Genomic DNA, 72089 nt, shown 5'->3' with positions numbered 1-72089 from the left:
TATAGTAGTCTGATTGATGAGACTTCAGATTTGAGCCATCTACCAGAAGGAATAAAACAATACACCATGTATTTATTTACAGAGGGAGTAGTACATTTTTTGTGACATGCATTACTAGATATTGCTAGTCAAATACTAAATCCAGGTGGATGTGGTAGTACTACTAAATCCAGATGGTGGTGCTAGTACTAGTAGTAGTACTACCAAGGTAGTAGCACTGTACTACCCATTTGTCAAATTATTATGTGTTGCTCGTCGCAGTGAAGTGACAAGACCCTGCGCCGGAGATGACACCTGAGTATAGGCGCCGTGTTCGGCATAACACATAAGTCAGCCTCACCGTCTGCAGTCACTATCATCATGGCTATAGAGCTAGTCTGCTTACAACTAGCCGTGTTCGACATAATTTCCGGTGCATTGCATGGAACACCAAGATTGGGGGTGGACGGCGCCGGCAGCGACCATCGCGCCAGATTTTTCCATGGCCTTCTAGATGTGGTGGGAGGAGATAAGGCTGATTGTGAGAGACAAGGAGTTGTTTGTAAATAGGTAACAAGTGCGGGCATATTTTTGCAAAATTGGAGAAGTTTGGTTTGTATGTGTCAGATCTAGATTCGACGGCTATTGGTGAAAGATGGTAGGGACAACATCATCACCAACTCAGGACCTCTTTCATTCGCAGGATTTTGAAAACGTAGGAATAGGACACGGCAATATACAAGTATCAAACTAATATTAAAAATGTTAGGAGTAATGCTGCACCTACGAAGAGGGAATCTAGGAAGTTGACGTAAGAACTTTTGTTACTTTAGGTGGCTGCAACATTATCGTACAAACTAAAATCCGCTGCCCTAACAAGTCACTAATGGGCAAATAAATTTTCGAGTCTCTAGCCACACGATGTTTCAAAAACAAATTCAGCTTCTGTAGAGACTTTGTCATTTAGGCTTAGACGCTTGCGGTGATCAACATGCCATTCATTATTGTGCCAGAGAACGCCAAACCTCATTACCTTGAGCACACTTGCCTCCAGAACAAGGAACCTGGCCAATTTCATCTCAGATGTGCTGCCTCGGTAGTCGATCAAATCAATTTCTGTAAGATGGAGATCAAGGCATTCGATGAGATTGTTATAGTGCAGCACATTTTTCACTTTCGGGTGTTTTTTATCTGCAAAAGAACAAAACATATTAGAGCAGCTGGCTCTATAAAATTACCGTGTCATCAAGAGGTACCAATATCATTCGCTCAAACGATAGGGTTGGCTGGCTAGTGATATTTTTTCACTCTGTCTCTCTCTCTTTATCTTTCCTCTCATTTACTGAGGAGCACGTGAAGACCTTGGGCATTTGTTGCCTTCCACTATGTGTCCGATGCCATATTTCTCAAAAGTATGCCACATAATACGCATCAATGTCAAATCAAAAGATTTTGGCACCGCTCTCATGATGTGAGAGAGTTGGCACTGCTGTGCACACAGACCCACATGTATAAACAAATCAAGTAAACCAACTACACCAGCCTCTCACTCTCCCAAACAAGTGTTTATTTATTGCCTCAGTCCTCTCTCTCTCTCTCCCACGCAAGTGTTTTTTCATTACGTGAGTTAATTTGGCATCGGAGTAAAGTAGGTGATCCAGATTGGGGCACCAGGTGAGCAATGGAGGGGCATCGTTGCCAAATGCATCACAAGTGAATTTGGCACATGTTTTGGCCTACATAATGGAGGGCCGTTATAGCCCACTTTTGTATTACCTCGTATTTAGTGTAAAATTTTGACCATAGATTTACCTAAGATGCCAAGATGGCGGATTCAGGCATATTGTTGTTCTACTTTGTAAGGTCCTTGAGAATAATCAATAAAATGGCCGCATACATCTCCTAGATTCAGAGGCCGGGGGACATCCTCCTTTTCTAAAAAAATAGATTTACCTAAGAAAATGCCAATGCATGCCACCAAAAATTATACCATTTCAAATTATGTTTAAATACGAATCCAATGATATAATTTTTAGTGACATGCATTAACATTTTTTCAGTTAAATCTATGGTCAAATTTTGATACTACAAAATACAAGAGTAAAACAGGAATGAGGTAGTACTTGATCTTAGGGTAACCATAGAGTTACTAGTCGAAGTTACTTTCCACTATGACTAGCCTAGGCTACTATAGTAGTACAACAAAAAAACGATGCAGGTGATCACGTGAGAAAAAAATACTAAAAACATTTCTTTCGGTGCAGTGCATAGATGCAGTTTTGAACACTACACTTGTCATCGTAATTTGGGAAAATTACGAAAAAATTGAGCTACGTTGTGATTACCGTTTACTAATAGGAAAGAAGTTTCACCTCGATGAGTAGCTTCTCCGTGCACGGAAAGCATGTAAGGAATCCAACAACTTGATCCAGATTGGGGCCGATAGATTTTATTGCCAAGATCTCCACTGTGCGCATAGACTGGGTGAAGCTTGTGGGAATCATTTTCTGGAAGACGGTCGTAAATACATCAAGAAGAAATTTAAAAATGTGAATTTCAAGAAGACAGAGAAGAGGATGAGTGATATACCTGAACGATTATGGATCCAATAAAGAGTTTGGAGAATTTGGCAGACGAGTACACCAATGCTGTAAATTTTGGCGTGTCAATGACCCTGATTTTTGTTGGACCTTCTAGATCAGATACAAGCAATCTCTCAAGGAAAGGCACATTCTCAATGACCATAACGTGGAACAGCTGGAGTGATCTCTTCCCAATTGATGTCTTGTTGCGGGGCCAGCAAGACACATAAATCCATCAGAGATTCATCAAGGCGATGTGGAGGCTAATGAACCAGTCGATCTGCTCAAGACGAAGGTACTCAAGCTTAGTACAGCTGCGGAGCAGGTGCTCCATAGCCTGCTTCGAGATGCCAATGTCGAAGAGGTCGAGCTGCTTGAGTTGAGGGAGAAGAAGGGCGGGCGCGGCATTAATCTGGGGAAGATAGTAGGAGCTGAAGCTGGCGCGACACAACATTGGCATGAGGCAGAGCGCAAACAGCGGTGGAGAGTGACATCGTCCAGCTTCAAAGCTGAGCTCCTTGAGCTCATCTAGGGCGGGGCATAAGAACCACTCATTGAACTTGGTTTGGACCTTGTAGTTGGTACTGAACATGCGGATGTCAAGGCGTCTGGCTGGCCTAGGGTGCAATGAAAGGATCTTTGAGACTGCGGCCATGCGTTTGCATTCCCCGTTGTAGAGGCAGCTGTCGATGGTGAGGTTGAGGGGGACGCAGCGCCAGAGGGGGCACCACCACTGGGAGAGCAGGGCAGTCCGCACGATAGATTTGGTAGGGAGGAGGCCGATGATGATGAGCAACATGTCATCGGGGAGGCTGCTGATGAGTCCAGGCTTGTCGGATGCGGTTTTGGCTCGAGCCACCTCTGCTTGTTGGCCGCCTCGCCGTCCATCTCAACCGGCGGTGACGCTGGTGTACATGTGTGCTGGCCTGCTGGGTGTGCGCGAGTGCGTCCTTCTGTGCATGCCGCCGCACAGTGGTGAATTGTGCGCGAGTGCATCCTTTACGCGGAAGAAGTGTGTCCTCAATGCGCCCTCAATTTACTAGCGTTCGGGGTGCTACTCTAAGTGGTTTCAACTTTGTTTACTTCACCGCGTGTTAGATATGCCTCTAGTTTACTTATTTTCACCCACTGCCACATGGGCCAACACACGAAGATAGAGAACACGAGCTGGCAAGGCAGCATGTGGACTGGTTGACCGGTCAACTAAACAATATATGGAGCTATATGCTGACACAATGAGTGTATAATCCGTCAGTATAGAGAGTTCGAGTGAGAGGGGGGGCCATGAGAGATAGCAGAGAGAGAGAAAGAGCTACTCCCTCCGTTCGATAACGTAGTGCCAACATTTTTTAAAAGTTAAACTTTTGAAACTTTTACCAAGTTTATAAAGAAATTACCCATATCTACAATACCAAAGATAAATGATAGTATGAAGTAAGTACATGTTGTGATGAATCTAATGGCCGTTCTAGATGTAGATGTTTTTCTCCACATATACCTGGTCAAACTTTTACGAGGTTTGACTTTTAAAAACATCCATATGCTTATGGACGTGAGAGAGTCCATAACTAGAGACAGAGAGAGTGAAATAGAAAGAGTGAGTGAAAAAAGTGTGTGTGCGTGTGTGAAAGAGACATGGACAACACATGATAAAAGTAGAGAAAAGGCGTGTGTGTCTTATGCAAACATATCACACATGCATCTTCGACAATGGAAGCAAGGTGAGGAGATAGTGTGCGGTTGTGTGCAACCAAGAGAGAAAGACCCCTAGCATGTGGCCAAGAGGGGTCTGACAAACAAGGGAGAGAGGTCAAGAGAGACGTACGGATAAAATGCAGACATGGGGAGGAGAGAGTGTATGTTTGTCATAGAGAGATCCCCTAGAGATCGTGATGGGACTACATGGGTGGGAGATCGAGTGACAAGGTGTGTGCGTGATAGAAGATACCCTGAGAGATATCGAGATAGACGTATGGATGGAAGGAGACAATACATGTGTTCCAGATGGCTAGTGAGAGATAATCATACTTAGGGGGGAGTGCGTGCGCCTATGATGGCGTGAGGGATTATGGTACTTAGGGGGGTGCGTGTCACATAGAGAGAGAACAAGGGCGGGGAGTGTTGGATGGGTCTATATGTAGCGCGAGCGAGACATGTGTATGTGTGAACCTGGGAGATATAAAGTTTGAGAGAGATAGAGGAGCCCCGATAAGGCTGAGTGGTGCATCAGATAGCTGAGAGGGGGAAAGAGATATTCCATCCGCTCGATAATGCATTGCATGTAAATTTTTTAGAAGTCGAACTTTGGAAACTTTGATCAGGTTTACGCAAATGTTATTTATATCTACAATACCAAAGATACATCATACGAAACTACATCTCATGATGAATCTAATGGTATATGTTTGCCGTTCTAGATGTAAATGTTTTTCTCCACGTATATGATCCAACTTTGTGATGTTTGACTTTTCAATAAATCTATATGCTATGGACCGAAGAGAGTGCCTAAGTTGAGAGAGATCAAGTGCGTGTGAAGGAGAATGAGTGAGTGTGCAAAAAGAGTATGTGTGTGAAAGAGAAAGGGACAACAAACGATAAATTAGAGAGAGAGTGTGTTTTTTCGTTTCTTATGCAAACATATTGCTACCTCTTGAGCACTGCGTTGATTTTCCCCGAAGAGGAAGGGATGATGCAGCAAAGTAGCGTAAGTATTTCCCTCAGTTTTTGAGAACCAAGGTATCAACCCAGTAGGAGGCTACGCGCGAGTCCCTCGTACCTCCACAAAACAAATAAATCCTCGCAACCAACGCAAATAGGGGTTGTCAATCCCTATAAGGCCACTTACGAGAGTGAGATCTGATAGATATGATAAGATAATATTTTTGGTATTTTAATGATAAAGATGCAAAGTAAAATAAAGGGAAAGTAAATAGCAAAGGAAATAACTAAGTACTAGCAGATCAATATGATAAAGGTAGACCCGGGGGCCATAGGTTTCACTAGTGGCTTCTCTCAAGAGCATAAGTATTCTACGGTGGCTGAACAAATTACTGTTGAGCAATTGACAGAACTGAGCATAGTTATGAGAATATTTAGGTATGATCATGTATATAGGCATCACGTCCGAGACAAGTAGACCGACTCCTGCCTGCATCTACTACTATTACTCCACTCATCGACCGCTATCCAGCATTCATCTAGAGTATTAAGTTAAAAACAGAGTAACGCCTTAAGGAAGATGACATGATGTAGAGGGATAGACTCATGCAATATGAAGAAAACCCCATCTTGTTATCCTCGATGGCAACAATACAATACGTGCCTTGCTGCCCTTACTGTCACCAGGAAAGGACACCACAAGATTGAACCAAAAGCTAAGCACTTCTCCCGTTGCAAGAAATATCAATCTAGTAGGCCAAACCAAACTAATAATTCGAAGATACTTGCAAAGATAAGCAATCATACATAATAGAATTCAGAGAAGATTCAAATATTATTCATAGATAGACTTGATCATAAACCACAATTCATCGGTCTCAACAAACACACCGCAAAAAGAAGATTACATCGAATAGTTCTCCACAAGAGAGGGGGTGAACATTGTATTGAGATCCAAAAAGAGAGAAGAAGCCATCTAGCTACTAACTATGGACCTGTAGGTCTAAGGTAAACTACTCACACTTCATCGGAGCGGCTATGGAGTTGATGTAGAAGCCCTCCGTGATCGATGCCCCCTCCGACAGAGCTCCGGAACAGGCCCCAAGATGGGATCTCGGGGATACAGAAAGTTGCGGTGGTGGAATTAGGTTTTTGGCTCCGTGTCTGATCGTTTGGGGGTACGTAGGTATATATAGGAGGAAGGAGTACATCAGTGGAGCAACAGGGGCCCCACGAGGGTGGAGGGCGCACCTGGTGGGGGTGGGCACGCCCCCCTACCTCGTGGCCTCCTGTTTCCTTTCTTGACGTAGGGTTCAATTCTCCCTGGTCTTGTTCGTTGAGAAAATCACATTCCCGAAGGTTTCATTCCGTTTGGACTCTGTTTGATATTCCTTTTCTTCGAAACCCTAAAACAGGCAAAAAACAACAATTCCGGGCTGGGCCTCCGGTTAATAGGTTAGTCCCAAAAATAACATAAAAGTGGATAATAAAGCCCAATAATGTCCAAAACAGTAGATAATATAGCATGGAGCAATAAAAAATTATAGATACGTTGGAGACGTATCAAGCATCCCCAAGCTTAATTCCTGCTCGTCCTCGAGTAGGTAAATGATAAAAACAGAATTTTTGATGCGGAGTGCTACTTGGCATAATTTTAATGTAATTCTTCTTAATTGTGGTATGAATATTCAGATCCGAAAGATTCAAGACAAAAGTTCATATTGACATAAAAAATAATAATACTTCAAGCATACTAACAAAGCAATTATGTCTTCTCAAAATAACATGGCTAAAGAAAGTTATCCCTACAAAATCATATAGTCTGGCTATGCTCTATCTTCACCACACAAAATATTTAAATCATGCACAACCCCGATGACAAGCCAAGCAATTTTTTCATACTTTTGACATTCTCAAAACTTTTTCAATATTCACGCAATACATGAACGTGAGCCATGGATATAGCACTATAGGTGGAATAGAGTGGTGGTTGTGGAGAAGACAAAAAAGGGAGAAGATAGTCTCACATCAACTAGGCATATCAACGGGCTATGGAGATGCCCATCAATAGATATCAATGTGAGTGAGTAGGGATTTCCATGCAACGGATGCACTAGAGCTATAAGAATATGAAAGCTCAAAAAGAAACTAAGTGGGTGTTCATCCAACTTGCTTGCTCATGAAGACCTAGGGCAATTTGAGGAATCCCATCATTGGAATATACAGGCCAAGTTCTATAATGAAAGATTCCCACTAGTATATGAAAGTGATAACATGAGAGACTCTCTACTATGAAGATCATGGTGCTACTTTGAAGAACAAGTGTGGTAAAAGGATAGTAACATTGTCCCTTCTCTATTTTTCTCTCATTTTTTTATTTTTTTTATTTGGGCCTTTCTCTTTTTTATGGCCTCTTTTCTTTCTCTTTTTTTATTTGGGTATCTTTGGCCTCTTTTATTTTTCGTCCGGAGTCTCATCCCGACTTGTGGGGGAATCATAGTCTCCATCATCCTTTCCTCATTGGGACAATGCTCTAATAATGATGATCATCACACTTTTATTTTTCTTACAGCTTAACAATTACAACTCGATACTTAGAACAAAATATGACTATGTGAATGCTTCCGGCGGTGTACCGGGATATGCAATGATGCATGAGTGACATGTATGAAAGAATTATGACTGGTGGCTTTGCCACAAATACGATGTCAACTACATGATCATGCTAAGCAATATGACAATGATGGAGTGTGTCATAATAAACGGAACGGTGGAAAGTTGCATGGCAATATATCTCAGAATGGCTATGGAAATGCCATAATAGGTAGGTATGGTGGTTGTTTTGAGGAAGGTATATGGTGGGTGTATGATACCGGCGAAAGGTGCGCGGTATTAGAGAGGCTAGCAAAAGTGGAAGGGTGAGAGTGCGTATAATCCATGGACTCAACATTAGTCATAAAGAACTCATATACTTATTGCAAAAATCTACAAGTTATCAAAGCAAAGTATTACGCGCATGCTCCTAGGGGGATAGATTGGTAGGAAAAGACCATCGCTCGTCCCCGACCGCCACTCATAAGGAAGACAATCAATAAATAAATCATGCTCCGACTTCATCACATAACGGTTCACCATACGTGCATGCTACGGGAATCACAAACTTGAATACAAGTATTTCTAAATTCACAACTACTGAACTAGCATGACTTTAATATCACCATCTTTATATCTCAAAACAATTATCAAGTATCAAACTTATCATAGTATTCAACACACTCATAAGAAAGTTTTATTATTAATCTTGTATACCAAGCATATTAGGATTTTAAGAAAATTACCATGCTATTAAGACTCTCAAAATAATCTAAGTTAAGCATGAGAGATCAATAGTTTCTATAAAACAAATCCACCACCGTGCTCTAAAAGATATAAGTGAAGTACTAGAGCAAAATTATATAACTCAAAAGATATAAGCGAAGCACATAGAGTATTCTAACAAATTCCAAATCATGCATGGCTCTCTCAGAAGGTGTGTACAGCAAGGATGATTGTGATAAACTAACAAGCAAAGACTCAAATTATACAAGACGCTCCAAGCAAAACACATATCATGTGGCAAATAAAAATATAGCTGCAAGTAAAGTTACCGATAGAAGTAGACGAAAGAGGGGATGCCTTCCGAGGCATCTCCAAGCTTTGGATTTTAGGTGTCCTTAGATTATCTTGGGGGTGCCATGGGAATCCCAAAGCTTAGGCTCTTTCCACTCCTTGTTCCATAATCCATCAAATCTTTACCCAAAACTTGAAAACTTCACAACACAAAACTTAAAGTAGAAAATCTCGTGAGCTCCGTTAGCGAAAGAAAATAAAAGACCACTTCAAGGTACTGTAATGAACTCATTATTTATCTATATTGGTGTTATACCTACTGTATTACAACTTCTCTATGGTTTACAAACTATTTTACTAGCCATAGATTCATCAAAATAAGCAAACAACACACGAAAAACAGAATCTGTCAAAAACAGAACAGTCTGTAGTAATCTGTAGCTAGCGCAAGATCTGGAACCCCAAAAATTCTAAAATAAATTGTTGGACGTGAGGAATTTATCTATTAATCATCTGCAAAAAGAATTAACTAAATAAAACTTTCCAAATAAAAATGTCATCAGTTCTCGTGAGCGCTAAAGTTTCTGTTTTTTACAGCAAGTTCAACAAGACTTTCCCCAAGTCTTCCCAACGGTTCTACTTGGCACAAACACTAATTAAACACAAAAAACACAACCAAAACAGATTATAGATAAATTATTTATTGAATAATAGCAAGTATAAATACTGGGTTGTCTCCCAACAATCGCTTTTCTTTAAATCCTTAAAGCCAGGCATTGATAATTTTAATGATGCTCACATGAAAGACAAGAATTGAAGCATAAAGAGAGCATCATAAAACACATGACAAACACATCTATGTCTAACATACTTCCTATGCATAGGCATCTTATAGGCAAACAAATCATCAAGGAAATAAAAAACTAGCATATGCAAGGAAGCGGAAAGAAACAATAGCAATCTCAACATAACGAGAGGTAATTTAGTAACATGAAAATTTCTACCACCATATTTTCCTCTCTCATAATAATTGCATGTGGAATCATAAGCAAATTCAACAAAATAGCTATCACATAAAATATTTTCAACATGATCCACATGCATGCAAAGTTGACACTCTTCCAAAATAGTGGGATTAACATTAACTAAAGTCATGACCTCTCCAAACCCACTTTTATCAAAAATTTCATAAGATTGAACATTCTCCAAATATGTGGGATCTAAAGTTGACACTCTTCCAAACCCAATGTAAATAATATTGCAAACATTATTATCAATCTCATATTCATCATGGGGCTTAAATAAATTTTCAAGATTATAAGAAGAATCACCCCAATCATGATCATAGCAAAACTAGCATCCCCAAGCTTAGGGTTTTGCATATTATTAGCACAATTTATATCAATAGAATTTATACTATCATCATTGCAATCATGCTTTTTATTCAAAGATCCATCGAGAATCACTCCATAAGGTACTTTATCACAATTTTCAGATTCACGAATTTCAAGCAAAACTTCATAAAGATAATCTAGTGCACAAAACTCACTAGCAATTGGTTCATTATAATTGGATCTCTTAAAAAGATTAGCAAGCGGATGAGGATCCATAGATCTTAGGTTCTCTGTTTAGTAATAAATAAACAATTATTCCAACCAAACTAGCAAATGAGCCAAGTAAGACATCAAAGCAAATGGAAATACGAATAGAAGAAGGGCGAATAAAACGGCAAGGGTGAAGTGGGGGAGAGGAAAACGAGAGGCGAATGGCAAATAATGTAATGCAGGAGATAAGGGTATGTGATGGGTACTTCGTATATTGACTTTTGCGTAGACCTCCCCGGCAACGGCGCCAGAAATCCTTCTTGCTACCTCTTGAGCACTGCATTGGTTTTCCCCGAAGAGGAAGGGATGATGCAGCAAAGTAGCGTAAGTATTTCCCTCAGTTTTTGAGAACCAAGGTATCAATCCAGTAGGAGGCTACGCACGAGTCCCTCGTACCTGCACAAAACAAATAAATCCTCGCAACCAACACAAATAGGGGTTGTCAATCCCTATAAGGCCACTTACGAGAGTGAGATCTGATAGATATGATAAGATAATATTTTTGGTATTTTTATGATAAAGATGCAAAGTGAAATAAACGCAAAGTAAATAGCAAAGGAAATAACTAAGTAGTAGGAGATCAATATGATAAAGATAGACCCGGGGGCCATAGGTTTCACTAGTGGCTTCTCTCAAGAGCATAAGTATTCTACGGTGGGTGAACAAATTACTGTTGAGCAATTGACAGAATTGAGCATAGTTATGAGAATATCTAGGTATGATCATGTATATAGGCATCACGTCCGAGACAAATAGACCGACTCCTGCCTGCATCTACTACTATTACTCCACTCATCGACCGCTATCCAGCATTCATCTAGAATATTAAGTTAAAACAGAGTAATGCCTTAAGCAAGATGACATGATGTAGAGGGATAGACTCATGCAATATGAAGAAAACCCCATCTTGTTATCCTCGATGGCAACAATACAATACGTGCCTTGCTGACCTTACTGTCACCGGGAAAGGACACCGCAAGATTGAACCCAAAGCTAAGCACTTCTCCCATTGCAAGAAAGATCAATCTGGTAGGCCAAACCAAACTGATAATTCAAAGAGACTTGCAAAGATAACTAATCATACATAAAAGAATTCAGAGAAGATTCAAATATTATTCATAGATAGACTTGATCATAAACCCACAATTCATCGGTCTCAACAAACACACCGCAAAAAGAAGATTACATCGAATAGTTCTCCACAAGAGAGGGGGAGAACATTGTATTGAGATCCAAAAAGAGAGATGAAGCCATCTAGCTACTAACTATGGACCTGTAGGTCTGAGGTAAACTACTCACACTTCATCGGAGGGGCTATGGTGTTGATGTAGAAGCCCTCCGTGATTGATGCCCCCTCCGGCGGAGCTCTGGAACAGGCCCCAAGATGGGATCTCGTGGATACAGAAATTTGCGGCGGTGGAATTAGGTTTTTGGCTCCGTATCTGATCGTTTGGGGGTACATAGGTATATATAGGAGGAAGGAGTACGTCGGTGGAGCAACAGGGGGCCCACGAGGGTGGAGGGGGTGCCTGGTGGGGGTGGGCGCGCCCCCTACCTCGTGGCGTCCTGTTTCCTTTCTTGACGTAGGGGCCAAGTCTCCCTGGTCTTGTTCGTTGAGAAAATCACGTTCCCGAAGGTTTCATTCCGTTTGGACTCCGTTTGATATTCTTTTTCTTCGAAACCCTAAAATAGGCAAAAAACAGCAATTCTGGGCTGGGCCTCCGGTTAATAGGTTAGTCCAAAAATAATATAAAAGTGGATAATAAAGCCCAATAATGTCCAAAACAGTAGATAATATAGCATGGAGCAATCAAAAATTATAGATACGTTGGAGACGCCGTTGGAGACGCATCACATATCACGCATGCATCTCTGAGATAGAAAAGCGAGGTGAGGAGATACACGAATATAGCTAGTGCATGATTGTTTGCAACGGAGAGAGACACCCCTATAGCACATGTCCAATAGAGGTCTGGCCAACAAGGAACAGAGGTTGAGAGGGACACATGAGGAACATGGACGCATGGGGAGGGAGAGAGGGTGTGTTTGTGATACAGAGATCCCCTCAAGATCGTGAGGGGACTATATGGGTGGGAGATCGAGGGAGGTGCGTGCGCGATAGAAAGACGCCCCGAGAGAAATCAAGATAGACCATGCACATGTTTGTGATGGAGACTAAGATTAGCTAGTCATACACATATAGGGGGCGACTGTGTGTGCCTACATTTGAGTGAGAGAACATCATACTTGGCTAGGCATGAGATTGTGTGTGTGTGCTGTGAGATGGAGAGAGAACGAGGGAGAGAGATAGAGTTTTAGATGGGTCTATCGAGTGCGAGTTAGATATGCATGTGTATGTGTGACCCAGGTAGATGGAGAGTTTGAGAGAGAGAGAGGGAAGAGCTCCGAGATGACAGAGTGGTGCGTGAGAGAGTTACGGGCAATGAGCCAAGGAATTTGTGTGCGTACGATGAGTGCACCCAAGATATTTAGCTTGGACTAGAGAATCATACATAGTGTGTGACAGAGACCTATAGATGGAGTATATATGCATGCGAACTTGAAAGACCCCCCACAAACACAAAGAGAGAGAGCGAGAGAGAGAGAGAGAGAGATGGAGAGAAAGCGAGAGGGACCAACAAGGTTTGTGTGTTGGATGCGTGCGACAAAATTGAAGATTGTCGGTGAGAGAGAGAGAGAGAGCAGGAGTCCAGAAGAGGGGGAGGTCGCTTTTTTGCATAAAAGACTGATATAAACTATGTTTCAATATATACTTGCATTCAAATATTTAAATTCAAGAACATGTTGTCTGCAATCCACACATGAACGGAGATATGCATATATCAAACAAGTTCATTAATTTGACTTTCAACATGTTCATGGAGTACTATAATACTGTACAACATGCTACTCGATTGAGGTGTTCAATTTTGGATTTAGTTCACTATTTTGACCTGGTGAACGAGCTATTTCGTTGAATCGACATATTTCATTTTGGGTTTGATTCCCGTTTTTGAGTGGGTCAACTATTTTTCATATAGTAAATCGCTAGCAACGAGCATGCAAAAACACATTACTCCCGAGCATCATATCTCCATATAAAAAAGAAGTGGCAAGCCGATATTTCAAAATTTGATTCGGATCGACTTGGTAAGGTAGACGTGGATGCTCGTTCTCCCAAAATTTGAACAAACCGTTAAACACCCTCTGCTCGGTGGAATTGACCCTAGCAAATAAATGGGAGACGCGAAATTACCGGCCTATGTGGGACACGCATCAATTGGCCCATTGTACATCGAAGGTAGGTTCGTAACTTCATCCAAGCTCGCCTTCTGCTCGGCCGAAATGACATGTGTCGAATAATTCATAAACCATGGTCGGCAAAACACCCTATCCTCGCCCGAAATAGCTCGCGCCCACTATTTCAAAACACGCTCTCATCGCCCGAAATCGCTCACGCCCACTATATTTGAAAACACGCCCTCCTCGCCCGAAATCGCTCGCGCCCACTATATTTCAAAACACGCCCTCCTCGCCCGAAATCTCTCGCGCCCAATATTTGGGAGAAGCAAAGCTACTCTACTATCCCTGACCCTCAGTACACAGACCCAAGACGAGAAGCCTAAAGGCAAGGGTAGAACTGTAACCCCCACATTTCAGACAAATGCGTCCGTAAGACATGGTTTCCCCTCCCAATTCCCCATTCATACCTCGTGGGCGCCAAATCACCTTCTCCCCGGAAGCTCCCTTCTCCCGAGTCACGAAACCTCAGCCCCTCCTCCATGGCGCCCCACCGCACCAAATTCACAGCCACCCTCCTCTCTAATCCCGGAGATGCTACCCATTTTCCGTCATGCACTGGGCCGTGTGCCTCTTACTCCATGCTGCCGGAGCTGCCTCGACGACAGCCGCGTGAACCGTACCAGAGCCGATTCACCCCCACCGTTGTTCACGGCGCCGGAGTGGCTCCAACTTTGGACCCGTCCAGAGCCCCGGTGCTGCTTCCCCGTAGCCGTCGACCATCGCGAAATCTCTACTTCCCTGCCGCCGGTAGCCACCACAACTGCTCCGGCCCCACCGACTAGGCAGCTGGAGCTCCCTACTTCACCAGACCGCCAGATAGGTCGCACCCTCATCTCAAATCACTTTATTTAGGCGTCAGTTGCCCCTCGAGGCGGCGGAGCTCCTAGGCTGCCGGTTGGCTGGTGTCTAACGTAAGGGTGCGGGGGCACAAGTTCACCGTAGAAGTAGCGCTTAGATGGCTATCTTAGAGTTGCGTGGGTTGAAGGTACTGCCGCCGGCGGATTTGGATGACGACAAGTCTTTGTGGATTGGCCCGGGGGCGTCGCAACCACGGCAGTGCGGTGGGCGCGAAGCGGGGTTTTGGTCAGGGCCACGAACGGCGGAGGCAAGCTGCTCTGCCGGTGGTCGCTGGCTCTTGAGGGAAGATTCTAAACAATGTCAGCTGGGAGGCACAAGACGGCCATCAAGCCATCCGGCGTAGACCGGACAATACCAAAATAAAATAAAATCGTGTGACCCCAATTTAGTCTTTAGTCAATAGATGTGTGACCACTCTCGTACCTTGCTGTTGATCTCTTAGGGTATTTCTTCAGATCAGAGAGATGTGCTTAACATATGCATTTTCCGCATCTTCAGCCACACCGTCTTACGACTCACCACAGCTGTTCCAACAAGGGAAACATACACTAGAAGGGAGCTATAGTCCCCACTCAATAGTTCCCTGCATCGAATGCGCGTGCCCGACATGGACAACCACAACAACTGCAGGGCCATCGACAAGTCAACACATGATGCTCACTTCTATGGATGGCAGCCAGATAGGTTGTACCATCATCTTACTTGTGTGCAACATTTATGGCTTTGTTATTCATCTAAGAATGTAAAATTGATTATCACATTTCACTGTATATTCATGCTGATCTCTTACGAGTCTTGTTCAGGAGTTAACGCTATTCCATAGTTCAGCTAAGAGACTTATTCTATAGGTAACATTGTTCCATAGTTATCATCCATTAGCCAATGCTATCCCACAGGCTGGTGATTATAGTATTATACCACTTCTAGTATAACCTATGTTGTTCCTTAATACTTTTCTGTGCCATCTAGTTAATCTCGAGTACAAACGATACATATCTGTATCTTTCATCTGTGTTCTCCCTTTAGTTTTTGAGATCTTTTGCTGCTAGTTAACCCCAGTCCTACTATTTATGTCGTCTCCTACATGCACTCATTACATAAATCTAACTACTAGTTGTCATCCATGCATGTCAGATATAATTGCACACACTGATTTATCCACAAGATCTTCCTTAGTCCTTTTCAGGTATTTCAGGATGTTCTTCACCACTATCCAGTAATCCAGTCCTGGATTTCTTTGGTACCTCCCTGCTAAACTTATAGCAAGGCACACATCAGGTTTGGTACACAGCATTGCATACATGATAGAACCTATGGCTGAGGCATAGGGAATGACTTTCATTTTCTCTCTACCTTCTGCAGTGGTTGGGCATTGAGTCTGACTCGACTTCACACCTTGTAACACATGCAAGAATCCTTTCTTTGACTATTCCATTTTGAATTTTCTCAAAACTTTATAAAGGTATGTGCTTTATGAAAGTCCAATTAAGCATCTTGATCTATCTCTGTAGATCTTGATGCCCAATATATAAGCAGCTTCATCGAGGACTTTCATTGAAAAATTCTCTTTCAAGTATTCTTTTATGCTATCTAGAAATTCTGTATTATTTCCAATCAACATTATGTCATCAACATATAGTATTAGAAATGCTACAGAGCTCCCACACACTTTCTTGTAAATACAGGCTTCTCCAAAAGTCTGTATAAAACCATATGCTTTGATCACACTATCAAAGCATATATTCCAACTCCGAGAGGCTTGCACCAGTCCATAAATGGATCGCTGGAGCTTGCACACTTTGTTAGCACCTTTAGGATCGACAAAACCTTCTGGTTGCATCATATACAACTCTTCTTTAAGATATCCATTAAGGAATGCAGTTTTGACATCCATTTGCCAAATTTCATAATCATAAAATACGGCAATTGCTAACATGATTCAGACAGACTTAAGCATCGCTACAGGTGAGAAGGTCTCATCGTAGTCAACTCCTTGAACTTGTCGAAAACGTTTCACAACAAGTCGAGCTTTGTAAACAATAACATTACCATCATCATCAATCTTCTTCTTGAAGATCCATTTATTCTCTATGGCTTACCGATCATCGGGTAAGTCAACCAAAGTCCACACTTTGTTCTCGTACATGGATCCCATCTCAGATTTCATGGCCTCAAGCCATTTCGCAGAATCTGGGCTCATCATCGCTTCCTCATAGTTCGTAGGTTCATCATGGTCAAGTAACATGACCTCCAGAACAGGATTACCGTACCACTCTGGTGCGGATCGTACTCTGGTTGACCTACGAGGTTCAGTAGTAACTTGATCTGAAGTTTCATGATGATCATCATTAACTTCCTCACTGATTGGTGTAGCAACCATTGGAACTGATTTCTGTGATGAACTACTTTCCAATTCAGGAGAAGGTACAATTACCTCATCAAGTTCTACTTTCCTCCCATTCACTTCTTTTGCGAGAAACTCCTTCTCTAGAAAGGATCCATTCTTAGCAACGAATATCTTGCCTTTGGATCTATGGTAGAAGGGGTACCCAACAATCTCCTTTGGGTATCCTATGAAGACACATTTCTCCAATTAGGGGTCGAGCTTATCAGGTTGAAGATTTTTCACATAAGCATCGCAACCCCAAACTTTAAGAAACGACAGCTTATGTTTCTTGCCAAACCATAGTTCATATGGTGTCATCTCAATGGATTTAGATGGTGCCCTATTTAACGTGAATGCAGCCGTCTCTAAAGCATAACCCCAAAACGATGGTGGTAAATCAGTAAGAGACATCATAGATCGCACCATATCTAATAAAGTATGGTTATGACGTTCAGACACACCATTACGCTGTGGTGTTCCAGGTGGTGTGAGTTGTGAAACTATTCCACATTGCTTCAAATGAAGACCAAACTCATAACTCAACTATTCGCCTCCACGACCAGATCGTAGAAACTTTATTTTCTTGTTACGATGATTTTCAGTTCACTCTGAAATTCTTCAAACTTTTCAAATGTTTCAGACTTATGTTTCATTAAGTATATATACCCATATATGCTCAAATCATCTGCAAAGGTCAGAATATAACGATACCCGCCGCGAGCCTCAACACTCATCGGACCGCATACATCAGTATGTATTATTTCCAATAAGTCAGTTGCTCACTCCATTGTTCCGGAGAACAGAGTCTTAGTCATCTTGCCCATGAGGCATGGTTCGCAAGCATCAAGTGATTCATAATCAAGTGATTCCAAAGGCCCATCAACATGGAGTTTCTTCATGTGCTTTACACCAATATGACCTAAATGACAGTGCCACAAATAAGTTGCACTTTCATTATTAACTTTGCATCTTTTGGCTTCAATATTATGAATATGTGTATCACTACAATCGAGATTCAACAAAAATAGACCACTCATCAAGGCTGCATGACCATAAAAGATATTACTCATATACATAGAACAACCCTTATTCTCTGATTTAAATGAATAACCATCTCGCATTAAACAAGATCCAGATATAATGCTCATGCTCAACGCTAGCACCAAATAACAATTATTTAGGTCTAAAACTAATCCCGACGATAGATGTAGAGGTAGTGTGCCGATGGCGATCACATCGACTTTGGAACCATTTCCCACGTGTATCGTCACCTCGTCCTTAGCCAATCTTCGTTTAATCCGTAGCCCCTATTTCGAGTTGCAAATTTGAGCAACAGAACCAATATCAAATACCTAGGCGCTACTACGAGCATTACTAAGGTACACATCAATAACATGTATATCAAATATACCTTTCACTTTGCCATCCTTCTTATCCGCCAAATACTTGGGGCAGTTCTGCTTCCAGTGACCAGCCCCTTTGGACTAGAAGCACTCAGTCTCAGGCTTAGGTCCAGACTTGGGCTTCTTCCCTTGAGTAGCAACTGGTTTGCTATTCTTCTTGAAGTTCCCCTTCTTCCCTTTTCCCTTTTTCTTGAAACTATTTGTCTTGTTAACCATCAACACTTGATGCTCCTTCTCGATTTCTACCTCCGCATCCTTTAGCATCGCGAAGAGCTCAGGAATAGTCTTCTCCATCCCTTGCATATTATAGTTCATCACGAAGCCTTTATAGCTTGGTGGCAGTGATTGAAGAACTCTGTCAATGACACTATCATCAGGAAGATTAACTCCCAGCTAAGTCAAGTGGTTGTGGTACCCAGACATTCTGAGTATGTGTTCACTGTCAGAACCATTCTCCTCCATTTTGCAGCTATAGAACTTGTTCGAGTCTATATATCTCTCAACTCGGGCATTTTCTTGAAATATTAACTTCAACTCCTAGAACATCTCATATGCTCCATGATGTTCAAAGCATCTTTGAAGTCCCGATTCTAAGCCGTAAAGCATGGCACACTGAACTATCGAGTAGTCATCAGCTTTGCTCTGCCAGACGTTCATAACGTCCAAAGTTGCTCCTACAGTGGGTCTTGCATCTAGCGGTGCTTCCAGGACATAATTCTTCTGTGCAGCAATGAGGATAATCCTCAAGTTACGGACCCAGTCCGTGTAGTTGCTACCATCATCTTTCAAATTAGCTTTTTCTAGGAACGCATTAAACTCCAAGGAAACGGTTGCACGGGCCATTGATCTACAACAACATGGACATGCAAATACTATCAGGTACTAAGTTCATGATAAATTAAAGTTCAGTTAATCATATTACTTAAGAAATCCCACTTAAATAGACATTCCTCTAGTCATCTAAATGATCACGTGATCCATATCAACTAAACCATGTCCGATCATCACATGAGATGGAGTAGTTTTCAATGGTGAACATCACTATGTTGATCATATCTACTACATAATTCACGTTCGACCTTTCGGTCTCAGTGTTCCAAGGCCATATTTGCATATGCTAGGATCGTCAAGTTTAACCCAAGTATTCTACATGTGCAAAACTGGCTTACACCCGTTGTATGTGAACATAGAGCTTATCACACCTGATCATCATGTGGTCTCTCGGCACGACGAACTGTAGCAACGGTGCATACTTAGGGAGAACACTTATACCTTGAAATTTAGTGAGGGATCATCTTATAATGCTACCGCCGTACTAAGCAAAATAAGATGCATAAAGGATAAACATCACATGCAATCAAAATATGTACATGATATGGCCATCATCATCTTGTGCCTTTGATCTCCATCTCCAAAGCACCGTCATGATCTCCATCGTCACTGGCTTGACACCTTGATCGCCATCATAGCATCGTTATCGTCTCGCCAACTATTGCTTCCACGACTATCGCTATCGCTTAGTGATAATGTAAAGCAATTACATGGAGATTGCATTTCATACAATAAAGCGACAACCATAAGGCTCCTTCCAGTTGCTGATAACTTTTACAAAACATGATCATCTCATACAACAATTTATATCTCATCACGTCTTGACCATATCAAATCACAACATGCCCTGCAAAAACAAGTTAGACGTCCTCTACTTTGTTATTGCAAGTTTTATGTGGCTGCTACGGGCTTCTAGCAAGAACCGTTCTTACCTATGCATCAAAACCACAACGATTTTTCATCAAGTGTGCTATTTTAACCTTCAACAAGGACCGGCCATAGTCAAACTCGATTCAAATAAAGTTGGAGAAACAGACACCCGCCAGCCACCTGTGTGCGAAGCACGTCGGTAGAACCAGTCTCATGAACGCGGTCATGTAATGTTAGTCTGGGACGCTTCATCCAACAATACCGTCAAACCAAAGTAAGACATTGGTGGTAAGCAGTATGACTATTATCGCCCACAACTCTTTGTGTTCTACTCATGCATATAACATCTACGCATAGACTTGGCTCGGATGCCACTGTTAGGGAACACAGTATTTCAAAAAGTTTCCTACAATCACGCAAGATCTATCTAGTAGATGCAAAGCAATGAGACGGGAGAGTGTGTCCATGTACCCTTGTAGACTGAAAGCGGAAGCATTTTGTAACGTGGTTGATATAGTCGAACGTCTTCACGATCCAAGTACCGAACGTGCGACACCTCCGTGTTTAGCACACGTTCAGCATGATGACGTCCCTCAATCTCTTGATCTAGTTGAGGACGAGGGAGAGTTCCATCAGCACGACGGCGTGGCGACGGTGGTGAAGAAGTTACCGGCGGAGGGCTTCACCTAAGCACTATGACGATACGACTGAGGTGTTGAACTATGGAGGGGGGCACCGCACACGGCTAAGAGATTGTCTGTTGTCCTTTGGGGTGCCCCCATGCCCACGTATATAAAGGAAGGGGGAGGAGGAGGCCGGCCAAGGGGGGGGCGCCATAGGGGAGTCCTACTAGGATTCCCAATCCTAGTTGGAGTCCCGTTCCTTTTCCAAGAGGGGGGAAGAGGGAAGGGGGAGGAGGAGTGTAACGCCCACGATGCGGCTATATCTCCCACGTGTCGAGGCACGACTTAGAGGCATAACCGCATCGTGGTTTTGTCGCAAGAAGGGTCATCTTCACACAATCCCATGTAATGAACAAGAAAGGGATAAAGAGAGTTGGCTTACAATCGCCACTTCACACAAATAACAAGTTAAACATACATCATCTAGAGTACAAACAAGGTCCGACTACAGAACCAAAATAAAAGAAGACAACCCCAAATGCTAGATCCCCGATCGTCCCAACTGGGCTCCACTACGGATCAACCGGAGACAAAACATATTAATGGCCAAGGTCTTCATCGAGCTCCCACTTGAGCTCGGTTGCATCACCTGCACTGGTATCATCGGCACCTGCAACTGTTTTGGAAGTATCCATGAGCCACGAGGACTCAGCAATCTCAAAACCCTCATGATCAAGACTATTTAAGCTTATGGGTAGGATGGTGATAACGAGGTGGAGTTGCAACAAGCGCTAAGCAAATATGGTGGCGAACTTACGAGTACAAGAGTAAGATGAGAAGCTACACAACGGTCGTTAAACTACAAGTGATCAAGAAGTGATCCTGAAATTACTTACATTCAAACATAACCCAAACCGTGTTTACTTCCCGGACTCCGATGAAAGGAGCCCATCACGGCTACACACGCGATTGATTCATTTTCATTAAGTCAAGTGTCAAGTTCTCTACAACCGGATATTAACAAATTCCCATCTGCCACATAACCACGGGCAGGGCTCTCGAAAGTTTATACCTTGCAGGGGTGTCCCAACTTAGTCCATCACAAGCTCTCACGATCAATGAAGGATATTCCTTCTCCCGGAAAGACTCGATCAGTCTCAGAATCCCGGTAACAAGACATTTCGACAATGGTAAAACAAGACCTGCAAGACCATCCGACTATGCCAACAAATCCCGATAGGAGATGCACATATCTCGTTCTCAGGGCACACTGGATGAGCAATCTGTACAACTAAAACCAGCCCTCAAGTTTCCCCGAGGTGGCACTACAAAGGGCTCTAGTTTGAATCAACACTCAGAGGAGCACTAGCCCTGGGGGGGGGGTGGTTAAAATAAAGATGACCCTTTGGAGTGCGACTCCCAAGGGAAAAGGTATAGGTGGCAAATGTTAAAACCAAGGTTGGGCCTTGCTGGAGTCATTTTATTCAAAGCGAACTGTCATGGGTTCACATAACCCCAACCGCGTTAGGAACGCAAAATGAAGGAACATAACACCGGTATGACGGAAACTAGGGCGGCAAGAGTGGAACAAAACACCAAGCAAAAGGCCGAGCCTTCCACCCTTTACCAAGTATATAGATGCATTAAATTAAACAATAGATAATATGATATCCCAAACATATCCATGTTCCAACATGGAACAACCTGCAAGACACCTTCAAGTAGCAATGCTATAAGAGGGGCTGAGCAAAAGAGGTAACATAGCCAAACAAAGGTTTGCTAGGAAGGTGGGTTAGAGGCTTGACATGGCAATATGGGAGGCATGATGAACAAGTGGTAGGTAGCGTGACATAGCGATAAAGCAAACAACTAGCAAGCGAAGATGGAAGTGATATCGGGGGTAATGGTCATCTTGCCTGAAATCCCGCGAGGAAGAAGAATGAGTCCATGAGGAGGACAAACGGACATAGTCGAACGGATCCTCACAAACGCGACATTACCGGAACTAACAAGAAGAAGCAACACTAGAAAGGAGCAAACAACATGGTAAACACACAAGCATAAACATGGCATGATGCACAATCAAGTATGATGCATGTCCGGTTTCCAAGAGGCATGGCATGGCAAAGTGCAACAAACAACACTACAAGTTAAGCGGAGCTCAATATGCAACGAGTTGCATATTGACGAGACACCACATTCGATTATTTAGTTCACTCCCGGTTAGGTACTCATCAATATTAAATGTTGTTAAAGAAGGCAAGAGGTGAAACATTTATAAACTAACTATTTAGGCAAGTTTAAGTGAGGCCGGAAACAACAAACAACAATTCCGTAAAATCCTCATGATCATATTTTAGATTTGGTACTGTTCTGCCTAAAACCATATTTTATTGTTGTTAAACAGGAAAATAAAGTGCACCATGTTAATCTATGAATTTTTTCTACCCCATTTGCATATAAAGTTTATTAAATTTGGAGCTATAAGTTATGAAATAAATCATTTCAACATGGCATTTAAGCAAATTAATCGAACAACACAATTAAACATTTTAAACATGGATGGACGTTGCATATTATGAAACTAGATGAAATTCTAAGCATTTTACATATTAAGTTTGTTTAATTATGATGCATGGTTGTGAAGTTATTAAATGCATGATCTACAGGGACTTTTCCATAAAATAGGAAATCCCTGGAATAATAGCTAAATGCAGAACTGGAAAAAAAACAAGACATGGGCCGAATCTGCTAGACCAACAGTGGAAGAGGCGCTGGGGGGTAGCTCACCAGGGTGGCCAATGGACCGGTGCGAACTGGGCCTGGAGGGGAAGTGGGCCGGTTGCTGGGCCTTGGAGGCCGAGCGTGGCCCACCAGGGTGATGGGGCGGCGTGGACATCGTCCTCGTCTCCCGCTCGCATGAGCAGAGGGGCCGGTAGTGTGGCTTGCAGCGGCGGAGCTCCAGTGATTGTTCCATGCTATTATATTATCTATTTTGGATGTTTAATGGGCTTTCATACGCTCTTTTATATTATTTTTGGGACTAACCTATTAATTCGGAGGCCTAGTGCCAGTTTCTGTTTTTTTTGCCTATTTTAGAGTTTCGCAGAAAAGGAATACCAAACGGAATCCAAATGGAATGAAACCTTCGCGATGATCTTTCTTGGACCGAAAGCAAACCAGGAGACTTGGAGTTGAAGTCTGGAATGCCACGAGACGGCCACGAGGCAGAAGGGCGAGCCCAAGGGGTAGGCGCGCCCCACACCCTCATGGGCCCCTCGTAGCTCCACCGATGTACTTCTTTCGCCTATATATACTCTTCTACCCTAGATCTATCCCAGAGAGCCACGAAACCACTTTTCCACTGCCGCAACCTTCTGTACCCATGAGATCCCATCTTGGGGCCTCTTCCGGCGATCTGCGGGAGGGGGATTCGATCATGGAGGGCTTCTACATCAACACCATAGCCTCTCCGATGAAGCATGAGTAGTTTACCAGAGACCTTCGGGTCCATAGTTATTAGCTAGATGGCTACTTCTCTCTCTTTGATTCTCAATACAAAGTTCTCCTTGATGTTCTTGGAGATCTATTCGATGTAATACTCTTTTGCGGTGTGTTTGCCGAGATCCGAGGAATTGTGGGTTTATGAACAAGATTATCTTTGAATATTATTTGGTTCTTCTTTGAATTCTTATATGCATGATTTGATATCTTTGCAAGTCTCTTCGAATTATCGGTTTAGTTTGTCCTACTAGTTTGATCTTTCTTGCAATGGGAGAAGTGCTTAGCTTTGGGTTCAATCTTGCGGTGTCCTTTCCCAGTGATAGTAGGGCAGCAAGGCACGTATTGTATTGTTGCCATCAGGATAAACATGGGGTTTATATCATATTGTTTGAGTTTATCCCTCTACATCATGTCATCTTGCTTAATGGTTACTCTGTTCTTATGAACTTAATACTCTAGAGGCATGCTGGATAGCGGTCGATGTGCGGAGTAATAATAGTAGATGTAGAATCGTCTCGATGTACTTGACACGGATGTGATGCCTATATTCCTGATCATTGCCTTAGATATTCTCATAACTATGCGCTTTTCTATCAATTACTCAGCAGTAATTTGTTCACCCACCATAATACATGCTATCTTGAGAGAAGCCACTAGTGAAACCTATGGCCCCCGGGTCTCTTTCTTATTATATTGCATCTCTTTTATTTACATCACATCTCTTTTACTATTTTGCAATCTTTACTTTCCAATCTATACAACAAAAATACCAAAAATATTTATTTTACTATCTTTATCAGATCTCACTTTTACGAGTGACCGTGAAGGGATTGACAACCGCTTTATCGTGTTGGTTGAAAGGTTCTTGATTGTTTGTGTAGTTACTAGGTGACTTGTGTGTTGTCTCCTACTGGATTGATACCTTGGTTCTCAAAACTGAGGGAAATACTTACATTACTATGCTGCATCACCCTTTCCTCTTGAAGGGAAAACAAACGCATGCTCAAGAGGTAGCAAGAAGGATTTCTGGCGCCGTTGCTGGGGATATCTACGCCAAGTCAAGACATACCAAGTACCCATCATAAACTCTTCTCCCTCGCATTACATTATTTGCCATTCGCCTCTCGTTTTCCTCTCCCCCACTTCTAAAACGATTTTCGAAAACCTTTGCCTTTTCTTCGCCCCTTTTCCGTTCGTCTCTTCTTGCTTGCCTCTTGTGTATTCGTTCTTAGTGCGGTTTGTTGCCATAATGTCTGAAACTGGGGAGGTTATCGTTGAAAAAGATAGTAGTAACGATGGGGGAAACTTTGATGCTTTTGATAATCCTCATGAAGAACCTACTATTTTACACACTCAAAAGTTTCGGATTGGTAGTGGTAATATTATTGGAAAAGGAGTTATTCAAGATTTCTTTACTTGTGGCGGTGCTTTGCCCACTATGGTTGGGTCTATTCTTCATAGAACTAGTAGTCTTGTGGATGCTATATCTTTGCTCGTAGTTGAACTTGAAAGACAATTTATCCACATGCATCCTTGCATACAAAGAATTTTTCTAGAATTTTCAAATATTGAGCATCCTTTTGTTAAGCGAGCGGCTACCAACTTTTTAGCACATGAGTTTAGACTTATAATAAAAGAGGCCAATGAATTTTTTTCGCATTATAGGGTGGATGCTGGCCGTCCTCCCATAGAAGCAATCATTTTTAATCAAGAAGACATAATGCGTTTACGATCATTAGATCATGTTGCTTATAATGAAAAGCTTAGAAAAAGGTTCCTACGGATGTTCTAGTTGACAAGATTTCTGAACTTAATAATAATTTCGCAGTTCAGAACAATGGGTTAGGTTTTTCTCTTGAACAAAGGCTCATGAATTTTTTCCAAAAGAATGCTTATAATGATGAATTGGTTGTGCAAAATATGAAGGGCCAAAGGAAGAACCAATACCTCCCGAGCTTGATCTTGGGGACTTTTGTCCCATTAAATTTAGCCCTTTTGATTACTTTTGCCTGCCACAAAGAAAACTTGTTGCTTAACGTAGGGAGTATGAGATGAGTTTTCGCGATTTGCCTTATCATTATTATGGCAATACCTAGATCTATTCTTGTTTTTATTCCTAGCTAGGGGCGTTAAATGATAGCGCTTGTTGGGAGGCAACCCAATTTTATTTTTGTTCTTTAATTTTTGTTCCTGTTTAGTAATAAATAATTCATCTAGCTTCTGTTATGATTGTGTTTTTTATGTTTTAATTAGTGTTTGTGCCAAGTAAAGCCTTTAGGATTTTCTTGGGTGATTGTTGTTTGATCTTGCCGATAAAAACAGAAAGTATGCACTCAAGAAAATAATTTTCATTTTTTACCAGAGAGAGATAAAATACCAATTCCAACTACAGTAGATCAATGTACGAATTATCCTGGCCGTCCTAATTTTTTAGAAATTTTGGAGTTACAGAAGTATTTTAAATCCCCAGATTTCTACAGACTGTTCTGTTTTTGACAGATTCTGTTTTTCGCGTGTTCTTTGCTTATTTTGATGCATCTATGGCTAGTATCGGGGGGGTATGAACCATCGAGAAGTTGGAATACAGTAGGCTTAACACCAATATAAATAAAGAATGAGTTTATTACAGTACCTTAAAGTGGTGGTTTATTGTAACACCCCGGATGTAACTTGCCATATTTGTAACTCCGACTCTTGCCATTTTTAGCCTTAAGTTATGAGATTCCCTTCGTGGTTGGGTCTTGTTATCATTTTGCATTTTGTTCATGTCAGGCATTTCATATCATGTCTTCATGTGCATCGCATTTGCATATGTGTTCGTCTCATGCATCCGAGCATTTTCCCTATTGTCCATTTTGCAATCTGACACTCCCACATGCACCGGCGCACCCCTCTTGTCTCCTTTCGTGAGCGGGTGTTAAACGTTCTCGGAATGGACCGAGATTTGCCAAGTGGCCTTGGTACACCACCGGTAGACCGACTGTCAAATTTCATTCCATTTGGAGTCCGTTTGATGCTCCAACGGTTAACCGGGTAACCGCAAAAGCCTCTTTTGTGTTGCAGCCCAACAACCCTCCAAAACAGCCCAACAACCCATCTAAACCACTTCCATGCCCTCCGTCGTCGGATCACGATCGTGTGGGCAAAAACTGCACCTCATTTGGACACTCCTACCTCCTCCTAGCTATAAATATGTGCACCCCTCCAAAAATCTCGCAGTGTAACCCTAGCCCCGCTCCTCTCGCGCCGCCGGACACGTCCGCCTCCGCCGCCCTCGCCAATCGGCGAGCGCCACGTGTCCCTGCTGCCACCTCGCCGCCGCGGCCCGGCGAGCCCAGGCGGGGCCCGCCCGGCCCATCCGCGCATGCCGCGCCTCCCTGCTCCGCCCTCCGCCGTCGTGCTCACGCGCCACCGTCGCCGCCGACCTCTAGTGACGCCGCCTCGCGCCTACCAATCGCCGCCCGTGCCCCATCGCCTCCTACCGACCTCCACCGCCGCCCGCACCAGCTCCGGCCAGGTCCGGCCTGTCCCAATTCGGCGCGACCCCACCGGCGCCTCCCCGCGCCTCTCCGATCGTCTAACTCTCCAACTCCGGCGAGCTCACCAGCGAACCTCGAACCACGTGCAAAACCTAGATCTGGAAATTCGGAGGTTGATTTCGTCCAAGTCTTTTTCCCCTGCAACATTTTATGCCCCTGTTCATGATGCCATATCTCCGTGACCGTAGCTCCGTTTCATGCATATGATATATGAAAATGTTCATTGTGAGATGATCTTTATTTCATTCCATTTGGCATGCTTGTTTGAGTTCATATTGATGCTTGTTTGAGTTCCAGTAGCATGTTGTTTGCTTTCTCTAAACATGGCTTCCTGGTGTTATTTCTGGCATGTTAGTATTTTCACTAAGTCTGTAAAACTGATATCTTTTGCACTTTTGCCATGCTTGTTTGAACCTGCTCTTGTGTGATTTAGCCGTAGCTCAGTGTTCATGTTTTGTAAAGCATCTTGTGTACATCAGTGCCATATGCCTTGTTGATATGTTGGAGTGCAGTAGCTTAGTTTCTTGTTGCATTCTAGATGGCATCGTGTTGTTGATCGCTGTATTGTGCCATTCTTGTTTTGCTTGCCATTTGCAAACCATGCATCCGTTTTTGGTGATCTTTATATCGATTTCAACTGAAATTATCACACCTTTCCAGCGTCATGCTTGGTTTGCCAAGTTGATGCCTTGATCTTTCTTTTCCTTCTGGAGCACGCATATGCATTGCATATCACATCTCGCATATCATGCCATGTTTTGCATCATGTTGTTTGTGCATTGCACCGTGATTGATTGTTGGTCCTTTGCTTGTGTTCTTGCTTTGGGTAGAGCCGAGATACGAGTACGTGACCGAGGAACCTGTTGAGCACGCTAACAAGGATCAAGATTTCGACAACTCTGAGAACTTTGCAGGAAAGATGGCCATACCCTCGAAATCACTTCTATCTTTGCTTGCTAGTTGTTCGCTCTATTGCTATGCCACGCTACCTACCACTTGCTATATCATGCCTCCCATATTGCCATGTCAAGCCTCTAACCCACCTTTCCTAGCAAATCGTTGTTTGGCTATGTTACCGCTTTGCTCAGCCCCTCTTATAGCGTTGCTAGTTGCAGGTGAAGTTGAAGTTTGTTCCATGTTGGAACATGGATATTGTAGGGATATAATTATTATTTATTATTTACTTTAATGCATCTATATACTTGGTAAAGGGTGGAAGGCTCGGCCTTATTCCTGGTGTTTTGTTCCACTCTTGCCGCCCTAGTTTCCGTCATACCGGTGTTATGTTCCTTGATTTTGCGTTCCTTACGCGGTTGGGTGTTATGGGAACCCCTTGACAGTTCGCTTTGAATAAAACTCCTCCAGCAAGGCCCAACCTTGGTTTTACCATTTTCCTACCTAAGTCTTTTTCCCTTGGGTTCCATGGTCTCAAGGGTCATCTTTATTTTAAACCCCCAGGCCAGTGTTCCTCTGAGTGTTGGTCCAAACTGGACGATGTCCGGCGCCCCCTGGGCAACCAGGGTCTATGCCAACCCAATGTCTGACCCATCTGGTGTGCCCTGAGAACAAGATACGTGCGACTCCTATCGGGATTTTTCAGCACATCGGGAGGCTTTGCTGGTCTTGTTTTACCATTGTCAAAATGTCTTGTAACCGGGATTTCGAGACTGATCGGGTCTTCTCGGGAGAAGGAATATCCTTCGTTGACCATGAGAGCTTGTGATAGGCTAAGTTGGGACACCCCTGCAGGGTTTTAACTTTCGAAAGCCGAGCCCGTGGTTATGGGCAGATGGGAATTTGTTAATATCCGGTTGTAGAGAACTTGACACTTAACTTAATTAAAATGAATCAACCGCGTATGTAGCCGTGATGGTCTCTTTTCGGTAGAGTCCGGGAAGAGATCACAGTCTTGTGTTATGCTTTAACATAAGTAGTTTCAGGATCACTTCTTGATCATTGATAGCTTCTCGACCATGCGTTGCTTCTCTTCTCGCTCTCTTTTGCGTATGTTAGCCACCATATATGCTAGGGCTTGCTGCAGCTCCACCTCACTACCCTTTTCCTACCCTTAAGCTTAAATAGTATTGATCGCGTGGGTGTGAGATTGCTGAGTCGTTGTGACTCATAGATACTTCCAAACAGATGCAAGTGCCGATGATGCCAGTGCAGGGGACGCTACCGAACTCAAGTGGGAGTTCGACGAAGACTTGGGTCGCTATTATGTTTTCCTTTCCTGATGACCAGTAGTGGAGCCCAGTTGGGACAACCGGGGATCTAGCATTTGGGTTTGTCTTTCTTTATTTTGGTTCCGTACTCGGACCTTTGATTGTACTTTGGATGATGTATGGACTATTTATGTATTGCGTGAAGTGGCGATTGTAAGCCGACTCTTTATCCCCTTCTTGTTCAGTACATGGGATGTGTAAATATTACCCCTCTTGCGACATGCCTACCATGCGACTATGCCTCTAAGTCGTGCCCCGACACGTGGGAGATATAGCCGCATTGTGGGTGTTACAAGTTGGTAATCAGAGCCTTCTCCAACTTAGGAGCCCCTTGGTTGATCGAATTGCTGATGTTGTTGAGTCTAGAACAAAATGTTTTGAGTCTTAGGATTATATATATCGGAGAGTAGGATTATTTTTACTCCTCAGTCCCTTCGTCGCTCTGGTGAGGCCTCCTAACGTAGAGTTTTGACTCTTCTCTCCTCAAATTTCATGAATTTTTTTAGGATCACGCGGGTATCTTGGAATCGTTCCGATGGTTTTGTAACAAGAACATTGTTCTTGGTGCCTCCTGACATTTAGGGGTTGTGGCAGTGTCCCGGGGAGTTGAGCTCCAAGGTGTTGTCGTCACAATTTTATCGTTGCAGTTCTGGAATACCTAAGTTCGCGAACATCGAAAATATCTTTTATGCAGTTGTTGGTGAGATAACCTCGACGCCACCCAGTACTGGGGTGGGAGTTCAGGAGTATTTCCATAACTCGTATAACGGATGCTTTTTGATGGTTGAGGTAAATGATTTCCGAAGGTTTCTTGGTTATGTGTTGAAGGTTGGATACAGCTGGATGTAGGATTTGTTAGTTTTGGGTGAGATATTATACTTCCCCTGTATCCCCAACATTTGATTGCATAACCAGAAAGTTTCGGGAGTTTTATAGGTGGGTATTCAAGTAGCTCTAGTATTTCTTCCTGCAGATATTTGGTTTGTGATTGGGTAATCCTTACCACTTATTTGGTCATATTTGTACCTTGTTGCTTTATTCATCTACCTTTATCTAAGTGGCTTCTCAACCTTAATGGAAGTGTGATGATTTACTTTGGAATTCATTCGTTCATCCTTGTTTGAATGTTAAGACTTTATGTTGCAATTTCGATCCATTGATTCAGCTTGAATATATGTCTTTCAAGATGCTAACGGATGTCAACCTCTTCGTATGGCTCCTCTATGGAGTCAGAATCCGCCACCACCTCTACCTCCGGAGGCATGTCAAGCTGTCATGGTAGCCACCAACGCCAACACTCAGATGCTTTTGCAACTCTTGCAAGAGCGCAACCAAGGGCAAGGCAACCAAGGAAATCAAGGCCAAGGCAACAATCAGCCTCAGTTTGCTACCCTCAACTAGTTCCTCGCAAACCAGCCGAAGTCCTTCAGCAACTGTGTCGAGGCCACAGACGCCGATTATTGGCTCGTGGACATTTGCAAACATTTTGAATGTAGCAATGTCAGACCTGAGGACTTTGTTAAGTTCGCTTCGTTTCAACTCAAGGATCAAGCTGCTGAGTGGTATCAACAATATGGAGATTCCAGAGGAGGTCGTGTGATTACCTGGAATGATTTCCACCGAGACTTCAAAGCTCATCACATCCCACCAAGTGTTATTGAGAGCAAGCGTAAGGAGTTCCGCAATCTCAAGCAAGGCAGCATGTTCATGTATTAATACAATATCCAGTTTCAGAAACTCGCTCGCTTCGCTAAACAAGACGTCCCTGATGAAAAGAGTATGATTTATCAATTCAGAGGTGGCCTCAGAGAGGATCTACAGTTAGCTCTCGTGCTTCTTGAGACGACCGAGTTCGATCAATTCTACAACATGGCACTAAAGCAAGAAGTTGCTCAGCTCAAGTGTGAGGCATCTAAGAAGAGAGTCAGGGATGCAGTTCAGTCTTCTTCTTCATGCAAGTGGAAGCTAAGCAACAGAAGTTCTGGTTGCGTCCTCCTCCTCCTCCATTTCGTCAGCCTTATCAGCAGAAGAGCAAAGGTCGCAATGGATCTTCCCACCCACCCAACCCAGGCTATCAGAACAAAGCTCAGCCTCATACTCCAAGGTCAAGTGCTCCTTATCACCATCTGCTCTTAGAGGTTACTTGCAACAAGTGTTAGCAGAAAGGGCACTATGCAAACAAATGCTTCAACCAAAGGAGCCTTCCGCCTCCTCCTCCTATGCGGTGAAGCATAATTCCAAGTCGGCAAAGGTCAACATGATGAACGCAGCTCAGGCAGAGGATTCTTCAGAAGTGATCGTGGGTAATCTTCTAGTTAATGATATTCCTGCAAGAGTTCTTTTTGATACTGGTGCATCGCATTGTTTCATTTCAAGACCATTTGCATCTAAGCATGAGTTGCTTTTCCAAGATTTGCCTAGGCAGTTATCAGTTGTCTCTCTGGGTAAATTCATGAACATAAGCTCTATGGTTTTAGATGTTTCTATCAAGATGGGTGACTATAAATTTTGTCTTCTCCAATTGTTCTTGGTGATTCGGATATTGATCTAATTCTCGGCATGGACTGGCTTTCTAAGCACAAGGCTCAGCTTGATTGTGCTACTAGGCAGATTCAATTGACACACTCTTATGAGGATGTGATCATCTATGCTGCTTGTGATGATACCATTCGACTGTTTTCTCTCAATGAGAAGGGCGAGTTGAATGCCATCTCTCAGATTCCAGTCGTTTGTGAATATCAAGACGTCTTTCCAGAAGAGCTTCCAGGGATGCATCCTCACCGGCCTGTTGAATTCGTTATCGATCTTGAGCCTGGCACGGAACCTGTTTGCAAGCGTCCTTACAATCTTGGACCAGAGGAGTTGAAGGAGTTGAAGAAACAACTCGATGAACAAGAGCGCATGGGTCTGATTAGACCGAGTTCATCTCCACGGGGTTTTGGTGTTCTTTTTGTCAAGAAGAATGATGGAACAGAATGACTCTGCGTCGACTACCGTCCATTGAACAAGAAGACAAAAAAGAACAAGTATCCACTTCCCAACATCAATGAGCTATTCGAGCAACTTAAGGGTGTCAAAGTATTCTCCAAGCTTGACCTCCATATGGGTTATCATCAGATTCGCATTCGTGAACAAGATATCCCTACGACAACATTCAAAAAAAGCTATGGTTCTTATGAATATACTGTCATGTCTTTCGGCCTTGTTAATGCTCCTCCAATGTTGTCTCGCATGATGAACTTCATCTTCAGCCCTTACACAAATTATTTTGTCCTGGTGTATCTCGATGATATTTTGGTCTTTTCCAAGAGTAAGGAGGATCATGCCAAGCATTTGAGATTGGCACTCGACAAACTCAGAGAGCATCAATTCTATGCGAAGTTTTCCAAGTGTGAGTTTTGGCTTGATGAGGTTCTCTACCTTGGTCATATCATCTCCGCCAAAGGCATCGCTGTTAATCCTGAGAAGGTGTCTAGAATTGTGAATTGGGAGCTGCCTCAGAATGTCAAGCAGCTCCGCAGTTTTCTTGGGCTTGCAAGCTATTGTCGAAGATTCGTTGAGAATTTCTCTAAGATTGCAAAGCCTCTATCCAACCTCCTCTAGAAGCATGTCAAGTATGTCTGGACACCTGAGTGTGACGTTGCTTTCAACACCCTTAAAGAGAAGCTGGTCACAGCTCCTGTCTTGACTCCTCCTGATGAATCCAAACCATTCGAAGTTTTCTGTGATGCCTCCCTGCAAGGTCTCGGTGCTGTGTTAATGCAAGAAAAGAAAGTTGTGGCTTATACCTCTTGTCAGTTGAAGCCAAACGAAAGGAACTACCCCACTCATGATCTTGAGTTGGCGGTGGTTGTCCATGCATTATTAACATGGAGACATCTCTTGTTGGGAAGGAAAGTGGACATCTTCACTAATCATAAGAGCCTCAAGTACATCTGCACTCAACCCAACCTCAACCTCAGGCAGACTCATTGGGTCAAAATGGTTCAAGAATACAACCTGAGTATCGAATATACTCCAGGGAAGGCCAATGTCATTGCAGATGCTTTGAGCAAGAAGGCTTACGGCAACAGCTTAAGTCTCAAGCCCTTCCAACCGGACCTTTGTGAAGCTTTCCGCAAACTGAATCTCCAAGTTGTTCCTCAAGGCTTTATTTCCAACCTCCAAGTCTCTCCTACTTTGGAAGATCAAATTCGTGAGGCACAACTCCTGGATTCCATGGTGAAGAAGGTGAAAAATGGGATTGCCAAGAGCCAACCCAAATACAAGTGCTATAGCATTGATGACAAAGACAATCTATTCTTCGAGGATCGAATTATGGTTCCTAAAGGTGATCTAAGGAAAGTCATTATGAATGAGGTGCACAATTCCCTTCTATCCATTCATCCTGGAAGTACGAAGATGTACCATGACCTCAAGCAGTCGTATTGGTGGACTCAAATGAAGCGAGAAATTGCTCAATTCGTGAATGAATGTGATGTCTGTAGAAGGGTGAAAGCAGAACACCAACGGCCAGCTGGTCTCCTCCAGCCTCTTCCTGTTCCAGAATGGAAGTTTGACCATATTGAAATGGACTTCGTGATTGGATTTCCCAAGTCCAAGCGTGGAAATGATGCTATCTTCGTTGTCATCGACAAGCTTACTAAAGTGGCTCATTTTCTTCCAATCAAAGAATCTACCATAGCAGCTCAGCTGGCAGAGCTATACACCTCCAAGATTGTCTCCTTGCATGGCATTCCACAATTGATATCTTCAGATCGTGGAAGCAACTTCACTTCTAAGTTCTGGGATTCCTTCCAGAAGGCCATGGGCACCAACATTCACTTCAACACAGGCTTCCATCCTCAAACTAGTGGCCAAGTCGAGCGAGTCAACCAAATTCTTGAAGATATGCTCAGGGCTTGTGTCATTTCGTTCAGTATGAAGTGGGAAGATTGTCTTCCATATGCCGAGTTCTCCTACAACAACAGCTTCCAAGTGAGTTCGGGCAAGGCCCCATTCGAAATTCTCTATGGCAGAAAGTGTCGTACTCCTCTCAATTGGTCAGAGACTAGTGAACGCCAACTTCTTGGCAATGACTTAATCACAGAAGCTGAAGAAATGTGCAAAGTCATCCGTGAAAATCTGAAAGCCGCGCAATCGCGCCAGAAGAGTTACTATGATAAAAAGCACCGTGATTTGGCTTTCGAGATTGGAGACCACGTCTACCTCCGCGTCTCTCCAATGAAAGGTACTCGTCGCTTCGGTATCAAAGGGAAGCTTGTCCCTAGATACATGGGTCTTTTCAAGATCATTGGCAAAAGAGGCGACCTCGCCTATCAACTTGAGCTTCCGTCCAACTTCGCAAATGTGCCCGATGTGTTTCACGTGTCACAGCTTCGCAAGTGCTTCAAGACTCCTGAGCGCACCATCAACTTTGAAGAGATTGATCTCCAAGAAGATTTATCTTATCATGAGCATCCCGTTGCTATTCTTGAAGAGATCGAGCGCAAGACTCGCAACAAGTCAATCAAATTCCTGAGAGTGAAGTGGACACAGCATACCAATCGAGAAGCCACCTGGGAACGCGAGGACCACCTCTGTTCCGAATATCCGGAGTTCTTTCAGTCCTAGATCTCGGGACGAGATCCTTTCGTAGTGGTGGAGTGTTGTAACACCCCGGATGTAACTTGCCATATTTTTAACTCCGACTCTTGCCATTTCTAGCCTTAAGTTATGAGATTCCATTCGTGGTTGGGTTTTTTGTCATCGTTTTGCATTTTTTTCATGTCATGCATTTCATATCATGTCTTCATGTGCATCGCATTTGCATACGTGTTCGTCTCATGCATCCGAGAATTTTCCACGTTGTCCGTTTTGCAATCCGACACTCTCACATGCACCGGCGCACCCCTCTTGTCTCCTTTCGTGAGCGGGTGTTAAACGTTCTCGAAATGGACCGAGATTTGCCAAGTAGCCTTGGTACACCACCGGTAGACCGCGTGTCAAATTTCATTCCATTTGGATTCCGTTTGATGCTCCAACGGTTAACTGGGTAACCGCAAAAGCTTCTTTTATGTTGCAGCCCAACAACCCACCAAAACAGCCCAACAACCCATCTAAACCACTTCCATGCCCTCCGTCGTCGGATCACGATCGTGTGGGCGAAAACTACACCTCATTTGGACACTCCTACCTCCTCCTAGATATAAATATGTGCACCCCTCCAAAAATCTCGCACTCTAACCCTAGCAACGCTCCTCTCGCGCCGCCGGACACGTCCGCGACCACCGCCCGTGCCAATCGGTGAGCGCCACATGTCGCCGCCGCCACCTCGCCACCACGGCCCGGCGAGCCCAGGCGGGGCCCGCCCGGCCCATCTGCGCGCCGCGCCTCCCTGCTCCGCCCTCCACCGCCGTGCTCGCGTGCCGCCGTCTCCGCCGACCTCCAGCGCCGCCGCCTTGCGCCCGCCGGTCGCCGTCGCGCCCCATCGCCTCCCGCCGACCTCCGCCGCCACCCGCACCAGCTCCGGCCGGGTCCGGCCAGATCTGGTCCGGTGCGACCCCGCCGGCGCCTCCCCGCGCCTCTCCGTCGTCTACCTCTCCATCTCAGGCGAGCTCACACGTGAACCTTGAACCATGTGCAAACCCTAAATCTGGAAATTCGGAGGTTGATTTCGTCCAAGTCTTTTTCCCCTGCAACATTTTATGCCCCTGTTCATGATGCCATATCTCCGTGACCGTAGCTCCGTTTCATGTATATGATATATGAAAATGTTCATCGTGAGATGGTCTTTATTTAGTTCCACTGTGGCATGCTTGTTTGAGTTCATATTGATGCCCTAATCGTTGATGCAAGAGTGCTATAAAATGTTTACTGCGGCTACTTATCAGTTTATGGTGATTTGTCTTTTTTCCACATTTGATGTGTGCTTCGTATGAGCATGAGCTCTACATGTGATTTGAACTATGCCATGCCATCTTTACAGAGGTGGATGTCTTGCATTTTTGTGATCAATGTGGTGACTAGCACAAGCATGCAAACTAGGCTTCGTGATATTGTTGTTTTTAGGGACTTAGGATTTTGCTAAGTCATTTTTCCAGCTGTTATTTTGTTGCCATGCAAACTTGATGCTACAGTGAGATCCATGCTTGTTTTGAGCTACTTCAGTAAGTATGTTTTGAACATATGGTTATGCTCTATCCATACGTGCCCCTTTTTGCAATTATGTAGTGTCCTAGCATGTCTTATTCTTGCCCTACTTTTACTATAAAATGTTCCTGGCAGAATGTTAACATGTTAATCAATTTTGCCATGGTTGTTGCTAGTGATCCATGCATGCTATGAACTTTATCCTTCCATGGTTAGATTCATGAACATGTCATATTACTGTTAGTATGCTTGTTTTGTCATGCAATTCTTTGTGGTGAGTGGTTTGATCTCGCAAAGATGCCTTCATAATTCTGTTTATGCGATGCTCTGTTTTTCTCGTAAGTCTGAAACTGTTAATAAAACTTGCTATGTTTACATGTGTGGCATCATATCTCTGTGCCTTATTGGCTCATGATCAGTAAGAGACTTTTGTTCTATGCATTTATTATAATCATTCCATGCCTTTGTTTTCTATTATATGTTCCCGTAGCATGTTTTTTGCTTACTCTAAACATGGCTTCCTGATGTTATTTCTGGCATGTTAGTATTTTCACTAAGTCTGTGAAGCTGATATCTTTTGCACTTTTGTCATGCTTGTTTGAACATTCTCTTTTGTGATTTAGTCGCAGCTCAGTGTTCATGTTTTGTCAAGCATCTTGTGTACATTACTGCCATATGCCTTATTGATATGTTGGAGTGCAGTAGCTTAGTTTCTTGTTGCATTCTAGATGGCATCATGTTGTTGATCGCAGTATTGTGCCATTCTTGTTTTGCTTGCCATTTGCAAACCGTGCATCCGTTTCCGATGATCTTTATATCGATTTCAACCAAAATCATCTCACCTTTCCAGCGGCATGCTTGGTTTGCCAAGTTTATGCCTTGATCTTTCTTTTCCCTCCGGAGCACGCATATGCATTGCATATCACATCTCGCATATCATGCCATGTTTTGCATCATGTTGTTTGTGCATTGCACCGTGATTGATTGTTGGTCCTTTTCTTGTGTTCTTGCTTTGGGTAGAGCTGGGAGACAAGTACGTGACCAAGGAACCTGTTGAGTACGCTAACGAGGATCAAGCTTTCGACAACTCTGAGAACTTTGCAGGCAAGATGACCATACCCTCGAAATCACTTCTATCTTTGCTTGCTAGTTGTTCGCTCTATTGCTATGCCGCACTAACTACAACTTACTATATCATGTGTCCCATATTGCCATGTAAAGCCTCTAACCCACCTTTCCTAGGAAACCATTGTTTGGCTATGTTACCGCTTTGCCCAGCCCCTCTTATACTGTTGCTAGTTGCTGGTGAAGTTGAAGTTTGTTCCATGTTGGAACATGGATATTGTTGGGATATCATTATTATCTCTTATTAACATTAATGCATCTATATACTTGGTAAAGGGTGGAAGGCTCGGCCTTATGCTTGGTGTTTTGTTCAACTCTTGCCGCCCTAGTTTCCGTCATACCGGTGTTATGTTCCTTGATTTTGCGTTCCTTACGCGGTTGGGTGTTATGGGAACCCCTTGATAGTTTGCTTTGAATAAAACTCCTCCAGCAAGGCCCAACCTTGGTTTTACCATTTTCCTACCTAAGCCTTTTTCCTTTGGGTTCCACGGACTCAAGGGTCATCATTATTTTAAACCCGAGGCCAGTGCTCCTCTGAGTGTTGGTCCAAACTGGACGATGTCCGGTGCCCCCTGGGCAACCAGGGTCTATGCCAACCCAATGTCTGGCCCATCTGGTGTGCCTTGAGAACGAGATACGTGCAACTCCTATCGGGATTTTTCAGCACATCGGCAGGCTTTGCTGGTCTTGTTTTACCATTGTCGAAATGTCTTGTAACCGGGATTCCGAGACTGATCGGGTCTTCCCGGGAGAAGCAATATCCTTCATTGACCGTGAGAGCTTGTGATGGGCTAAGTTGGGACACCCCTGCAGGGTTTGAACTTTCGAAAGCCATGCCCGCGGTTATGGGCAGATGGGAATTTGTTAATATCCGGTTGTAGAGAACTTGGCACTTAACTTAATTAAAATGAATCAACCGCGTATGTAGACGTGATGGTCTCTTTTCGGCGGAGTCCGGGAAGAGAACACGATCTTGTGTTATGCTTGAACGTAAGTAGTTTTAGGATCACTTCTTGATCATTAATAGCTTCTCGACCGTGCGTTGCTTCTCTTCTCGCTCTCTTTTGCGTATGTTAGCCACCATATATGCTTAGTGCTTGCTGTAGCTCCACCTCACTACCTTTCCTACCCTTAAGCTTAAATAGTCTTGATCGCGTGGGTGTGAGATTGTTGAGTCCTTGTGACTCACGGATACTTCCAAATAGATGCAGGTGCCGATGATGCCAGTGTAGGGGACGCTACCGAACTCAAGTGGCGGTTCAACAAAGACTTGGGTCGCTATTATGTTTCCTTTCCTGATGATTAGTAGTGGAGCCCAGTTGGGACAATCGGGGATCTAGCATTTGGGGTTGTCTTCCTTTATTTTGATTCCGTAGTCGGACCTTTGATTGTACTTTGGATGATGTATGGATTATTTATGTATTGCATGAAGTGGCGATTGTAAGCCGACTCTTTATCCCCTTCTTGTTCAGTACATGGGATGTGTAAAGATTACCCCTCTTGCGACATGCCTACCATGCGACTATGCCTCTAAGTCGTGCCTCGACACGTAGGAGATATAGCCGCATTGTGGGTGTTACATTTATTTTATTATACTAATGGAGCTCATGAGGTTTTCTCTTGAAGTTTTGTGTTGTGAAGTTTTCAAGTTTTTGGGTAAAGATTTGATTGATTTGGAATAAGGAGTGGCAAAAGACTAAGCCTGGGGATGCCCAAGGCACCCCAAGGTAAAATTCAAGGACAACCAAAAGCCTAAGCTTGGGGATGCCCCGAAAGGCGGGGCATCCCCTCTTTCATCTTCGTCTATCTGTAACTTCACTTGAGGCTATATTTTTATTCACCACATGATATGTGTTTTGCCCGGAGCGTCTTGTATGATTTGAGTCTTTTCTTTTTAGTTGCCCACAATCATCTTTGCTGTACACACCTTTTGGGAGAGACACGCATGAATGAAATTTATTAGGATACTCTATGTGCTTCACTTATATCTTTTGAGCTAGATGATTTTGCTCTAGTGCTTCACTTGTATCTTTTTAGAGCACGGTGGTGGTTTTATTTTATAGAAATTATTGATCTCCCATGCTTAACTTATATTATTTTGAGAATCTTCTAGAACAGCATGGTAATTTTCTTTGGCTATAGAATTAGTCCTAATATGATGGGCATCCAAGATGGGTATAATAAAAGCTATCATATAAAATGCATTGAATACTATGAGAAGTTTGATTCCTTATGATTGTTTTGAGATATGAAGATGGTGATATGAGAGTCATGCTAGTTGAGTAGTTGTGAATTTGAGAGATACTTCTGTTAAAGTTTGTGATTCCCATAGCATGCACATATGGTCAACCGTTATGTGATGAAGTCGGAGCATGATTTATTTTTTGATTGTCTTCCTTATGAGTGGCGGTCGGGGATGAGCGATGGTCTTTTCCTACCAATCTACCCCCCTAGGAGCATGCGTGTAGTACTTTGTTTCGATAACTAATAGACTTTTGCAATAAGTACGTGAGTTCTTTATGACTAATGTTGAGTCCATGGATTATACACACTCTCACGCTTCCATCGTTGCTAGCCTCTCTAGTACGATGCAACTTTCACCGGTACCGTAAACCCACCATTTACCTTCCTCAAAACAGCCACCATACCTACCTATTATGTCATTTCCAAAGCCATTCCAAGATATATTGCCATGTAACTTTCCACCATTCCGTTTATTATGACATGCTTCATCATTGTCATATTGCTTTGCATGATCATGTAGTTTACATCATATTTGTGGCAAAGCCACCTTCATAATTCTTTCATACATGTCACTCTTGATTCATTGCACATCCCGGTAGACCGCCAGAGGCATTTACATAGAGTCATATTTTGTTCTAAGTATCGAGTTGTAAGTAAATAAAAGTGTGATGATCTTCATTATTAGAGCATTGTCCCAGTGAGGAAAGGATGATGGAGACTCTGATTCCCTCACAAGTCGGGATGAGACTCCAAATGAAAAAGAAAAAAAAAGAAAAAAGAGGCCATAAAAAAAGAGAAAGGCCCAAATAAAAAAATGAGAGAAAAAGAGAGAAGGGACAATGCTACTATCCTTTTCCACACTTGTGCTTCAAAGTAGCACCATGATCTTCATGATAGAGAGTCTTCTATTTGGTCACTTTCATATACTAGTGGGAATTTTTCATTATAGAACTTGGCGTGTATATCCAGTGATGGGCTTCCTCAAAATTCCCTAGGTCTTCGTGAGCAAGCAAGTTGGATGCACACCCACTTAGTTTCTTTTTGAGCTTTCATACACTTATAGCTCTAGTGCATCCGTTGCATGGCAATCCCTACTCAGTCACATTGATATCTATTGATAGGCATCTCCGTAACCCATTGATATGCCTAGTTGATGTGAGACTATCTTCTCCTTTTTTGTCTTCCCCACAACCACCATTCTATTCCACCTATAGTGCTATGTCCGTGGCTGACGCTCATGTATTGCGTGAGGATTGAAAAAGTTTGAGAACATCAAAAGTATGAAACAATTGCTTGTCCTGTCATCGGGGTTGTGCATGATTTAAATATTTTGTGTGATGAAGATAGAGCATAGCCAGACTCTATGATTTTGTAGGGATAGCTTTCTTTGGCCATGTTATTTTGAGAAGACATGATTACTTTGTTAGTATGCTTGAAGTATTATTATTATTATGTCAATATTAAACTTTTGTTTTGAATCTCTCAGATCTGAACATTCATGCCGCAATAAAGAGAATTACATTTATAATTATGTTATGTAGCATTCCACATAAAAAATTCCGTTTTTATCATTTACCTACTCAAGGACGAGAGGGAGTTAAGCTTGGGGATGCTTGATACGTCTCCAACGTATCTATAATTTTTGATTGTTCCATGCTATTATATTATCTATTTTGGATGTTTAATGGGCTTTAATATGCTCTTTTATATTATTTTTGGGACTAACCTATTAACCGGAGGCCCAGTGCCAGTTTCTTTTTTTTTTGCCTATTTTAGAGTTTCGTAGAAAAGGAATAGCAAACGGAATCCAAATGGAATGAAACCTTCGCGATGATCTTTCTTGGACCGAAAGCAAACCAGGAGACTTGGAGTGGAAGTCTGGAACGCCACGAGGCGGCCACGAGGCACGAGGGCACGCCCAGGGGGGTAGGCGTCCCCACCCTCATGGGCCCCTCTTAGCTCCACCGACGTACTTCTTTCGCATATATATATACTCTTATACCCTAGACCGATCGTAGAGAGCCACAAAACCACTTTTCCACCACTGCAACCTTCTGTATGCGTGAGATCCCATCTTGGGGCCTCTTCCAGCGATCTGCCGGAGGGGGATTCGATCACGGAGGGCTTCTACATCAACACCATAGCCTCTCCGATGAAGCGTGAGTACTTTACCACAGACCTTTGGGTCCATAGTTATTAGCTAGATGGCTTCTTCTCTCTCTCTCTTTGATTCTCAATACAAAGTTCTCCTCGATTTTCTTGGATATCTATTCGATGTAATACTCTTTTGCGGTGTGTTTGCTGAGATCCGATGAATTGTGGGTTTATAAACAAGATTATATATGAATATTATGTGGTTCTTCTTTGAATTCTTATATGCATGATTTGATATCTTTGCAAGTCTCTTCGAATTATCAGTTTAGTTTGGCCTACTAGATTGATCTTTCTTGCAATGGGAGAAGTGCTTAGCTTTGGATTCAATCTTGCGGTGTCCTTTCCCAGTGACAATAGGGGCAGCAAGGCACATATTGAATTGTTTTCATCGAGGATAAAAAGATGGGGTTTATATCACATTGTTTGAGTTTATCCCTCTACATCATGTCATCTTGCTTAATGCGTTACTCTATTCTTATGAACTTAATACTCTAGAGGCATGCTGGATAGCGGTCGATGTGTGGAGTAATAGTAGTAGATGCAGAATCGTTTCGATATACTTGACACAGACGTGATGCCTATATTCATGATCATTGCCTTAGATATTATCATAACTATGCGCTTTTCTATCAATTGCTCGACAGTAATTTGTTCACCCATCGTAATACATGCTATCTCGAGAGAAGCCACTAGTGAAACCTATGACCCCCGGGTCTCTTTCTTATTATATTGCATCTCTTTTATTTACATCGCATCTCTTTTACTATTTCACAATCTTTACTTTCCAATCTATACAACAAAAAATACCCAAAATATTTATTTTACTATCTTTATCAAGTCTCACTTTTGCAAGTGACTGTGAAGGGATTGACAACCCCTTTATCGCGTTGGTTGCAAGGTTCTTGATTGTTTGTGCAGGTACTAGGTGACGTGTGTTGTCTCCTACTGGATTGATACCTTGGTTCTCAAAACTGAGTGAAAATACTTACGCTACTTTGCTGCATCACCCTTTCCTCTTCAAGGGAAAACCAATGCATGCTCAAGAGGTAGCAGTAACCCACTTCTAGTGGACACAACACCATGTCCACCACAAAGTACCCCCACACGAGCAGTTTGTAAAGCAACTGCCGTGCCCAAAGCACGAAGACCACCACAGTGAACATATAACACCCCTGATGTAACTTCCCATATTTGTAACTCTGACTCTTGCCATTTTCGGCTTTGTGATATGATATTCCCTTCATGGTTGGGTTTTTGTCTTCGTTTTGCTTTTTGTTCATGTCATGCATTTCATCTCATGTCATCATGTGCATCTCAGTTGCATTCATGTTCGTCCCATGCACCCGAGCATTTTCTCTGTTGTCCGTTTCGCAATCCGACACTCTCTCGTGTACCCGTTGCACCCCTCTAATCTCTTTTCATGAGAGGGAGAAAAATGTTCTCCGAATGGGTCGAGATTTTTCAAGTGGCCTTGGTACATCACAGGTAGACCGCCTATCAAATTTCGTTCCATTTGGAGGTAATTTGATGCCTCAAAAGTTAACCAGGTAACCGCAAAAGCCTCTCTTGTGTTGCAGCCCAACACCCCTCCAAAACAGCCCACTAACCCATCTAAACCCCCTCCACGCTCTCCGTCGTTGCATCATGATCGTGTGGGCGAAAACCACACCTCATTTGGACTCTCCTTGCTCCCTCTACCTATAAATTAGCCTCTCCCTCTGAAATTTCAGGCGAAACCCTAGCCTTCTTTATCCTCGCGCCGCCGGACACGTCCGCGCTACGCCAGACATGTCTGTTCTCCACGTCGCCTGGCCAATCCGGTCATGCCACGTCAGTAGCGCCGCCGTCCTCATCCAACCGCCGCATGCCACGTCGCCTCTCTCTCCTCTCGCCCCCGCCGCAACCCGCCGGACCCAGTTCGGGCCCGCTCAGGCCCACACGCCATGCCCACCTCCCACTCCCTGCCCTTGCATGCGGCCGCCCCCGCCTGCAACCGCTGGCGCCAACTGATCCGCCGCCTCCCGTCATCAACTCCGACACCCTGTGCCACCGGACTATCCCGCCTCCTTCGCGTCACCTCACCAGTGGGCTACTTCGCCACCGGCCTCCTCAGGCTTTACCTGCCTCGTCCGAATCGGGCGGATCCGGCGAGCTTCGGCCCGCGCCGATGAACGTGGGCACCACTGTTCCGCAGCACTTCAGGGCCCCCTCGCCCAGATCCGGCCTTCACCGCCGCAATCTGGCCTCCCCTCGCCTCCCCGCCGTCTCCGCCCTTGGATCCGACCCGATCCAGGCCGGATCGAGCTCCACCGCCACCACTATGTTCACGTCGGTGGGGAGGATGACAGCCACGATGATCCTCTGCATGGGCCCCGCACAAGGTCTATAACTGCGCCCACCGGCCCAGCTGTGTGGACCTTGGCCTGCTTCCTCGTCTGGGCGTCAACCCGCTATGGTGAGCACCAGCCTGCTAAACATCGCCCGTGGCCTTTTTGCTATCCCTCGCCCGCTCTGTTTAACCCTGAATTCCACCAAGTCCCGGAGATCCCTATTATTTTTATGACCTGTTCATCATGCCATATCTCCGTGCCCGTAGATCCGATTCATGCATATGATATGTTGAAATGTTCGTCTCGTGAAGCTCTTCCTGGTAGTGACATTTGCATGCATGTTACTGTCCATAGTGATGCCATTATCCTTGTTGCAAGAGTGCTATATGATGCTAACTGCTGGTTCTTAATAGAACTTGATGATTTGTCTTTTTCGTTACATTCTGTGTGCGCATCCTATCAGCATGATGTCTACATGTGTTATGATATCCATCGTTCCATCTTTAGAGGGGTGCAAGTCTTGTATTTATGTGATCTATGTCATGACTAGCATAAGCATGCAAAGTAGGCTTCATAATGTTGCTGATTTCAGACACTTAGTAGTTTTGCTAAGTCCTTATCCTTTTACATTTTGATGCCATGTAAACTTGCTCCTACCATGAGATCCATGCACCTTTTGAGTTAGTTCATTAATAATGTTTTGACAATGTGTTATTGCTCTATCCGTTCATGCCTCTGGTTGTAATTATGGAGCAATTTCGCATGTCATTTCCTTGCTCTACTTTTGCTAAATATTGTTCCTGGCAGATTGTTAACATGTTTATTCAATATTGTCATGTGTTTTGCTAGCGATGCATGCACCATATGAACTTGATCTTGCCATGCTTAGCTTCTTGGACATGTCTAATTACTGTTGGTTACCTATCTATGCCATGAAATTGTTTTTGGTGAGTGGCATAAGCTTGTAAAGTTGCTATCAAGAAACTGTTCCTGTCATGCTCTGTTTTTCTACTAAGTCTGAAACTGATTATATACCTTGCCATGTTTGCATGGGTGCCACATCATTTTTCCATGGCTCTGTGGTTAAAGAATAGTAAGGTAGTTTTGTTCTGTGTGTTTAGTACAAGCATACTATTCCTTTCTTTGCCATGATAAGTTCCTGTAGCTTGTTGTTTGCTAGCTCTAAACATTGCTATATGATGTTGTTTTGTCATGCTTAGTATTTTCTCCAAGTCTGTGAATCTGTTATCATTTGCATTTTTGTCATGCTATTTTGAGCTTGTTCTAGTGAGAACTAGCAGGAGATTAGTGTTCATTATTTGTAGATCTTCATGTGTACTTCACTACCATATGCTGTTTTGCTATGTTAAGTGCAGTAGCTTAGTTTCTTATTGCATTCTAAGTGCTATCATGCTGTTAATAGCAGATTTGCGTCATTCTTGTTTTGCTTGTCATTTGCAAACCGTGCATCCATTTCCGGTGATCCTTATATCGATTTCGACCGAAATCACCTCATCTTTCTAGTGCCGTACTTGCTATAACAAGTTGATGCCTTGATCATTTTTTCCTTCCGGAGCATGCATATGCATTGCATATCATATCTTGCATATCATGCCACGTATTGCATCATGTTGCTTGTGCATTGCACCATGATTGATTGTTGTTCCGTTGCTTGTCTTCTTGATTTGGGTAGAGCCGGGAGATGAGTACATGAGAGAGGAACCTGCTGATAATGCTAATGAGGATCAAGCTTTGGACTACTCAGAGAACTTTGCAGGCAAGATGACCATACCCTTGAGATCACTTCTATCTTTGCTTGCTAGTTGTTTGTTCTATCGCTATGTCGTGCTACCTACCACATGTTATATCATGCCTCCCATATTGCCATGTCAAGCCTCTAACCCACCTTCCTAGCAAACCGTTGTTTGGCTATGTTGCCGCTTTTGCTCAGCCCCTCTTATAGTGTTGTTAGTTGCAGGTGAAGTTGAAGTTTGTTCCGTGTTGGAACATGGATATGTTTGGATATCACTATGGCTCTTATTTTAATTAATGCATCTATATACTTGGTAAAGGGTGGAAGGCTCGGCCTTATGCCGGGTGTTGTGTTCCACTCTTGCCGCCTTAGTTTCCATCATACCGGTGTTATGTTCCCTGATTTTGCGTTCCTTGCACGGTTGGGGTTATGGGACCCCCTTGACAGTTCGCTTTGAATAAAACTCATAAAGCAAGGCCCAACCTTGGTTTTACATTTTCCTAACAACCTATAACTTTCCTTTGGGTTCTGCAGACCCGAGGGTCATTTTTATTTTAACCCTCCTGGGCTAGTGCTCCTCTGAGTGTTGGACCGAACCGGGCAACCTACGGGGCCACCTCGGGGAAACTTAAGGGTTGGTTTTACTCGTAGCTTGACCTATCTGGTGTGCACTGAGAACGAGATATGTGCAGCTCCTATCGAGATTTGTTGGCACAGTCGGGTGGCTTTGCTGGTCTTGTTTTACCATTGTCGAAATGTCTTGTAACCGGGATTCCGAGACTGACCAGATCTTGCCAGGAGAAGGAATATCCTTCGTTGATCATGAGAGCTTGTAATGGGCTAAGTTGGGACACCACTGCAGGGTATACACTTTCAAGAGACGTGCCCGCAGTTATGTGGAAGATGGGAATTTGTTAATATCCGGTTGTAGAGAACTTGACACTTGACTTAATTAAAATGAATCTACCGCATGTGTAGCCGTGATGGTCTCTTTTCGGTAGAGTCCGGGAAGTGAACACGGTCTTGTGTTATGCTTGAACTTAGGTAGTTTCAGGATCACTTCTTGATCACTTGTAGCTTCACGACCGTTGCATAGCTTCTCATCTTACTCTTACTTGTGTATGTTAGCCACCATATTTGCTAAGCGCTTGCTGTAGCTCCACCTCATTACCTTATCCCACCCATAAGCTTAAATAGTATTGATCTCGCGGGTGTGAGATTGCTGAGTCCTCGTGACTCACGGATACTTCCAAACAGTTGCAGGTGCTAATGATACCAATGCAGGTGATGCTACCGAACTCAATTGGGAGTTTGATGAGGACCTTAGTCGTTACTATGTGTCATTTCCCGATGATCAGTAGTGGAGCCCAGTTGGGATAATCGGGGATCTAGCATTTGGGGTTTATCTCCCTTTTCATTCAGATTTAACCGTAGTCGGTGTATGTGTGTATTTGGATGATGTATGAATTATTTATGTGTTGTGTGATGTGGCGAGTGTAAGCCAACTCTATTTATCCCTGTCTTATTCATTACACGAGATGTTTGTGAAGATGACCCTTCTTGCGACAAAACCACTATGCGGTTATGTCTCTAAGTCGTGCTTCGACACACGGGAGCTATAGCCACATCGTGGGCGTTACAAGTTCATAATCAGAGCCATCCCCTCTTAGAAGCCCCCTTCTTGATCGAATCGCTGACGTTGTTGAGTCTAGAATAAAATGTTTTGAGTCTTAGGATTATATATATATTAGAGAGTAGGATTCTTTTTACTCCTCAGTCCCTTCGTCGCTCTGGTAAGGCCTCCTGACGTAGATGTTTTGACTTTCCTCTCCTCAAATTTCACGAATTGTTTTTAGGATCACGCGGGTATCTTGGAATCGTTTCGATATTCTTGTGACGAGAACATTGTTCTTGGTGCCTCCTGACATTTAGGGGTTGTGGCAGTTTCCCGGGGAGTTGAGCTCCGAGGTGTTGTCGTCACAATTTTATCGTTGAAGTTCTGGAATACCTGAGTTTGCCGACATCAAAAATCTCTTTTATGCAGTTGTTGGTGAGATAACCTCGACGCCACCCTGTACTAGGGCGGGAGTTCGGGAGTATTTCCATAACTCGTATAACGGATGCTTTTCGAAGGTTAAGGTACATGATTTCCGAAGGTTTCTTGATTATGTGTTGACGGATAGACACAGTTGGAACGTAGGGCTTGTTAGTTGTGTGATATATATTATGCCTCTCTGTATACCCAACACCATATTGCATAACCAGAAAGTTTTGGGAGTTTATAGGTGGGAATTCAAGTATCTCGTAGCATATCTTTCCAATAGACACATGATATGATATGGGGTCTATCATATGTTTGTTTCCGGCTTATTCTGCAAGCCCAATCCTTTCTTTTGTTTTGAGTTGTGGTATTTGAGTTGCTTCAAGTCAAGTGTTGATTCCATACCTTTCCTAACCGGTGTTCTCATATTCCTATGTGAATACTAATCCTTCTTGGTCAAGATTGTCATCCCAATTCTATTTCCATCCGGTGCGCTTCTCTTCAAGATGATCCCATCATCCTCCCCATTCGCAAGATCACCTCACAGTTTTCCCAATGTTGTTCGTTTCATCTGTCCCCAAGTTGTCTTTGTTTTCCCGCCCTCCCACCCCTTTCTTCAAGGATGTCGCGACCGGTTTTCCGGGTATTAATTTCCAGAAAATGGCCGTTGTGCTCACCAGCCCCAGGATTACTGTTAGCTGATGAGGCACCAACTTGATACAGAAATTCCAAGCAAAAATACAAAATGTGTAGTACAAGACCATTCGGGTCTGTGAGTACAACAATTGGTTTCTAGTGGTCGATGGCGGAAGCGGTTTGTGGTTCACCACGGTCTATGGGACTCCATTTCCCACAGGAACAGCTGACCAGGTTAACTCCTATCTTCGCGAGGCTGCTATCACCGTTGCTTAGGTTCCGAGGCTGTCATCGCAGCGCTCCTCTTCAAGCAAGCAATCTGGCCAAGACAATAGCCAGGGACAAGCCAGTGAGTACTTTTGAATGTACTCGCAAACATTATGAACACGGGTATAATATAGCAAACAATATTCATGCTCTGAAAATATTCTATAATCACAATGTCAGTCATGAAAATAAAATCTCGATGCATGCAAGCAGGTTATTTATATGCAACAGGAATAGGTAATGATAGAATAGTATTAAAATGCACCGATCGGATGTCTAAAGCGACGTCTCGAAAGGATAGTAAAAGTGAGCATGCCTCAATCGGGCGTCTTAGCGACACCACATAAAGGGCTTATAAGGTAAATAAATAACAAGCATGCCACAGTCGGGCATCTCAGCGACACCACATAAAGGGCTTATGAAGTAAATAAAATAACAAGCATGCCACAGTCGGGTGTCTGGGCGACACCACATAAAGGGCTTGTAAGTAAATGAAATAACGAACCTGCCACAGTCGGGCGTCTGAGCGACGCCACATAAAGGGCTTATATATATAAACATAATCATAGTGAATATCCAGGGGGTGGTACCGTCCCAGGGATATTCATTATTTCAAACAATGCAAACGGTTAGTCCATAATGATAATAATCATAACCATCATATATCACAAGTCATAATCAATATTCGGGTTTAGTAGTTTCTCCTCCGAAGACCGACACTAAGACCGACACTTGACCCATCCCAGACTGTAGTCCTTAACCATGGACACGGCTATTCGAATAGGTTTAATATCTCTGCAGAGGGTGTACTCTTTACCCACGAGTAACGGATTCCTTTAGTCCATCGGACTAATTCCGTCTACGGTCTTTTAATTGAAACACACCTGACTTGCACACACCAGCTTTTACTCGTGTCTGGAATCACCCATGACACCTGTTAAGCAAAACTCTAAGTGGGGAGGCTACAACCTCGCGTAGCATGGGATCAAATTTCTATCGCGCGCTCTAAGGGGTGCCCCCCTCTCGGTCCCAACCGGATACACCCATGCCCCCGGACCAGGTGGCATGCCTACCGGCTACAACCGGTATCTTCCACCATGGCCTCTCTGTACGGTGTGTGCCAAGACAAGGGTTAACAACTTACTGAACCATACCCCACCTACGGTAGGGACCAGTGGCAGTACGAAACAAGTATGGGGGTTACCGGAACAAGACTCGATCTATGGCCGACTCAGGAGGCTTATGAGTTCCCTGCATGACATGTATATCAAATATATTTCAACCGACGAAATCACCACCCATTATACCTTACTATGCCATACCGGACATAACCGTCCCGACGGGGACCGGCGACAAGCTCACTCCTACCCAAGGCAGAGGCTTTCCCGGATTCCTTTCCGGCATGCATGCAAGGCACATGAGGATGATTACCATCACAAGTATATACATTCGCAACAGCAAGGAAAATCACTAATATGCATTCATGCAAATGATCGTATCACCACATAAAATAACGAGTTCTCCGAAATGAGGTGGTGCTATAATCGTATCAACTAACACACCAGAAATATTATGCCAGGGTTCAAGATGCTTGCCTTCATGGTGTGGAAAGGCAGGGTGCACTCCAAATCTTTTGAAAGCTTTCTTCTCTTCAAAAATCCTATTTTCAAAAATATGCAAATAACACATATTTCAAAAACAGTACAAAAAAGTTGTTTGGAAAATTTTCAAATAAATCTTAAAATAAACTAGACAGAATTTGAGAGATGTATGAAAAAGAATCAATTCATTTGGAGTTATATTTAAAAAGTTATAGACAGTCAAAGCTCTGTTCAAAATCTGTTTTTAAAAGAAAATCCAGAAAAGAAAACGGTTCGAATGGAATTACGCTTTCGCACAGAGGAGACGTACTTGAGCCTTTACGCCTCCACTTATCCAGCGTGGGCGGCGCGTGAGTCACTGACAGTGGGCCCGGGGGACCCACTGGTCAGGTTTGACTAGTCGACCTCCCTCCTCTTCCTCTGCCCCGAGAGGAGGCGGGACTCCGGCGATGCTCGCCGGCGAACGGCGGCATCGTTCGGGAAACGGAGGTCACCCACGGGCTCAGGGGATCGAGACAGTCACTCCGGTAGTCGTTACGGTGTCGGGGTGGATGGAGCTGCCGGCGGCGAGCTTCGCGGCGGACGGTGGCCGTCGGGCAAAGTGATTTTTCTCCCGCGGTGAGTCCCGATCAAAATCGAGCAGGGGGAACGGTTCACGGGAGGAAGAGGGAGTTCTTGGTGAAGAGAACGGAAAGGGGGAGGCCCTGGTGGTGCCGGAATGAACGAGGCAGTGGCGGCGGCCGTGGTTGCCGGAGATGGGGAAGGAGACCTCCCCGGGTCGATTGGCTGCCAATGGGGGTCCTAGGGAGATGGCTTGGGACTGCCTGCGTGCGGAGACGAGCTCGGGGCTCCTTAAATAGGCGATCGGGGTCGGTTCCGACGGTGGCCGCGGATAAGGTCGCCGGCGACCGCCATTCTGTAGCTAGGGCGTCGTGGCGGCGACGAGCGCTAGTGGACACGCTTGTGGATGAGCTCGCGCTGTTCCAGGGGGCAGGTGGCGAGCGGGAGAGGCTCGGGCGGCGCCGACATGAGCAGGGGCTGTCGGGCGGCCGTGGCGGCTAGCTCCTGGCTTGCCGGAGCCGTGGCGAGGGGCTCTTGGCGCGTTGCGGTGAGAAGGGGAGCGCGTGGCGCGGCTCTGCAGAGCGGGCCAAACCCAGGGGCGCGACGCGGCGGCTCGGGCGCGGCACGTGCAAAACGCGTGCTCTGCTCGCGCCCAGAGCACGCACGGAACGTGCTCGACAAAATGCCAGGGCATGCTAGAGGTCTCGGGTGAGGTTGGGGTTTAACAGACCTAGGTTAAAGTCATCTAGAGGCTTAGTGGACAGGTTAGTTTGATCAGAGGTGCAAGTTCACAGTGCAATGACAAAATTCATGTCAAAGCTGTTCATGCACTCTAGGTGTTTGACAAAATGCCACAGGCACCTAGGCATTTCTTGGAGTGGCCAAAACTTCCAGAGTGGGGTCTCTTTAGATGAATAAGAGGGTGGTGAGGTTAGTTTGTGAAAAGCACAAACTTGTTAGTGCAAGTTTTGCAAAACTACAATTCTGGACAGGAGATAAATGGCATTATTTCATGAACCAAAAATATTCAAATGGGTGCATGCTCCTGGACTTAGGGGTTTGGTAGGGCTGTCTACAAGTAGGAGAAGGCACAAGGTTACTGGAGCAAAAATAAATAGGGTTGCAGTAGAAATCACAAGGCTGGACCAGAATGGAAAAGAGGTTGATTCACTCAAAATTTTCAAAGAACAGCACTAGGTTTTTGCATAATGTTGAATCATATGCTACTACCAACATCCCATAATTTTGGTGGAGGCCAGAAAGAAATATTTAAATGGGTTGTAGTGCAAAATTGCACTCTGGACCAGAGAAGAAAAATTGATGCAGAGCTCAAAATATTACATGAATAAAAGATATTTTTGCATAAAAGTGATTTAAAAACATCACATGACATCTCCAAATTTTGGTTGGAACTTTTTGTGAATTTATCAAATGGTTGTAGTACAAATATGGCCATGTAACCTTGAAAACCAATTTTCAAGAAACTAAAGATCAGGCAAATTAATCATGTAATTAGTTCTACTAATAAAATAAGAGTTTTTCTTGAGAGGTTAAACAAGTCCAATAACATATTTTGCAAAGTTTTCATTTTGGGGAAAAAACTCCATAATAACAAGGGAGAAAAAGGTTCAAAAATAAAAAGGGAGCCCAGAAAATAAAAGTTTTAATTTCCTGGAAAATTTTTAATTTATTAAAACAAGGTCAAAATTTTTGGGTTTCACAACACTATCCCCCTTAAGAAAAATCTCGTCCTCGAGATTTGCTAAGGATTGTTTTTGAAAAACAAATACTCCACGGTTACGTGTTTTTGCAAGCAGGGTAGGTGTTCGAGCGGTTGTGAGTCTGCTGCCGTGGTGCTGTGTGAAACTAAATAATCCACGTCGTGAGAAGGTGTACGATGCAGCAAAAAAAATCTTACTCCAGGATTTTTCGCGAGGGAAATCAGTTAACTTAAAGGAGCATAAACCACAACGAAAACTACACACATTAGTAGAAGCCAAATAATTGACTCGTCGCACAAGCTCAGGGTATCACGCATAAGTTATAACACATAAATAAATGTTGCAATAATGAACACAACAGCGACGTCTAAAATGGAAACGGTAACTGGACGGGGTCCCGAGAAAACATCTCTGGTACTGGGACACACTCCTCTTCTATCGGGGAGAGCGAATTGATCAACCGATGAACGCGTCTCTCCTGGTCGGGCCTTAGTGATCTGCCGATGGCGATCTGAGGATTTAAATCTGCGAGGCTCTGGAGATAACCCATCACACGTTGGGTTAAACGTTCTTGAGCGATGGCGTACTGGACAAGGTTGGCCAGGACTGGGTCTCTCTCAATTCGTCCACCGGGAAAAGATGTTACTCCTCCGGGTGCTGCACGGTTCGGAAAGTAATAATATCCTCGTTCGCTGGCATAGGGTACCGCGAATCGAAGGCGAGCAAGCGCTTCGTATGCAGCAGCTTCTATGGCCATATGCGGGGTCGGCATAGATTTCCCTACGAAGGAGACCTCCGTTGGGTCTTGGTTTGAGTTTACGGGAGGGATGTGTACTGCTGCCCAATATCTCGAGGTGGAAGGAGTGATTCTCGATTTGAACAGCTCGTACTGGGGTGGCTGGGTAGCGCCCATGGTACTGCAGGTAAAATCCCACAATATTTTGACAAAACTACCCGGGGTGGCATCTGGGGTTCTCAGATAAACACTAGGGCTCGGCATGGCAAGAAATGGTTGTGAGGATGGTGCACAAGATGAGGGGTGCTTGGCAAGGTCACGCGGTGGCCTTTTTATAGCACCGGAGCTGGGTCATTTTACCGTGGTGAATGGCAATGAAATTTCCAGCTCTGCTCCACGGGTTGGGGTCAAGCCACAGATACACTAATGTGACGTGTTACTGTGGGGGTTGTCGGAGAGGTTTTTGGTAACTGTGTCTTGGATAGAAATTTATACTGCATGCTGTCATATCCATGTAAGGCTACAGAGGCACAACAACAGGCGGCGTTTATTTACAAGGTCACACGATTACAAAGTGAGGATACACTGGGACTCGACACTACTCGAGTGACTTAGTCTACCTCGTTTATATCCAAGCGGGCGTGCCTTGTGGATGTCGAGGCTTCTCCTCTGGTCTCACTATCGGGATTAGCTGGAGTGGGTTGAGGGGCTGCAGGCTCGGGGTAGCGATGATGACCATCTCGGGGATTGTTGGCCACAACCCCGTTGGAGTGTGCTCCCAAGAGGCGACGAAGCACTTCTGGGGTCATCAAAGCACCTTGGCCGACGGCTGGGGCAGATCTCAGGGACTCGATCGGGTGTCCAAACAGCACGACTGGGTTGTCGGCGTTGGGCTCGTTCTCTTCTCTCGCCGGGGCTCGACGAACCAGCTCTCCACGAGCTGCGATTAGGTCAATGGTGATTTGATCGAACAGTTCCTCTAGTGCACCTACATAGCGCACTAGATGCAACAATGCAGGATCTGTCTCGTGATCTCCGTTGGCAACTTGGGGTGGCCTACCATACCCTTCACGTCCGGGGTAGTAGTGGAACGAGCGACAGTTAACTCTGGGCGACAAGTGCCGGAGATGAACTATAGCCTCTCGAGCAGCTAGTTGGATGGCTTGAGGCTCAAAGGAAGTTGTCCTTCCGGTGAACCTGTAGGGGCGCTCGGGCGCTAGACCCCTACCGTAGATGTGTACAGTGGCCCAGAATTGTCGGCTCTCATTGCTCATGGGTCCTTGGTACACAACATATTCTGGGGGCTCTTCTAACGCGTAGGCACGACGGGTGAGGTTTGCGAGTATGGTCACAAAGCCTCCAAGGTTGGTTGCTGTGGTCTCATTGTGCACGACGGGGCCAGGCATTAAGGCTCGGTTTTGGGTAGCGGCTGTGTTGTGCTGAGTTGAGGCTAGCGTGCCCTTTTATAGAAAAGGGGACGGAGTCTTCCTTCGCCCGCTTGCGAAAAAGACTATTCAGGATTCGGTCACTGGCGCATGATTGACAGGTTAGGCTAATAGGTTGGGCACCGACTGCCAAAAGGTGTCGGGTCACTGTATGGCTATCTTGCAAGGGAAGCTTGGCTGGGGTTCGGTTAAGGTCTAGTGGGTTGGTTAACCTAGGTTTATTGACCTGGCTAGGATAGGATTAGCCAATGGTCAGCCTGGCTCTGATACCAAGTCTGTCGCGACCGGTTTTCCGGGTATTAATTTCCAGAAAATGGCCGTTGTGCTCACCAGCCCCAGGATTACTGTTAGCTGATGAGGCACCAACTTGATACAGAAATTCCAAGCAAAAATACAAAATGTGTAGTACAAGACCATTCGGGTCTGTGAGTACAACAATTGGTTTCTAGTGGTCGATGGCGGAAGCGGTTTGTGGTTCACCACGGTCTATGGGACTCCATTTCCCACAGGAACAGCTGACCAGGTTAACTCCTATCTTCGCGAGGCTGCTATCACCGTTGCTTAGGTTCCGAGGCTGTCATCGCAACGCTCCTCTTCCAAGCAAGCAATCTGGCCAAGACAATAGCCAGGGACAAGCCAGTGAGTACTTTTGAATGTACTCGCAAACATTATGAACACGGGTATAATATAGCAAACAATATTCATGCTCTGAAAATATTCTATAATCACAACGTCAGTCATGAAAATAAAATCCCGATGCATGCAAGCAGGTTATTTATATGCAACAGGAATAGGTAATGACAGAATAGTATTAAAATGCACCGATCGGATGTCTGAAGCGACGTCTCGAAAGGATAGTAAAAGTGAGCATGCCTCAATCGGGCGTCTTAGCGACACCACATAAAGGGCTTATAAGGTAAATAAATAACAAGCATGCCACAGTCGGGCGTCTCAGCGACACCACATAAAGGGCTTATGAAGTAAATAAAATAACAAGCATGCCACAGTCGGGCGTCTGGGCGACACCACATAAAGGGCTTGTAAGTAAATGAAATAACGAACCTGCCACAGTCGGGCGTCTGAGCGACGCCACATAAAGGGCTTATATATATAAACATAATCATAGTGAATATCCAGGGGGTGGTACCGTCCCAGGGATATTCATTATTTCAAACAATGCAAACGGTTAGTCCATAATGATAATAATCATAACCATCATATATCACAAGTCATAATCAATATTCGGGTTTAGTAGTTTCTCCTCCGAAGACCGACACTTGACCCATCCCAGACTATAGTCCTTAACCATGGACACGGCTATTCGAATAGGTTTAATATCTCTGCAGAGGGTGTACTCTTTACCCACGAGTAACGGATTCCTTTAGTCCATCGGACTAATTCCGTCTACGGTCTTTTAATTGAAACACACCTGACTTGCACACACCAGCTTTTACTCGTGTCTGGAATCACCCATGACACCTGTTAAGCAAAACTCTAAGTGGGGAGGCTACAACCTCGCGTGTTCTATCGCGCGCTCTAAGGGGTGCCCCCCTCTCGGTCCCAATCGGATACACCCATGCCCCCGGACCAGGTGGCATGCCTACCGGCTACAACCGGTATCTTCCACCATGGCCTCTCTATACGGTGTGTGCCAAGACAAGGGTTAACAACTTACTGAACCATACCTCACCTACGGTAGGGACCAGTGGCAGTACGAAACAAGTATGGGGGTTACCGGAACAAGAATCGATCTATGGCCGACTCAGGAGGCTTATGAGTTCCCCGCATGACATGCATATCAAATATATTTCAACCGACGAAATCACCACCCATTATACCTTACTATGCCATACCGGACATAACCGTCCCGACGGGGACCGGCGACAAGCTCACTCCTACCCAAGGCAGAGGCTTTCCCGGATTCCTTTCCGGCATGCATGCAAGGCACATGAGGATGATTACCATCACAAGTATATACATTCGCAACAGCAAGGAAAATCACTAATATGCATTCATGCAAATGATCGTATCACCACATAAAATAACGAGTTCTCCGAAATGAGGTGGTGCTATAATCGTATCAACTAACACACCAGAAATATTATGCCAGGGTTCAAGATGCTTGCCTTCATGGTGTGGAAAGGCAGGGTGCACTCCAAATCTTTTGAAAGCTTTCTTCTCTTCAAAAATCCTATTTTCAAAAATATGCAAATAACACATATTTCAAAAACAGTACAAAAAAGTTGTTTGGAAAATTTTCAAATAAATCTTAAAATAAACTAGACAGAATTTGAGAGATGTATGAAAAAGAATCAATTCATTTGGAGTTATATTTAAAAAGTTATAGACAGTCAAAGCTCTGTTCAAAATCTGTTTTTAAAAGAAAATCCAGAAAAGAAAACGGTTCGAATGGAATTACGCTTTCGCACAGAGGAGACGTACTTGAGCCTTTACGCCTCCACTTATCCAGCGTGGGCGGCGCGTGAGTCACTGACAGTGGGCCCGGGGGACCCACTGGTCAGGTTTGACTAGTCGACCTCCCTCCTCTTCCTCTGCCCCGAGAGGAGGCGGGACTCCGGCGATGCTCGCCGGCGAACGGCGGCATCGTTCGGGAAACGGAGGTCACCCGCGGGCTCAGGGGATCGAGACGGTCACTCCGGTAGTCGTTACGGTCTCGGGGGTGGACGGAGCTGCCGGCGGCGAGCTTCGCGGCGGACGGTGGCCGTCGGGCAAAGTGATTTTTCTCCCGCGGTGAGTCCCGATCAAAATCGAGCAGGGGGAACGGTTCACGGGAGGAAGAGGGAGTTCTTGGTGAAGAGAACGGAAAGGGGGAGGCCCTGGTGGTGCCGGAATGAACGAGGCAGTGGCGGCGGCCGTGGTTGCCGGAGATGGGGAAGGAGACCTCCCAGGGTCGATTGGCTGCCAATGGGGGTCCTAGGGAGATGGCTTGGGACTGCCTGCATGCGGAGACGAGCTCGGGGCTCCTTAAATAGGCGATCGGGGTCGGTTCCGACGGTGGCCGCGGATAAGGTCGCCGGCGACCGCCATTCTGTAGCTAGGGCGTCGTGGCGGCGACGAGCGCTAGTGGACACGCTTGTGGATGAGCTCGCGCTGTTCCAGGGGGCAGGTGGCGAGCGGGAGAGGCTCGGGCGGCGCCGACATGAGCAGGGGCTGTCGGGCGGCCGTGGCGGCTAGCTCCTGGCTTGCCGGAGCCGTGGCGAGGGGCTCTTGGCGAGTTGCGGTGAGAAGGGGAGCGCGTGGCGCGGCTCTGCAGAGCGGGCCAAACCCAGGGGCGCGACGCGGCGGCTCGGGCGCGGCACGTGCAAAACGCGTGCTCTGCTCGCGCCCAGAGCACGCACGGAACATGCTCGACAAAATGCCAGGGCATGCTAGAGGTCTCGGGTGAGGTTGGGGTTTAACAGACCTAGGTTAAAGTCATCTAGAGGCTTAGTGGACAGGTTAGTTTGATCAGACGTGCAAGTTCACAGTGCAATGACAAAATTCATGTTAAAGTTGTTCATGCACTCTAGGTGTTTGACAAAATGCCACAGGCACCTAGGCATTTCTTGGAGTGGCCAAAACTTCCAGAGTGGGGTCTCTTTAGATGAATAAGAGGGTGGTGAGGTTAGTTTGTGAAAAGCACAAACTTGTTAGTGCAAGTTTTGCAAAACTACAATTCTGGACAGGAGATAAATGGCATTATTTCATGAACCAAAAATATTCAAATGGGTGCATGCTCCTGGACTTAGGGGTTTGGTAGGGCTGTCTACAAGTAGGAGAAGGCACAAGGTTACTGGAGCAAAAATAAATAGGGTTGCAGTAGAAATCACAAGGCTGGACCAGAATGGAAAAGAGGTTGATTCACTCAAAATTTTCAAAGAACAGCACTAGGTTTTTGCATAATGTTGAATCATATGCTACTACCAACATCCCATAATTTTGGTGGAGGCCAGAAAGAAATATTTAAATGGGTTGTAGTGCAAAATTGCACTCTGGACCAGAGAAGAAAAATTGATGCAGAGCTCAAAATATTACATGAATAAAATATATTTTTGCATAAAATTGATTTAAAAACATCACATGACATCTCCAAATTTTGGTTGGAACTTTTTGTGAATTTATCAAATGGTTGTAGTTCAAATATGGCCATGTAACCTTGAAAACCAATTTTCAAGAAAATAAAGATCAGGCAAATTAATTATGTAATTAGTTCTACTAATAAAAGAAGAGTTTTTCTTGAGAGGTTAAAAAATTCCAATAACATATTTTGCAAAGTTTTCATTTTGGGAAAAAAACTCCATAATAACAAGGGAGAAAAAGGTTCAAAAATAAAAAGGGAGCCCAAAAAATAAAAGTTTTAATTTCCTGGAAATTTTTTAATTTATTAAAACAAGGTCAAAATTTTGGGGTGTCACAAAGGACTCGGATTTCTTAATCAAGTATCGATCTTATGGATGTGAAGTATCTTCATTCTTTTCTTTCAATGTTCTTATCCGGTGATTCTCAAGAAGATATTAAGGAAGTTTCAAGTTCATCATTCATCATTCTTTTTCTTCTCTGGGGGACAAAATTCAAGCCTTCAGTGTTGATCACATTCCTTTCCTTGTTTCAAATTTTTTGTCATGCCGGCGCACCTCTTAATCATCCACTTCTCGCCATTCATTGTTCTGGACTACCGAAGATATCTCAGGAGATTCGTGTATTCATTCCTAATCCGTTCAAGATATCTCGAGGTTGTTATCTCTTTTGAGCCATTTAATTCAACCAGCACAATCTCTCTCTTTTAAATCATTCAACGGTGTGTCTTTGGAGTGGGCCCTAACCCACATGTCTTTTCCCAGGATCTTACCTGACTCTTCTAATTTTTTTGGAGTTATTCTCAAATTCTTTCAAAGTTTGACGTAGGAATGAATTATCATAAGTCATATATCTTTCTCCAAGATCTTTCAATTTTTTTCATCGTTGGTTCAACCTTTCTAATTTCATTCTAGAGTGCCTCAATAATTCATGGTGGTGTTTCTCGTCGTCATTCTCGGATTTTGAAGACCGAAGAAGAGTTTTTCCTCCAAATCTTATCCCTTCTCTCAAAGATTCGTGATTCTAGCTTGATGCCATCCTCTCATAATTGTTTTTGATTGTGAGAATTCTTTTCACCCATCCGGAGCATTTCATGAGTTGTTTCCATTTCTTTCCGATGAAGGCCATCTTTTCGAACATTACTCATTCTCAGCTTTCAGCTCTCATTCTCCAAATCTTACCAGTGCATCATTCAAGTATTCTCTAATCAGTTCGTGATCTCTTCGTCATCTTGTATCTAAATTCACTCAAGTATCTTCATGCATTTATAATGCTTCCCGGAGAGCCATTCTCTTGTCTTCAATCGTTTTCAATTCTTATGGTTGTTTGTTCAAGATTCCCCTCATTTGCTATCGTATCAATTCATTTGTTCTTACCAATCCTACCAGTGATTCGTCGAAGACTATTCCAAGTTTGAGCTATATCAATCCTCTCTTAAATGAGAATAAGTAGTATGCTAAATCCTTTGCTTTTCATCAATTTAAATTGATGAAGGATACGAATAACATAATTCTTATTCTTGTTTATCCAAGTGATTAACCCCTTCCTTCAGAGTTTGTTGAGGAGGAATAAATTCTTAGTTTGAAGTTGTTCGTCTTGTCTCCCAGTGTTCTAAGCTCTCTCAATTTTCTCATCGCGAAGATCCATCTAAACAATTGCAAGGATCCAATCTTATTCTTTTCATCCTTTTATTATCGGAGTTCTTCATGGAGGCTCTACATGGTGGTTCGTCACGGATTCCTTTCATTCTTCAATTATTCTTCAAGATTTCTCTTGAAGTTAAGTTCCGCCAAGCTATACTCTAAAATAAACATGGTGTTCAACACATGTCTTGTTTTGAGGAATTCAAGCATTCTTCATCTTGCATTCCTAAGCGCAATTCTTTCTCTCTTTTCTTTTGAGGTGGTGTTATGTCACTCTTGACAATTTCCCTTTGTGTTTCATGATTCACAAATTGTCTGGAATGACATATTTTAAACCCTTCATTTTCAATTCATTCATGAGATCCTTTGCAACCCATCAATCTCTTCATTGGAGTTATCTTGGGTTATATTTCACCTAAAGCTTTCCCTAGGGATTATTGCTTATTTATGGTGCTTATAAATGACCCAAGTTCTTCATTTATTCTCCCGGTGAAATAAGTTTCTAGTATCCTTGTTGAAATCAATCCAATCTATTGTTTCCGTTAGTGGTAGGTTGTCACCTCATAATTTTGAGATGTTTTTCCATAAGCCCACCACAAGCTTATTCGTTTCGTTGATGGTTTTCCAAAAACTCCGCTGTAACCTTCTTGGAAGGGTGTTTTCCAAGCTCATTAGTGGTAGAAGTTGGCATTTCCTTCTCCATTCTTTTATTCCAATGACCTATCTTCTATTATTTCTTCCGGGGGCATCGTGATGTTGCTCTTTTCACTCATCATCTCGAATTGTGAGGATCGTGTTCTTTTCGTGCTTATCCATTTAACCGGAGTGGTTACATGTCCTTCCTTGTCGCTGGAGCTCTTCATTCTTGTCTTTCAACCTACAAGGTTCTCGCAATGTTCCTTGTTCCTCTTTTCTAACGGAGTGTCTTCAACTTGATTCATCTCCATTGTATTCTTTTCTCAAAATTGTTTAACCTCTCAAGGTTCTTTGGTTTCACTCCTTTGTACAAGAAGCAACTTAGTTTCACCTCTCCTCTTTCTTTTCTGCTTCTCTCCGGTGCCATCCTAGATCTCGGGACGAGATCCTCTTGTAGTGGTGGAGTGTTGTAACACCCCGGATGTAACTTTCCATATTTGTAACTCCGACTCTTGCCATTTTTGGCTTTGTGATATGATCTTCCCTACGTGGTTGGGTTTTTGTCATCGTTTTGGTTTTTGTTCATGTCATGCATTTCATCTCATGTCATCATGTGCATCTCAGTTGCATTCATGATCTTCACATGCACCCGAGCATTTTCTCTATTGTCCGTTTCGCAATCCGACACTCTCTCGTGTACCCGTTGCACGCCTCTAATCTCTGTTCGTGAGCGAGAGAAAAACGTTCTCGGAGTTGGTCAATATTTGTCAGGTGGCCTTGGTACATCACCGGTAGACCGCATGTCAAATTTCGTTCCATTTGGAGGTCGTTTAATGCCCCAACGGTTAACCGGGTAACCGCAAAAGCCTCTCTTGGGTTGCAGCCCAACACCCATCCAAAACAGCCCACTAACCCATCTAAACAACCTCCATGCTCTACGTTGTTGGATCACGATCGTGTGGACGAAAACCTCACCTCATTTGGACTCTCCTAGCTCCCTCTACCTATAAATTAGCTTCTCCCTCTGAAATTTTGGGTGAAACCCTAGCCTTCTTCATCCTCGCACCGCCGGACACGTCCGCGCCACGCTGGACATGTCCGTTCTCCACGTCCGCGCCACGCTGGACATGTCCGTTCTCCACGTCGTCCGGCCAATCCGGTCATGCCACGTTAGCAGCGCCGCCGTCCTCGTCCAACCGCCGCATGACACGTCACCTCTCTCTCCTCCCGCCTTCGCCGCGGCCCGTTGGACCCGGTTCGGGCCCGCTCAGGCCCGTGCGCCGCACCCTCCTCTCGCTCCCTGCCCTCGCACGTGGCTTCCCCCGCCTGCAACCCCCACCGCCAGCGGATCTGCTGCCTCCCGTCGACAACTCTGACGCCTTGCGCCACCGGACCGTCCCGCCTCCTTCGCATCACCTCGCCAGCGCGCTACTTCACCACCGGCCTCCTCAAGCTTTCCCTGCCACTGCCTCGTCTAGATCGGGCAGATCCGACGAGCTTCATCCCACGCCAGCGAACGTGGGTGCCGTCGTTCCGCAACGCTCTAGGGCCCCCTCGCCCAGATCCGACCTCCACCGCCGCTATCCGGCCTCCCCTCGCCTCCCCGCCGTCTTCGCCCTCGGATCCAGCGCGATCCAGGCCGGATCGAGCTCCGCCGCCGCCACTTTGTTCAGTCGGTGGAGAGGACGACGAGCACGACCATCATCCACGTGGGCCCCGCGTGTGGGCTATAACCACGCCCACCAGCCCAACTGCGCGGACCTCGGCATGCTTCCTCGTCTGGGCCTCAGCCCGCTATGGTGAGCGTCTGCCTGCTAAACTTCGCCCATGCGCCTTTTTGCTATCCATCGTCTGCTCTGTTTAACCCTGAATTCCACTAAGTCCCGTAGATCCCTATTATTTTTATGCCATGTTCATCATGCCATATCTTCGTGCCCATAGATCCGATTCATGCATATGATATGTTGAAATGTTCGTCTCGTGAAGCTCTTCCTGTTAGTGACATTTGCATGCATGTTACTGTCCATAGTGATGCCATTATCCTAATTGCAAGAGTGCTATATGATGCTAACTGCTGGTTCTTAACAGAACTTGATGATTTGTCTTTTTTGTTGCATTCTGTGTGTGCATCCTATGAGCATGATGTCTACATGTTTTATGATCTCCATCATGCCATTTTTCTGATCTATGTGGTGACTAGCACAAGCATTAAAGTAGGCTTCATAATGTTGCTGATTTTAGACAGTAGTTTTGCTAAGTCCTTATCCTGTTACATTTTGATGCCATGTAAACTTGTTGCTACCATCAGATCCATGTTCCTTTTGAGTTAGTTTATTAAGCATGTTTTGAAGATGTGGTATTGATCTATCCATTACTGCCTCTGGTTGTAATTATGGAGCACCCTAGCATGTCATTTCCTTGCTCTACGTTTGCTAAATATTATTCCTGGCAGATTGTTAACATGTTATTCAATATTGCCATGTGTTTTGCTAGTGATGCATGCACCCTATGAACTTGATCTTACCATTCTTAGATTCTTGAACATGTCTACTTACTGTTGGTTACCTTGTTATGCCATGAAATTCTTTGTGGTGAGTGGCATGAGCTTGTAAAGTTGCTATCAAGAATCTGTTCCTGCCATGCTCTGTTTTTCTACTAAGTCTGGAACTGATTATATAACTTTCCATGTTTGCATGGGTGCCACATCATGCACCGTGCCTCTTTGGTTAAATATCAGTAAGGGAGTTCTGTTCTATGTGTTTAGTACTAGCATGCCATACCTTTGTTTGCCATGATAAGTTCCTGTAGCTTGTTGTTTGCTAGCTCTAAACATTGCTATATGATGCTGTTTTGTCATGCTTAGTATTTTCTCTAAGTTTGTGAATCTGTTATCATTTGTATTTTTTCCATGCTATTTTTATCTTGTTCTAGTGAGAACTAGTAGGAGCTTAGTGTTCATTCTTTTTATAGCTTCATGTGTAATTCACTTCCATATGATTTGTTGCTATGTTTGAGTAAAGTAGCTTAGTTTCTTGTTGCATTCTAAGTGCTATCATGCTGTTAATCGCAGATTTGCATCATTCTTGTTTTCCTTGTTATTTGCAAACCGTGCATCCGTTTCCGGTGATCCTTATATCGATTACGACCGAAATCACCTCATATTTCCAGCAGCATACTTTCTATGACAAGTTGATGCCTTGATCATTTTTTCTCTTCTGGAGCACGCATATGCATTGCATATCATATCTTGCATATCATGCCATGTATTGCATCATGTTGCTTGTGCATTGCACCGTGATTGATTGTTGTTCCATTGCTTGTGTTCTTGCTTTGGGTAGAGCCGGGAGATGAGTACGTGAGCGAGGTACTTGTTGACTATGCTAACAAGGATCAAGCTTTCAACTACTCAGAGAACTTTGCAGGCAAGATAACCATACCCTCGATATCACTTCTATATTTGCTTGCTAGTTGTTCGTTCTATCGCTATGTCGCGCTACCTACCACTTGTTATATCATGCCTCCCATATTGCCATGTCAAGCCTCTAACCCACCTTCCTAGCAAACCGTTGTTTGGCTATGTTGCCGCTTTTTCTCAGCCCCTCTTATAGCGTTGTTAGTTGCAGGTGAAGTTGAAGTTTGTTCCATGTTGGAACATGGATATGTTGGGATATCACCATGGCTCTTATTTTAATTAATGCATCTATATACTTAGCAAAGGTTGGAAGGCTCGACCTTATGCCTAGTGTTTTGTTCCACCCTTGCCGCCTTAGTTTCCGTCATACCGGTGTTATGTTCCTTAATTTTGCGTTCCTTACGCAGTTGGCGTTATGGGACCCCCTTGACAGTTCGCTTTGAATAAAAGTCCTCCAGCAAGGCCCAACCTTGGTTTTACATTTTCCTAACAACCTGTAACTTTCCCTTGGGTTCTGCAGACCCGAGGGTCATCTTTATTTTAACCCCCCGGGCCAGTGCTCCTCTGAGTGTTGGTCCGAACCGGGTGGTTTGCTGGTCTTGTTTTACCATTGTAGAAATGTCTTGTGACCGAGATTCCGAGACTGATCGGGTCTTTCTGGGAGAAGGAATAACCTTCGTTGATTGTGAGAGCTTGTAATGGGCTATGTTGGGACACCCCTGTAGGGTATAAACTTTCGAGATCCGTGCCCGTGGTTATGTGGCAGATGGAAATTTGTTAATATCCGGTTGTAGAGAACTTGACACTTGACTTAATTAAAATGAATCAATCGCGTGTGTAGCCGTGATGGTCTCTTTTCGGCGGAGTCCGGGAAGTGAACACGATCTTGTGTTATGCTTGAACGTAAGTAGTTTCAGGATCACTTCTTGATCACTTGTAGCTTCACGACTGTTGCATAGCTTCTCATCTTACTCTTACTTGCGTATGTTAGGCACCATATTTTCTTAGCGCTTGCTGCAGCTCCACCTCATTGCCTTATCCTACCCATAAGCTTAAATAGTCTTGATCTCATGGCTGTGAGATTGCTGAGTCCTCGTGACTCACAGATACTTCCAAACAGTTGCAGGTGCCGATGATACCAGTGCAGGTGATGCTACCAAACTCAAGTGGGAGTTCGACGAGGACCTTGGTCATTACGATGTGTCGTTTCCCGATGATCTGTAGTGGAGCCCAACTAGGACGATCGGGGATCTAGCATTTGGGGTTTATCTTCCTTTTCATTCGGATTTAACCGTAGTCGGTCTATGAGTGTATTTGGATGATGTATGAATTATTTATGTATTGTGTGACGTGGTGAGTGTAAGCCAACTGTATTTATCCCTGTCTTATTCATTACATGGGATGTTTGTGAAGATGACCCTTCTTGCGACAAAACCACTATGCAGTTATGTCTCTAAGTCGTGCCTCGACACGTGGGAGTTATAGCCGCATCGTGGGCATTACAGAACCCAAACTCCGTGTTTAAAACAGAAGAGCAACTATTCTCAGGTCAAATTATGTAGCTACGGTCCATATTCCTTTGTTGTTGCATCGCTGTATTACTCATACCAACTACTTTAGAATTTGAAGGATCCAATTGAAACTCCAATGGCGCAACAGGTATGTTTAAACCTATTTCTTTAACTAGATTGTTGTTCTAACTTCTTCCTCTATGTTGATTTCAATCTCAATTGTATAAACAATTATGTTCTCATGTGATGCACATTACAAGTGTTGCTAATGCTATGTAGTTTCTCACGCATACATTCTGTCTATGCTGTCGTGCCTTAAAATATATGAGTTGAACTGTGTCTCTATCTTGATTTGGCAACATAAACTAGAATGATATGGACAATACAGTGACCATAGTACATAGATATATGTTTGTTTCATGTTGTTATCCTGTCCACCTTACTACCGAACTGGTTTACCAAAATGAGTTTCGTATACTACATGCTAAACCTGTGATGTGTATGCTTGTCTCTCTTGTAGTATGCAAACAAAATATTGGAGAAGATCACCCCACTATGCAATGGTAGAGAAAGTAATGCAGATAAGGTTCAAGATAGTAAGACAACCCTATTGGTCTCCAAGAAAGGTGATAAAAACAATCTTGTAGAAAGTGAGAAAACCCCATAGTCATGTGTTGATGTAGTGTTCGAGTTACTGACCAGTACTGCTGGCACAAGTTCTTCAAACTCGCTACCTGAATCACTTCGGCTTCTTCAGTCTCAGCTACAAGCTGAAAGGCATCAGTCAGTTGTGCTACGGCAAGAACTCGAAGGACCAAGGAAGTCCCTGCAGAATTCAGATGCATACTTTCTTATGCAACAGCAAGCGCTAGAGGATTTAAGCGCCAAACAAGAGAAAGTTAATAAGCTCATTAAGCATCTTGTAAGCATTATGGGTACCCAGGATATTGTTTCTTGAGCTCTTCTGAAGTGGTTTCAGTTCTGGACTTGTTTTCCTGCGGGTTTATTTACACTGGTCGCCAACTTTGACCACCAGTGTATGTGATATGCTACTTTGTTCCCTATATTTGCACTGGTGGCGAACTTTGATGCCCAATGTGTTGGGGATATACCCCGCAGTATGACCCGGCCGGAAGTGTGACCCGGCTAGAGCTTGGCGACTCACTGGCGACCCGCTTGGACCGGGCGGTTTATGATTCATTGGAGACCCGACGAGCGGGTCAGATGGGTGACAAGGCCCAAGGCCCAGTAGGCCGGTTCATGTGACGGTGGTCCGACTTAAAGAGGAAAGGCTTGAGGAATATCTCCCTTACAGGGAATCAAGAGCCGGACTTATATCCGGCTTGTAGTAGAAGATAAGCTAGTCCTAATCCTATTTGGACTCCACATGTAACCCGCCCCTCTAACTTATATAAGGAGGGGCAGGGCTCCCCAAAGAGGGATAATCAAGAAACAATCTTTAGGGCTAGAAACAACTAGAGGAGAGCCGGCTTACCGACATCTCCCTCATGAGCATAATGAGACCTAGCCACAAACAACATGTAGGGTTGTTACTGGATGATGTTTCTCAGGGCCCGAAACTGTCTAAATCCTTGTCTTGTGTGTCGCGTCTCTCATCCCGATCAACCTCTCAAGCTACTACATAGATGCGTTGGCCTCACGACTAAGTCCTCGCACTAGGACATCTGCCGTGACAATTCCACGACAGTTGGCGCCCACCGTGGGGCCTGCGCACGATGGTGTTAAGTTCTTGAAGGGATCTCTCATAGGGATTGAGAAGCTCGCAATATGCTAGGTAAAGAAGAGCCGGCACAGAAGTTCATGTCGTCGGCGCACAATCAATACGGTGTATTAAATATTTACAAAAGATCAAGAGAAAATCAGGGTTGCATGAGTGCAAGCGCCGTAACTCGCGAAGATCGAAGGGATTTTTTCCGCCGAGTCCGTGACAAGAGTTCTTTCCTTCTTTCCTTTTGTGATGGCAGCCTCAGGTAATCCATCAGGCGCACCGAGACGGTCAGCAAAAAAATCCGTTGCATCAATTATTGTTGTATACGCAACGAACTCGAGGACAAAAAGGATTGGTCAAACCAACCACGACCCGTAGGGGGAGTGGGTCGTGGGCACGGACTCTGTCTCCGATCCAGCCTGCCGGAGCAGGCTTTGGGACGCCACGGGCCCCTTCAGCCACCACCGATGCACTGTCGCCTCTCCGCCTTGTATGTTGACCCGCCGCTGCATCGAGCCGGCCTCGCCTTGGGCCTCTTCAGCTGTGCCGCGACCAGCATCTGTTGTCACGCCTTGTTGAGCCGCCCGCAGCCGTCGTTGAGCCGCCGCTTTGGCATGTTTCCAAGTCGCCGCTGCCGGCTGTGTTCGAGTCGACCGCACCTTGAGCCGCCCGCTGCCATGGCTCGTCTCCACCAGCTGCTTCTGATGGATCCCGCCTTGAGCTGCCGGCAGCTTCTACTGCAGTCTTCTCTGCTGGTCTCACCTCGAGCCGCCTCAGCCCGCTTCTGTTACAACCCGGCCAAGACCAACATGGCTATATCAGGGGATTTTTTCCTCTTCACCATGCACTGTCAGCCTGTTCAAAACTCGGGGTTTACAGATAGAAAGCAGCGACCACCCATCAGCTGTTGTGCGGGATGGCTGGGCCCAACTGCTCGGTTGATTCGCTATTACACGCCCGTTAAGGGTTAAACTTCAAGGCAGAAGTATGCGTGAGTACTTCCTACGTACACGGTAGGGTGCTGCATGCATTAGACGGTTCAAACTATGACTCCGCTAGATGACAAGATTGCATGAAGATCAAAGCAGAGTGCCATTGGTATTCACGCAAATATTGCCATGCACAAATTCCTTTGGATTGACCGGCTCTAAAAGTGGCACTTGATAGTACCCACGTGGGATTAAGATAACACTTGTGTACAAAAATGCCAGCGATTCGGCATAGTCTGTGCAAAATTTCAACAACGTCCGTCAGCGTCACGCTAGAAGGCGGATACACGGACCATGCTCCAGCAGTTGCAAATCAGAGACAAAGACAACGTAGCTCAAAAAATCTGGTCAATTGGTATGAGGCACAGGGTCTGTGTACAGAATGGTCGCTGAAATAAATCAAGGTGATATCCATCAAATTTATTTCATTAAACATATTGTTTTTATCAAAAAACAATTACTTTGGTCTGTATATTTTTATGTGCAGCAAAGGTGGTGCCATGTTGTGCCTATGAAGTGTACGTCAGCACCATCACGCACCGGCATCTGCGCCCGCTTACTGATGGAACAGGTGTGCGCAAATCGCCGCCCGTGCAGCTTAATCTACATCAACCCGCCGGAGTAGCGTTGAGCCGCCCTTGCCACTTTGAGCCGCCGGGGTTATATTAAGTCGCCGGTCTGCCTGAGCCGTTGGAACTATATTGAGTCGCTGGTCTGCTTGAGCCACCTTCTGTCGCGATAGACGAATCATCCGTCATCCAAACAAATCAGGTGATATCCATCCAAGTTTGTTTTATTAGCACATGTTGTTTTTGTCAAAAAACAAGTTTATCTTTGCCTTGGTCTGCAATATTGTTTATGCAGGGCAATTATTTATGGAAAAAAGTGATATTATATCGCGGAGATGGAGGCACGTCAACATCTTTTGGCATAGGTGGTCATCGTTACTCAACGGACTCCTGCACCGGCTTACAACGCCGTGGCCGTCTTTCGCGACTGCGCCGGCTTACAGCGCCGTGGCCGTCTCTCGCGACCATGCCAGCTTACAACAAGGAGGACAAACTTGCCCATCCGCACTGGTGTATAACACCATGACCGGTTCATCTGTCTAAGCCGCCTCTAATGTTACGGTCGTCTTTACTGTCCGTCTCTCTCGGCCTGGTCTACATCGACACACCGGGCCGCACTTGTCTGGATGAGCTGTTTATTGAGTATGAGTAAGTCACTACTTGAGAAGCCCGATTTTCTTCCAACAAATTGGAGGCAAATTATCATATATTATCAGCCGCCGTCTGTACTGAATGGTTCAATTGGCAGGCGCACAAGTCGCCGCCACTACAGTTTGGTTAACTTCAAACAACCAGTTGGAAGGAGCCATTGGCCGAGTTGCTGACATGGCTCATACGGGATCATTTATAACTCGCCGCAGTCACCTCAACCTTCTGTGGGTTCACATCACGCTATCAACGCCAATGATATACATCTTCTGCTATGGTAAAATATGGAGAATCTCAAGCCAACTCCTCGAGTCGTCTTGAGACTTGGGGGCTACAATGGTTTGACCCGGCAAAATTAGCCAGTTTCAATAAATTCAAGAACTCCGGGTCATTGAAGGGAAAAATAACCCGGCGCCAGAGATTACTGCTAGATCAATAGAAATTTAAAAGCCATCAGAAGATTTCCGGCTTAAAATAAGGATTCTGGTTAAAATCCGGTTCAAGAGACATCTTTCTCCCACAAAGCACTGAAGCTCTCAAATCCGGTTCAAAATCCGGCCCAAGGTAAATTTGTCCCTCACAAATTTTTATCCGGTTTAAAATCTGGCTGAAGGTAAATTTGTCCCTCACAAATTTTTGAAGCTTTCAAATCCGGTTTAAAGCTCCGGTTCAAAAAGAATTAATCTCTCGGAAGTTCAAGTTCTAAGAAAAATTAAGGGTTGCCAAAAATAACTTGTTGCTATGATGCGCGGTTCAAACATAGGTATTCTGCCTTACGACTTATCTTATTATGGTCACTTGGGGGCTTCCTGCTCATCGAGCACAGCTGTCGGCACCCTCTTGATCGATGTAATGTTAAAACTTATATGGTCACTTGGGGGCTTTCTATTCAAACATAGGTCGTATTCGAACCAAAGAGAACATAGCTGTCGGTACCCTCTTGATCGACACAATGCCAAGCTCACTAGGGGGCTTCCTGATCGTATCCGAATCATAGCTTAACCTCTTTTGGGTTCGACGTGGATCGTATTCAAATCAGCGTCGTTAAACAACTCTCAAGGTCATTTGGGGGCTTCCTGTTCAAACATAGGTCGTATTCGAACCAATGAGAACATAGATGTCAGTACCCTCTTGATCGGCAACGCCAGAGCCACTT

Source organism: Triticum aestivum, chromosome 4A (genome assembly GCF_018294505.1).
Source record: "Triticum aestivum cultivar Chinese Spring chromosome 4A, IWGSC CS RefSeq v2.1, whole genome shotgun sequence".
Lineage (NCBI taxonomy): Eukaryota > Viridiplantae > Streptophyta > Magnoliopsida > Poales > Poaceae > Triticum > Triticum aestivum.
The sequence above is the reverse complement of the archived record's forward strand: the minus strand, read 5'-3'. Positions refer to the sequence as shown.